Source organism: Coffea arabica, chromosome 1c, assembly GCF_036785885.1.
Source record: "Coffea arabica cultivar ET-39 chromosome 1c, Coffea Arabica ET-39 HiFi, whole genome shotgun sequence".
NCBI classification, from domain to species: Eukaryota; Viridiplantae; Streptophyta; class Magnoliopsida; order Gentianales; family Rubiaceae; genus Coffea; species Coffea arabica.
In genome coordinates this window covers 4144870-4216958 of record NC_092310.1, presented here as the reverse complement: position 1 = coordinate 4216958, position 72089 = coordinate 4144870, and the positions used below count along the sequence as shown (strand labels likewise).

General features: G+C 34.2%; 4 protein-coding genes and 1 long non-coding RNA gene across 6 annotated transcripts in view; 3 read left to right on the top strand and 2 right to left on the bottom strand.

Moving 5' to 3' along the window:
• Positions 1–18468: 18468 nt before the first annotated feature.
• LOC113702466 (ent-kaurenoic acid oxidase 2-like) lies at positions 18469–26015 on the top strand. The gene is made up of 9 exons (XM_027223749.2): positions 18469–18792; positions 20764–21088; positions 21686–21823; positions 23873–24130; positions 24238–24315; positions 24954–25032; positions 25194–25300; positions 25391–25509; positions 25694–26015. Exons 1-9 carry the CDS (start codon positions 18548–18550, stop codon positions 25782–25784), a joined length of 1440 nt encoding a protein of 479 aa, XP_027079550.2. The 5' UTR covers positions 18469–18547; the 3' UTR covers positions 25785–26015.
• Positions 26016–36853: 10838 nt separating this feature from the next.
• Positions 36854–40536, top strand: LOC113733457 (tabersonine 16-hydroxylase 2-like). The gene is made up of 2 exons (XM_072048271.1): positions 36854–37791; positions 39805–40536. Exons 1-2 carry the CDS (start codon positions 36898–36900, stop codon positions 40444–40446), a joined length of 1536 nt encoding a protein of 511 aa, XP_071904372.1. The 5' UTR covers positions 36854–36897; the 3' UTR covers positions 40447–40536.
• Positions 40537–43545: 3009 nt separating this feature from the next.
• Positions 43546–46215, bottom strand: LOC140006393 (uncharacterized). The gene is made up of 2 exons (XR_011813999.1): positions 45179–46215; positions 43546–44658 (listed from the first exon to the last, which is right to left on the bottom strand). It is a non-coding gene; the product is annotated as an uncharacterized lncRNA (long non-coding RNA).
• A 6429-nt stretch (positions 46216–52644) lies between these two features.
• Positions 52645–62257, top strand: LOC113701905 (disease resistance protein RGA2-like). 2 transcript variants are annotated; one of them, XM_072048169.1, is made up of 8 exons: positions 52645–55946; positions 56516–56590; positions 56678–56889; positions 58612–58724; positions 59334–59545; positions 60466–60861; positions 60982–61164; positions 61649–62257. In XM_072048169.1, exon 1 carries the CDS (start codon positions 53141–53143, stop codon positions 55427–55429), a length of 2289 nt encoding a protein of 762 aa, XP_071904270.1. In that variant the 5' UTR covers positions 52645–53140; the 3' UTR covers positions 55430–55946; positions 56516–56590; positions 56678–56889; positions 58612–58724; positions 59334–59545; positions 60466–60861; positions 60982–61164; positions 61649–62257. The 2 variants fall into 2 exon arrangements, with proteins under 2 accessions (XP_071904270.1, XP_071904255.1); XM_072048154.1 differs by lacking the exon at positions 61649–62257 and having other exon boundaries at positions 60982–61243.
• A 9653-nt stretch (positions 62258–71910) lies between these two features.
• The window catches only part of LOC140006254 (F-box/kelch-repeat protein At2g44130-like), a 1306-nt gene continuing 1127 nt past the window's right edge, over positions 71911–72089 (bottom strand). Inside the window, exon 1 of the mRNA XM_072048122.1 lies at positions 71911–72089. This exon is cut by the window's right edge and continues 1127 nt beyond it. The gene's annotated coding sequence lies outside the window, so the exon portion shown is untranslated.

Sequence of the window (72089 nt, the reverse complement as noted above, 5' to 3'; positions counted from 1 at the left end):
ATCCTTCATTAAAGTCTTCGGTTCAAATACTTTGTTTTTAGAAACCTCCAAGGTCTCAGTGGTAGTTGCAATTTCGTCCCTAAGCTGATTCTCAATATTGTCAATTTCCTCAAACTCTCTTAGCAACCTACTAAGATCCACTGACGAGCACAGGGTATACATATATCAATTCACTCATCCATAATCAAAATTTACATTTATAAATCCTAAATACCCCACATGCGATTTTTCGCAAGTATACGAGTCGAGAGCGTGTATAGGGTATTAAGGGTCGAACCCACATGAAAAATTTTCAATTATCGTGATTTCGAACTCTTTTTTTATTTAGACTATAAGCATGAAGTAAAAGTAATAAAATTAACATTAGAAAGCTCCTAGAGGTATGGAATTCTTCACTACTCTTGTAAATGAAGTTACTAGTTAGTGAATATTATTATCTTAGCTAGTCATGTCGTAATTTCCTAATGTATGTGAAACCTACTCTCATAGTGAATCAACTATACTTATAATTAAACTATACCTGTTCTCGTGGTTATGAATTAACTAAAGTTCATTTCTATTATAAAATTATACGAAACAAGTCACTAAAGCCATATAGGTACACCTCTACTCTCGTAAGTGTACTCCTTAGATTTATCACTTCCTTAAACTAGTGTTAAACTCGAATTTTTATTGCAAACTTAACATCTTAAGATTATCATAATTAATGACCGGTTAATTATGATAAGAAGAGCAAAAGTAATAAATAACTTGTTCAAAATAATATCATCAAATAACCAAGTAAATATTGTCGCGCCCCATTTTTTCGCGATGAAAAAGAAAGTGTTTATAAAAAGATGTGATTTATTAATAATAAATGAAAAAAGACCTAGAATGGGACTTAAAAAGAATGCGACAATTTGGGTCCAAAATTTAGTCTAAAAGGGTTTTTAAGAAAAAATAGGAGTCGCCACTTGGTATGGAATTTTGGTGTACCAAGTCACCCAAAAAATGAAGTAAAATAAAATAAAACCCTTTTTGACAACTCCAGGTCTTTGAAAACAAGAGAAAATGGATTCGAAAGTCACGGTTGAAGAAAGGGAAGGCAAAGGTTCGATTAACTCAAATCTAAGGCACCCTTTCAACCTAGTCTAAGCTAGTTGTGAGGTTTAGTCAAAATTTTCCTAATCTAACCCTCAATTTTATTACATTTGGATGTTTCCTACATGGATGCAAATCTAAATTTATAAAAAAAAAAATTGAAAGGGACAAAATGTTCATTCAAGGGTTTAATTGAACCAATTGCATTAATTGCGAAAGCCAAAATAATTCCTTGAAGGTGTCACGAGTATGCAAATGATGAAATTAAAAGTAAAGAAAAGAAATTAAATTATATACATAGATATAAGTGATCAAAGAAAAAGGGAATGCAACATAAAGGGTACGGGAGGCAAAAACTCGTGACATAATTTTCTTATACAGGGATTAATGGGATATTTAAACTAAAAAGTTATAATCACCCATTTCCCATGTGTGAAAAATAATTCTCCTAATATGAACAAACAAATGAACTAACTTATTCCACAATTTCTTAAATGAAATGCAATTCTAAATGATATGATTAACATATATAGAGGATATGGGTAAAATAATAGGGAATATCATGCAAATGAGGAAAGATCCTAAATATGAAAATATGCATGAAAATGTAATGAATATCACACAAAGATGAATCTAGCGCAAGACGACCTAAAGGGTCTAGCATTGGACTAGCCCATTTCTAAAAATTCTTACTAGCATTGGACTAGCAAGTAAGCGAAGGGAGAAGCCACAACTAGCGTTGGACTAGTGTAGTGACGTCATGCATTAACAATTCATAGTGAAACAAATAAAGCATAAATTAAAACAAATAAACACATAAGAGCACGTAGCACATAACACGTAAATATAATATTTAGATGCCAAAATCCTAAGAAAAGCGGATAAAACACAAAACACATGAGCCACATAAACACGCAACCTATCTATTACATCGGGGAATCTAACTACAATCTAAAATGGGAAAGATATGATAAAATAAAACTAGTTATCCTATCTATTACATTCTTGAGGTATTTCAATGCCTCTCGAATAATTATAAAAATTAACTAAACAAATATAATATAAGAAAATTTAAATGAACATTTAAATCCAATAAATAAAGCATATAAAAATATACAAACACATAAAAACACATAGGAGCACATAAGAGCACGTAATTGACATTGAAATAATAAAATAGGGGTACCTCCCTTTTGAAGTGGTGACTAAATGGAGTCAAATTGTCCTATTTATACTCACAATGAACAAAAGAATCATGGCACCAATTTAATTGAAAAAGAAAAAAAATAATAAAAGTACTAAATTCACACTAATATGTCAAACGTAAAGAAATTTAAGAAAATCTAAAAATTACAAGTTAAATATATTCAAAAGTAGCATACTTAGCTATTAACGAAAAGAAACAATCATAATAAAGAGAGTCAAAATTCATCAGGGATTGAATTGCAAAAATTTTAAAAAACTTTTGAGGACAAAAATTATATTTTTCCAAAGTTTAGGGGCCAAAATTAGATAAAAGAAAAAATTCAGAGACCAAAGTGTAATTAATTTAAGGACCTACATGAAAGAAATTTAAAATATTCTGGGCCGCAGTGAAATTACTCCAAAGACTAGGGGCTAAAGTGTAATTTTCGGCTTCTGATTTGGGCAAGAAAGAGGCCATCGGGCCATCATTTTATTTATTTCTGGGCCAAAACTACCTAAGCCCAGCCGAAACCCAAAGGAAAATAAATGGCCCAACCTATCCCTTTTGTCAAGCAAACCCAGCTGAAATGCATGGGCTTCAACTCCTAAGCCCATGCGTAAAACCCAAAAAAAATAACCAAAAACCCAAGTCAAAACCCAACTAAAAAAAAACACAAGCCCACTAAAAAAATTATCCCAATTTCTTTTCTTTTCTTTTCCTGTCTTTTCCTTTTTCTTCTTTTCTCCACTTCCAGCCGTTTCTTTCTCCTCTTCTTCGGCCAGCTGAAGTCGGCCATGGCTGCCGCCGGCGGCGCGGCCGCTGGACTGCCGGTCGCCGGTGACCTCTCCAGTCGCCAAAATTTCTCAAAATACACCTCCCCACTCCATTTTTCGCGTAAATTTCATTTCTGGACTTAGTTTTAACAAAAATTGACTTTAAAGTGGCTAAAAAGACAAGAAACAGCTGCAGTTTTCATTTTTTCAATCACCCTATCTTTCACCAAAAATCATAAAAAATATATTACAATACTCCTTATAATCTCCACATTACAACTATAATCTTAGCTAACCAGAAAGCAACAACAAAAAACTACATTAAGGCAAAACAGTCCCTAAAATTCGTTTTTTCCATTTTAGCATTTTCACAAACACTTGACATGCATTCATGGGCCCGTTTCTTTTTTCTTAATTTCATACATGGCTTACCCCAAAACTTCAACAACATCAGCAACCCAACAACAAAGGAAACCAGCAAAAGCAAAAGAAAAGTAAACAATGAAGCATGGATTTAATGTGCTAAACAAAACTAAAAAAAAATTACCTCAATGTAGATGGCAATCCCTTGGTTGAAGTTTCTGATGCAAAGCTCCAATTATCCAACCGGTTGTTGCCTCTCTTTTGATGTTTGAAGTTGTGTGTGAGTGTGTTGTGTGAAGTGAGCAAAGAAAAAGCCGAGAGGGAGCTGGGAGGAGGAGGATTGCCTTTCTTCCTTTTTTTTCGGTTGAGAGCCAAGAGAGGGAGCCGAGAGCCTCCTTTTTTTTTTTGTGTGTCTCGCCGAGAGAATCTATATTGGGAGAGAAAAAGAGGAGCTTGTGTGTGTGTTTGGTCAAAATGATTATTTTTACCAGATGACAAGAAAGTTGAGTGTAGGAATGGGTTAATAGTTGTTTTGGTAGGGAAAATAATTAGGAGAAAATTTTTTTTTAAATTTTCTTTTCTTCTTTCTTTTTTTTTTGTTTTTGTTTTTGTTTTTGTTTTTGTTTTTGTTTTTGTTTTTGTGTTTTTTTTTCCCAAAACAAACCTGCAAAAATGAGACAAATGCACATTAAAATGTAAGAAAATAAATAACTCATTAAATATTAAATCAAATTCAGGAAAACATTAAAAATTGACAAAAATTTGGTGTCTACAGCTTGCCCCTCTCTGTCTAGAGTTTCAAAGAAACTCAAGACAAAGACGTAGACACCAAATTACTTACCTGTCTCTTCTAGCTGCACCTGAGCTAAAATAATAAACCAACACTTGGTTATAATCATTAAGCCAAATGATGCAATAACATTGCAGAAAATGTGACCGAACTCATGTAGAGTTGCCTACGTATCCCACCATGGGAATCAGGTCAAACGTAGTTCGAACACAAATGAACCACAATGAAACAAGTACATTAACCATCTGTGATATTTACAAAAATCGAAAAAGTCTGAACTCTCAGAACATTCTAAACATGAAATATAAAAATGAATGATAAAGGACGATTATTAATCAAATAATCAAGAAAAACAGTCGGTGGGATAAAACCCGAACCTGCCGAGATTGGAGGGATAAAACCCATGCCCAACAAAAATAAAAAAGGTTAGTGGGATAAAACCTGAGCCTGTCGAGGTTGGTGGGACAAAAATTCGATCCCAACATGATATATAAAAGACACGTTAGTGGGTTAGACCCAATGCTAACGGATGTGAAAAAACATAACACATGTTAGTGAGTCAATACTCGATACTAACGGTGATAAAGATCACGTTAGTGGGTTGGACCCGATGCTAACGGATATGAAAAACAACACACACGTTAGTGAGTTGTACTCGATGCTAACGGTGATAAAGATCACGTTAGTGGGTTGGACCCGATGTTAATGGATATGAAAAACAACACACACGTTAGTGAGTTGTACTCGATGCTAACGGTGATAAAGATCACGTTAGTGGGTTGGACCCGATGCTAACGGATGTGAAAAAATAAAACACTCGTTAGTGAGTTGTATTCGATGCTAACGGTGATAGAAGACACGTTAGTGGGTTGAACCTGATGCTAGCGGAAATAAAAATAGTCAGTGGGACAATATCCGAGCCTGCCGAAGTTGGTGGGATAAAACCCATGCCCAACGAAAATAAAAACGGTCAGTGGGATAAAACCCGAGCCTGCCGAGGTTGGAGGGATAAAACTCATACCCAACGAAAATAAAAACGGTCAGTGGGATAAAACTCGAGCCTACCGAGATTGGAGGGAAAAAAATCCATGCCCAACGAAAATAAAAAAAAAACGGTCAGTGGGATAAAACCCGAGCCTGCCGAGGTTGGAGGGATAAAACCCATGCCCAACGAAATAAAAACGGTCAGTGGGATAGAACCCAAGCCTGCCGAGGTTGGAGGGATAAAACCCATGCCCAACGAAAATAAAAATGATCAGTAGGATAAAACCTGAGCTTGCCGAGGTTGGAGGGATAAAATCCATGCCCAACGAAAATAAAAACGGTCAGTGAGATAAAACCCTAACCTGCCGAGGTTGGAGGGATAAAATCCATGCCCAACGAAAAAAAACGGTCAGTGGGATAAAACCCGAGCTTGCCGAGGTTGGAGGGATAAAACCCATGCCCAACGAAGATAAAACGGTCAGTGGGATAAAACTCGAGCCTGCCGAGGTTGGAGGGATAAAACTCATGTCCAACTAAAATAAAAACGGTCAGTGGGATAAAACTCGAACCTGCCGAGGTTGGAGGGATAAAAGGCATGCCCAACGAAAATAAAAAAAAATGGTCAGTGGGATAAAACCCGAGCCTGCCGAGGTTAGAGGGATAAAACCCACACCCAACGAAAATAAAAACGGTCAGTGAGATAAAACACGAGCCTGCCGAGGTTGGAGGGATAAAACCCATGCCCAACGAAAATAAAAACGGTCTTGAAATAATCTTTGAAATTGCAATTTTTTCAAAATTTGCCCCAGCGTAGGGCCCCTCCCTTTTTTTTTTACTTTACTTCTTTTTTGTCAAAAGGGATGAACTTTGAAATTTGAAAAATACCATTGACAATTGTCTCTTTAAGGAATTTGAGAGGTACGTACATATGTCACTATCCTCTCGATTTTAAAAGACTCTTTTTTTTCCTTTTCACAAACCCGATCTAGAATACATTACCAAAATTGGAGCTCACTCCTTTTGATATTTGCCTAGTGTAAATCATGTTTAACAAAGGCAACATTTTTCATACTTTCGAGAAAGCAAAAAGAGTGATCACATAATACCACCACCATGTGATCCCTTGTGGTCCCTTCGGCCTTGAGAACCATGAAAGAATGATCTTTCGATGTCAAAACTGCTCCCCAAGAGTTGTGTTGCAACTTGTCTTGAATCTTCTCAATTTTCTAGCATCAGTCAACCATATTCCACCGTGCATCACAAAACATCTATTTCTATTGACCAGATTTGAATGAATGGCTCTTGGAAAAGAAAGATGTCGCATTTGATCCCTTCGGATGTCGTCCATCTTGATGACCTTAACCCTTCGAATTTTCACTAAGGTCACCTCTCTTTTCTCTTTTTTCTTTCTTTTTCTTTTTCTTTTTTTTTTGTTGAGAAGACGCCTTTTCGGGCTTTCACCTAATGAACAAATCTTGTCGACAACCTTTATCAACTCAGATATGTGTTCTAAGAAAAGATGGCATCAGTGCGACAACCCTTCCCATGCAAAAATAGTGAAGGTGTATTGACATCATTTGCCATTTGTTTAAGTAATTTTTATTGAAAATACCACTAAGGCGGAGGTCGGGATTTTATGATTTTTATGATGGGGTCTAGTGGAGTGTAGAAGAAATGTTAAGATTTGAAAGCAAAATCTTCAAAGAGGTTTCAAAAACCCTAAGATCACGTCCTGTCAATATTTGCCCCCGTATGAGGGTATTAAAACTGAAAAATTGCCCCAGTTTGGCTTTTGAATCTTTTTCTTTTTTTCTTTTTTTTTTATAACAAACGGGAGATAAAATTTGCCTCAGTGTGGGGGGTTTGCGATCTTTAGGGGGCTATCAAATGAAGGATTAAATTATTCTGGAGATTCAAAGGAGAAAATCAGGGGTAAGATGTTCAAAGAGAAAAGAAGAAAACCCGCCTTTAATCCACCCTAGATGGTATCTCAAAAAGAAAAATCATATAATCAGATAAAAAATTTCTTACACATGTCTGAATTGATTAGCAGAAGAAAAATCTATCCATCCAGTTCTGTGAGAATGGGCATTCCTCTGGATAGCACTCTTTGAACAAAAAAATGGCCCTTACCAAGTTGGAGCAAATTCTTCTTTAACCTCCTCTTGAATCAGAAGAATTTACTTCAAAATTTTATCCCTCACTTCAAATAAGCGGGATTTGTCTCTCTTGTCATAACCAACGAACCATCCTTTGTTGATAGCATTGCCCATGACAGACAACATTCAACATCTTTTCATCCATTGGAGACATCAACTTATTGTGCTCCTTGATCCATTTGATTTCTTCTACATGAGCCTTCGTCAAAATGCGCAAGGATGGGACTTCATTTTGGCAGGTATTACCATTTCCATTTGAAACATAAGAGGTTGCCCCAACTTAGAAATATAAGTTCCAAGTGAAATGCTCTCAAAGTTCAATAGCAAAAATTTGCAAATTTGAAGGAAGAACTCTCTCCTTTTTTTTTTTTCTCACTCCCCCCTTTTTTCTTTTCTCTTCTTTTTTTTTATTCCCCTTTTTCTCTCTCTTTTTTTCATTCCTTTTTTTTCTTTTCTTTTTTTATTACCCCTTTTCTTTTCTTCTTTTTTTTATTTCTTTTTTATTATTTTCTTCTCTCTTTTTTTTTTCAAGTTGACTGTTGAACTATGCACTCTTTTTGAATAAATAGCCGATCCTCCACTTTGCAAGGTAGTATTATTGTCCCCTTTTTATTCGTGATTACCCTCCAAATTTGCAAGATTTTCACTTGCGTCTTTTCTTCGAACTCAACCATAAACACCTGCACAAGGGGGATTTTTCAAAGCACTTGAATTTTTCAAAATTCTCTCTTTTTTTTTTTTGAGCAATGATATAACAATTAAGACTCATAAAAAGTGTTGAATTATCAAAATTTGAAAAACATGTACTTGATCTTGGACATAGCCTACAAATGTGTTATAAAATTTTGCCTCAACTTGAACTTATTTGGTGAAATCTCACAAATATATTACAAAAAAATTGCCCCAGTTTGGGCTTATTTTAGTTGCAAAATAATCACATACAATGTGAATAGAAACTATATTTGTCAAATGAAGAATTTAAATGTCATATCCAAACTCATATAAAAGATTCCATGATAAATCTCTCAAAATAAGGTCAAATTGCAAAAGATCTCTTCCTCGTTTGGGATCGGTGTTGAGGGAAAAAAGTCCCCTTCTTGTTAGCTCATCTTTTTAGGCCCAATCAAATGAATATTATTCAGGATTTTGGGGTGGCTCAGGGAGATGGTATATCAGGATCTGTTCTTTTTTTTTTTTTGCCCAAATTGTATCTAACGCATTCAATATCACATCTTAATGAAAGCAAATAGTTTATCACTCTTATTTTTCGAGAAAACTTAGTCAACATGTAGGCTTGTAATGTATGGGTAGAAACGATAGTTAAACATATGGAAACAAATTATGACCTTATGATCATGAGTGATTGATAGATTTCTTAGAAGCATGATCCTTATTTTGAGTTGTCATGAAAGATAAGTCAGTAATGGACTTTATGAGCTTGTAATGCGGCTTGAAGACGATAGTTAAAGAAATAAGATTTTCAAGGACATTGCACTGATGATCGCATTCCTTCCCAAAAATTGCCCCAGTTTTGGACTCAAAACCTGAGACCCCATTTTGACTCCTTTTTTTTTTTTTTGATATATCAATCATTAGAGGGAATTCAGCATTGGAAATCTTCACATTTTTCTTTTCATTTCATTTCATCATTTCATCATTCATTTTTTTTTCACATATTTTTCTTTGTTTCTTTTTCTCTTTTTTTTTCTTTCTTTCTTCTTTTTTTTTTCTTCTTACCAATACTGAGATCCCAAATGTCAATGATAGAATTAAAAACTGCCTAATTTTTGGAGTATAGATGGCTCTCTTTCTTTCCGACATTGAAGACCAAATATCAATGGTAGAGTCAAATTCCCCCAACTTGTAGCATTTTCTCTTTTTTTTTTCAAATCTTCTTCTCTAATGTGGGGGTGCGATCATAAGTGTTTTTGAAATAAACCACCAATTTAGGCTCAAATAAGGATGCAAAGGATAAAAAGTGTTTAGATGGTAGAAACGATGGGCAGAACATCATTCTTATTGCTCGTGACAACCAAAGTCAAGAATAGCCCGTTGGAAGAATCCATCCCCTTTTGACATGTAAAATTATGATCATTAAGGCTCTTATTTGAACCGAATTTTTTTTTAAACGCTCAAATGGGAAAACAAATGATAAAATCTGTATAGATAGAGAAACGAAAGCCTAAAGTATCATTCCAAATTTTCAAAACAAATAAGAAATAATGTACATTTTTGTTTTCACTCAGATGTGGATTGAATCTGGTTAGACATACTGGACATTTTCACAGTAAAAATTGTCTCACTTTGAAGCAAGTCAACCAATGCGACTGACCTTGGAGGTTCAAAAGAAATGGACAAAAAATGAAAAAAAAAAGTGTCGGGATTGATATTTTATGAGAAACTATCAAATTTTTGTTACCCCTTTTGTTTTCGACTACTCTCATTGAGTAGTTTAGACCACAAATTTAGTGTATACAAAGAATTTTGGAAATTGGACATACACTCATGAATTTTCGCACAAGGAATTTTCGAACAAGAGGTCAAAAAAAATTCAATTTAGCCTTATTTCTTAAAATCTATCATGAAATCTCCCAGTGAGTAAATAAAGAATGAATATATACAAAACAATAATTGGCTAAATAAAAACTTTATTATTTAAATGTTTGAATTTTTTTTTCAAATATAATACATGTGAGAAAATAAAAATCTCTAAAGAATACACTTTCAAATATATACACACTTTCTCTTTCTATCTTTTGAGACAAAATGTATTAGAAACAATGAATTAAAAGATTTTTGAGATGCTTTAGGCTGGCATTTTCAAATGGATTTTCATTCAATTTTTTTTTTTACATTGTAGGGTCTGCCCAAAAATCAAGTAACACTTGTAATTTTTTTTTAAATTTATCAGACCCAAAAATATTACCAATTATAAGAAAAATATTTTTTTCCTTGTTGAAACAACTTTTATAAATGCAGGGGAGGGAAAAAATTAAAGAAAAATATCCAGAATTAGTAAGCAAAACTGTAAAATCGGTATGCATGTCCTATGGGTGAGTCTTTTTATGCCAAGGGTTGGCCTAGTATGAAAAATGCAATCCTCTGAGATAGACACCATACAATACCTGATTGATCCGATTTACTTATTGAGATTCAGATAAAAGACAATTTTGAAAAAAATTGGCTAGTTGGAGTGACAAGAGAGAATTTGTCCTAACAAAATGAGGATAAAGTCTGAATGGATTGATTGCTTTGATTGACACATAAAGTGATATTCAAAATCAATTTAGTATGAAAAACTTATTTTTGAAAGGATTGAAATGTCTTGACTAGTTTATGAAGCTTGGATTGAAACCTTAAAAGAAAATAACTGATCAAATGAATTGAACGGAATTGATGATTCGTTCAAAAATTGACCGAATTGTCTTAAAATGAATAAAACTGGTTAAATGAATTGAATGAAATTGATGATTTGTTAAAAAATTGACCGAATTATCTTAAAATGAATAAAACTGGTCAAATGACTTGAATGAAATTGATGATTTGTTCAAAAATTGATTATATTGTCCTATAATGAATGAATGGATTGAGTTAATGATTTATTCAAAAATGAATGAATTGACCAAATAGATGAAAAAGAGCTAATGATTTATTCAAAATGACTGGATTGTCATAAAAATAAATGAATTGATAAAATAGGTTGTATGAAATTAATGAATAAATTGGTCAAATGGATTGAAAAAAATGAAATGAAAAATGAGCAAAATTGTATGGAGTGGATGGTCTATCCAAAAAATCGACTTCATCATCCTAGATTTAAAAATGGGATGGATAGAAATGATGGTTTATCAAAATCGATGGAATTGTCTGCCTATTGGTAGTTTCAAAAATTCATTGTGATTCATTAATCTATGGGCCTTCTAAAATCAAGATTTGGCCTTGACATACTTATCATCTCAACAATGAGGAATTTGTGAATTTTTTTTCAACTTAATATTCTTTACGCAAGGGAATTTTACCAATTCTGATAAAATGGCCAAAAAGTGATTATTAAAGGCTCATATTCTAATGCGTAAAAACTGTTCCATCATTCTCAATGTCGTCACACGGAAGGGATCGAATCCTACCTTATCTTGTGCACTATCCCTTTGGATGGTACAAAAAATATAAACGTGCAAGTCTCATTGGATTATATATCGAGACAAATGGTGGCTTATTCCTAACGTGGGATCCCCTAAATGGCATTCCCTTCTACGGTTTATGCATGATGCCAATTTATCAAAGCGACTAAATACGCAGTACACAAATGAAACGTGACCTAAAGGAACCTCTTTTTGTATGTCGAGGTGAGCCTAAAATGAAATGTATTCATGCTGCAAATGCGAAGCATTGAATTTAAACATGTTACATCAAATAGGGTAGGCTCCTAGAGAGTTTCATGCCAGAACTCTTATTTTCTAGGGCTTATGAATGTAATGGAGACAAAAATCAAGAAAAGTTAGCTCAATCAGATAAATATACACATAACACATTGTAGCAAAGCAATACAAAGAGATAAAACAATAAAAGGAAAAGAGGGGTTGAATCCCTCTTCTCGTGAATAATGTCCCTAATAGGTTAAAACAAACCCTACCCTAGTTAACTATCATGGATGCATGAGGTATCGGCTCACTAATGCATCTAGACTCGATAGGTTTTGGGTCCCCGAGCCTTCAGACTTGAAAACCAAAGGTCATCAATCCCAAGATTCCTTGTCGGTGGCTCAAGCGATTCCCCAAATATTGCTACGCACACGTCGTGTCACGGCCACATGTCTGAATGAATCTATCAAAAACTCTCAATTTTCGACTAAAAGCTAAAGGCTATCAATCCAAAGTTTAAAATAGAAAATTGAGTGACCCCTCGCATTATGCTACGCACACGTCGTGTCGCGATCACACGTCCAAGTGGGTCGCCTAATTCTAATAGGGAAGAGTGGCGTGACAAGCCAGTAAAAGAAAAATAAACGAGGGACAAAAAATAAAACGTATGCACATATGCTAGTGCTCGGTTTGGAGGGGAGGGATCGAGAACCAATGCGAGACTCTAGGGTAATATTCCCCACCCTAAATGCAAAGCGCGATACAAATAAGTAAATAAACAAAAGTAAAAAAGTAAATCATTCATCACATACACGAGGAACGATGAACGAATACGAGGGTGAAATGCAAAACATCCAAAAAAGAAAAAAAAATGCAACCTAAAACATCCAAATATGATAAATAAAAAGGATTAAAAAAATAAAAGACAATTAAACCAAATGCTTGGACTCTCTAGTTCCTCAGTAGAGTCGCCAAGTTGTCGCACCCCATTTTTTCGCGATGAAAAAGAAAGTGTTTATAAAAAGATGTGATTTATTAATAATAAATGAAAAAGGACCTAGAATGAGACTTAAAAAGAATGCGACAATTTGAGTCCAAAATTTAGTCTAAAAGGGTTTTTAAGAAAAAATAGGAGTCGCCACTTGGTATGGAGTTTTGGTGTACCAAGTCACCCAAAAAATGAAGTAAAATAAAATAATACCCCTTTTGACAACTCCAGGTCTTTGAAAACAAGAGAAAATGGATTCGGAAGTTACGGTTGAAGAAAGGGAAGGCAAAGGTTCGATTAACTCAAATCTAAGGCACCCTTTCAACCTAGTCTAAGCTAGTTGCGAGGTTTAGTCAAAATTTTCCTAATATAACCCTCAATTTTATTACATTTGGATGTTTCCTACATGGATGCAAATCTAAATTTATAAAAAAAAATCGAAAAGGACAAAATGTTCATTCAAGGTTTTAATTGAACCAATCGCATTAATTGCGAAGGCCAAAATAATTTCTTGAAGGTGTCACGAGTATGCAAATGATGAAATTAAAAATAAAGAAAAGAAATTAAATTATATACATAGATATAAGTGATAAAAAAAAAAGGGAATGCAACATAAAGGGTACGGGAGGCAAAAACTCGTGACATAATTTTCTTATACAGGGATTAATGGGATATTTAAACTAAAAAGTTATAATCACCCATTTCCCATGTTTGAAAAATAATTCTCCTAATATGAACAAGCAAATGAACTAACTTATTTCACAATTTCTTAAATGAAATGCAATTCTAAATGATATGATTAACACATATAGAGGATAGGGGTAAAATAATAGGGAATATCATGCAAATGAGGAAAGATCCTAAAAATGAAAATATGCATGAAAATGTAATAAATATCACACAAAGATGAATCTAGCACAAGACAACCTAAAGGGTCTAGCATTGGACTAGCCCATTTCAAAAAATCCTTACTAGCGTTGGACTAGCAAGTAAGCGAAGGGAGAAGCCACAACTAGCGTTGGACTAGTGTAGTGACGTCATGCATTAACAATTCATAGTGAAACAAATAAAGCATAAATTAAAACAAATAAACACATAAGAGCACGTAGCACATAACACGTAAATATAATATTTAGATGCCAAAATCCTAAGAAAAGCGGATAAAACACAAAACACATGAGCCACATAAACACGCAACCTATCTATTACATCGAGAAATCTAACTACAATCTAAAATGGGAAAGATATGATAAAATAAAACTAGTTATCCTATCTATTACATTCTTGAGGTATTTCAATGCCTCTCGAATAATTATAAAAATTAACTAAACAAATATAATATAAGAAAATTTAAATGAACATTTAAATCCAATAAATAAAGCATATAAAAATATACAAACACATAAAAACACATAGGAGCACATAAGAGCACGTAATTGACATTGAAATAATAAAATAGGGGTACCTCCCTTTTGAAGTGGTGACTAAATGGAGTCAAATTGTCCTATTTATACTCACAATGAACAAAAGAATCATGGCACCAATTTAATTGAAAAAGAAAAAAAATAATAAAAGTACTAAATTCACACTAATATGTCAAACGTAAAGAAATTTAAGAAAATCTAAAAATTACAAGTTAAATATATTCAAAAGTAGCATACTTAGCTATTAAAGAAAAGAAACAATCATAATAAAGAGAGTCAAAATTCATCAGGGATTGAATTGCAAAAATTTTAAAAAACTTTTGAGGACAAAAATTATATTTTTCCAAAGTTTAGGGGCCAAAATTAGATAAAAGATAAAATTCAGAGACCAAAGTGTAATTAATTTAAGGACCTACAAGAAAGAATTTAAAATATTCTGGGCCACAGTGAAATTACTCCAAAGACTAGGGGCTAAAGTGTAAATTTCAGCTTCTGATTTGGGCAAGAAAGAGGCCATCGGGCCATCATTTTATTTATTTCTGGGCCAAAACTACCTAAGCCCAGCCGAAACCCAAAGGAAAATAAATGGCCCAACCCATCCCTTTTGTCAAGCAAACCCAGCTGAAATGCATGGGCTTCAACTCCTAAGCCCATGCGTAAAACCCAAAAAAAATAACCAAAAACCCAAGTCAAAACCCAACTAAAAAAAAACACAAGCCCACTAAAAAAATTATCCCAATTTCTTTTCTTTTCCTGTCTTTTCCTTTTTCTTCTTTTCTCCACTTCCAGCCGTTTCTTTCTCCTCTTCTTCGGCCAGCTGAAGCCGGCCATGGCTGCCGCCGGCGGCGCGGCCGCTGGACTGCCGGTCGCCGGTGACCTCTCCAGTCGCCAAAATTTCTCAAAATACACCTCCCCACTCCATTTTTCGCGTAAATTTCATTTCTGGACTTAGTTTTAACAAAAATTGACTTTAAAGTGGCTAAAAAGACAAGAAACAGCTGCAGTTTTCATTTTTTCAATCACCCTATCTTTCACCAAAAATCATAAAAAATATATTACAATACTCCTTATAATCTCCACATTACAACTATAATCTTAGCTAACCAGAAAGCAACAACAAAAAACTACATTAAGGCAAAACAGTCCCTAAAATTTGTTTTTTCCATTTTAGCATTTTCACAAACACTTGACATGCATTCATGGGCCCTTTCTTTTTTCTTAATTTCATACATGGCTTACCCCAAAACTTCAACAACATCAGCAACCCAACAACAAAGGAAACCAGCAAAAGCAAAAGAAAAGTAAACAATGAAGCATGGATTTAATGTGCTAAACAAAACTAAAAAAAATTACCTCAATGTAGATGGCAATCCCTTGGTTGAAGTTTCTGATGCAAAGCTCCAATTATCCAACCGGTTGTTGCCTCTCTTTTGATGTTTGAAGTTGTGTGTGAGTGTGTTGTGTGAAGTGAGCAAAGAAAAAGCCGAGAGGGAGCTGGGAGGAGGAAGAGTGCCTTTCTTCCTTTTTTTTCGGTTGAGAGCCAAGAGAGGGAGCCGAGAGCCTCCTTTTTTTTTTTTTTTTTTTTGTGTGTCTCGCCGAGAGAATCTATATTGGGAGAGAAAAAGAGGAGCTTGTGTGTGTGTTTGGTCAAAATGATTATTTTTACCAGATGACAAGAAAGTTGAGTGTAGGAATGGGTTAATAGTTGTTTTGGTAGGGAAAATAATTAGGAGAAAAATTTTTTTTAAATTTTTTTTGATTTTCTTTTATTCTTTTTTTTTGTTTTTGTTTTTGTTTTTGTGTTTTTTTTTTCCTAAAACAAACCTGCAAAAATGAGACAAATGCACATTAAAATGTAAGAAAATAAATAACTCATTAAATATTAAATCAAATTCAGGAAAACATTAAAAATTGACAAAAATTTGGTGTGTACAAATATCATTAACAAGATATAGCAAGTTCATCTATACTCTAGGCATAAACTTTAGCAGAATATGAAAACAAACACCAAACTTATATTATAGTTAAATATGAAATCAAATACAAAAGAGAAAGTGATAGGAGAGAAGTCACCCTTGTTACATGAGCTTCAAACTCTCTATTTTTGTTGCTCAATCTTCATCCAAATCTAACTACAAATACAAGATGGATAAACTACGCTACCTGTACTATACTACTTTAACTAATGAACTAAGAAAAACTAGTGAAAACTACATTTTTTGTGAGTTTCTCTAGCCTTCCAAAGTTGTCAAAATGTCCTCCAAAGGCTACTATTTATAGAGAGATTCAAGCTCAAGGTGAGTTGCTTTTTGGTTGGCAAAGTTGGCTTTTTAACTCATCAAGAGTTGTTCTTCAAGTTTTCAACACTCTTCTTGGTCAGATATAGCCGAAATTCTGAATTGTAGATGAGCTGGAAAGGTTGTTTGAACAAAGAACAAGTTGCAAAGCAAGTTGTAGCAGAAAATGAAGAATTCACGACTTGAAAATGCGACCTTAGGTCACTTATTGCCTACCCACGTGTTGCTTGTGCAAGTTTGTACTTTCCAGGTAGAATTCATCCTTGCTCCATTTTTTGTCCAATTTCAACTAATATTTTCTCAATGATGAAGGCTGAACTAGCTCTTGTGTAAAACATGAAATTTGTAGCTCTTTAAGTCAGCTTTCCAATGCATCAAGAATCATCCAATTTGGAGCTCTGTGTACTAACAAATGACCAAAATACCTTCAACTGGTCAGAACCTTGTTTCAGCTTCGACCATAGAAAATGCACTTCTATATTTCGATTTTATGACAAGGAAAATGACTGAACTGGATTTCGATGTCTTAATACCAAATGTATATCTATCTCTTACTTCAAAATGATTCAAGAATCACCTCAATTCAATACTTGTAACTCAAGACATAGCCGAAATACCACAAGGTATCAAAGCTTGAAAACTTGCATTTCATCCTTTGAATGTTTTGGACTTCATGTTTTCTTTTTATCACTTCAAATCATCATCAATCATCCAATTATCTTCTCAAATCACTCCATTTGATGATTGAATCCTTAAATCTATAAAAACATGAAGTTTTTACCATAAAAATCCACAGCAATGCAATTTTTATACTTTGAACCACAAAATGCATATTTTCACTAAAATTATAGTTAATTAGTTATAAAAGTAAATAAAATGCACCAAAACTAACTAATAAAACACATTAAAAATACGTAAAATATACACTTATCATCCGCCACCCCGTTTTTCAATCGAAACTTGAGGTCAGTATTCTCAAAAGAAGCCCTTTCAAACTCCTTAGATGAAGTTTTGCACCTCTGTGTGAACTCCTTCAATGAATTTTGATGGAAATTGCAGTCTTTTTTCCTTTTTCAAAAGTAAATCCTTTTTTTTCCATTGTTTTAACATTATGGTTATTTTACTTAGTTAAAAATTAATTAATTTAGAAAATAGAGTGAGTTAAAAGTTTAGTAGTTGAAAGTAATTCTCGTGGAATCGATCCTTACTCCCTAATATTATGATCCACAACCTGTATACTTGCAACGAATGAAAAAATTAGGTTAAAATTTAAAGTGTTGGTTAGAACCCGTCACTCGACTTGACATGATGAGTGTGACTGAAAGCATCAAGTGACCAATATCTATATGCCGACACAACAATTCTAGTGAAACAATAATTCGTCCCTAATTTTCTTGCACTACCAAATGGCAAATGTCCACCGAACAGGTTCACGTGGGTTGATTTTTTTTTGGGCAAATTCCACTTTACCCTCCTGTGGTTTAGTATTTTTTCACATAACCCCTCTATGGTTTCAAAAGCTATACATAACCCCCTTATGGTTTGGATTAAAGTGTTAAAGTAACGAAAATAGTCACTCGTAACGGCGTCATCTAAAATGTCAAAAATACCCTTATGTAAGGCTGAAATTTATGTATTAACCAAGGGGGGTTATGTGTATATTTTGAAAATCATAAGGGGGTTATATGGTAAAATATAAAAATTATAGGGGGTTAATGTGTATATGTATTTATAAGGGTAATTTCGACATTTTTAGAATTTCCGTTACGAGGGACTATTTCCGTTACTTTGACACTTTAATCCAAACCATGAGGGGGTTATGTATAGCTTTTGAAACCATAGGGGGGTTATGTAAAAAAAAGGTAAACCACAGGGGGGTAAAATATAATTTACCCTTTTTTTTTTTAGCTGGTGTCACTTTTCTATAGAATTCAGATTAATTAGTGCGAGGCTGCTTTCACTGATCAAAAGATGACAATGCCGCTCACAATTCCATTCACTTGAATGTGAATAAACTATTTCTGCACTTAAACAAAGCGACGAGAAAAATCATTAGTCTACTCTTGACTGCGAGCTATATATAAGGCTACAGGGAGTTGATCCATATTTGCAAATAAACTGTTAGAAACACAAGCCACCAAGATGGAAATAACCTCAGGAACGTGGATAGCAGTGCTGGTCAGAATTGTACCAGTGGTGGGGTGGGCGATGTGGTGGTGGAGTTATCTCTGCTTCGTTCTACCGGTTAAATTCCGGTGTTCCGGTTGGGACACAAAGCTTCCTGCTGGCAACATGGGGTTTCCACTTGTCGGAGAAATGCTTCACTTTCTCTGGTATTTTAGGGTTGTTAAACGACCTGATGATTTCATTAACAATAAAAGAAACAAGTAAGTTTCGTTTTCCACGCTTGAGTGTTAAATAATTATTGTTCCATTTTATTTATTGATTTTGTTTAAAAAGCTAATAAACGTGCTACCAAATGCATAGGCCCAAATTTACACGTTTGCCTGTCATAGTTTTTTCAACTTGATATTTTAAATCCTTTTGCAACATTCTTTTAGGTCTGTTTTGATCGATGGGCTTGGGTGGATATGGATTTGATATGTTACATCGAAGAGATAGAGATTTGAAATTGACCAATTAAATCATTAAATGGAGGAACTTTCGGACTTAAAAATAATTAAATTGAAGTTCATTCAAATTTGGTGATATTTCAAATCCTTCCTAATCGGACATCAATGTATTTTCCAAACCATTCATATGGAGTGAAGAACGGTAGTAAATTGATTTTGCTGTTTTAAAAAAAGGGCAAATTTCACTTTACCCCCCTGTGGTTTAGCGTTTTTCACATAACCCCTCTATGGTTTCAAAAGCTATACATAACCCCCTTATGGTTTGGATTAAAGTGTCAAAGTAACGGAAATAGTCACTCGTAACGGCGTCACCTAAAATGTCAAAAATACCCTTATGTAAGGTTGAAATTTATGTATTAACCAAGGGGGGTTATGTGTATATTTTGAAAATCATAAGGGGGTTATATGGTAAAGTATTAAACCATAAGGGGGTTATATGGTAAAATATAAAAATCATAGGGGGTTAATGTGTCATGTATTTATAAGGGTAATTTCGACATTTTTAGAAGTTCCGTTACGAGGGACTATTTCCGTTACTTTGACACTTTAATCCAAACCATGAGGGGGTTATGTATAGCTTTTGAAACCATAGGGGGGTTATGTAAAAAAAAGGTAAACCACAGGGGGGTAAAATATAATTTACCCTTAAAAAAATGACCCCCCAAAAAAAATTATCGGAGTTCAATTTGATTTTTCTCGTTTGCGGTTTGAGGGCCCAAAAAATATGGCATACTGAAAATTTTGTGCACGAGATTGAGAGCTCAAGCATGGCGGCTGCTGGAGATGATGTTGTCGGTGTTGCACCCCAGTTAGCAGAGAAGAAGAACAGAGGGATATCGTAGGATGACAATAGAAAAACTAAAAACAAATTTTTTTTGACATTTAACCCCTAAACCTTTGACATTGTTTTTTTTTAACCCCAATTCCTTCTGTTGTTGTAAACTTTCTTGTTTTACGTAATCCTTAACCAATGAAGTAATTGAATTGATTAAGATTTCAAATGAATTGAAACAAATCCACTTTATATCTCTATATATTTGAACACAAGAAATGGATGTGTTGATAAATAGCAATCAAAGAGATGTCCATTTTATCGTGAATAATCAGTATTACCACAGATGGTGTGCAATAGGATGTCTTTTTTTTTTTTTCTTTTTTTTTCAAACATATGACATTATGGTTTCAAAGCCTATACTTTGTACTTTGTTGTAGTGTAGAAGTGCTAATTCTTACGCTAAAACTAACAGTCAATACCTAAAAAAGTTACAAGTCTGTTTTGATTGAAGATGATTTGAATTTCTTTTTTAATAATGTTGTAGCCTTTTTTTGTGTTGTATGTGAGATATAAAGTTGGTTAAAAAACAAATTTTAGTATAGAGAGATTTTCTGAAGAATGACCAATCGATAAACACATCCTTGAGTTTTTGGGCATTGACGGTGGGTTTTAACATTTTGTCAAATACTTTTTCACCTCAAGCTAGCTTGTATCTTCTTCTTCTATTTAGATAAATTGCCATTGTCATCACGTCATCATCTCTAATCTGCAAGTTCTCGTTAACTTGGGAATTGAATCGACATTTTTCTAATCCGCGGTCTGCAGATTAGTTGTTGGTTTAAAAAGTAAATCAGAAAGACTTCACAATCAAAACCAAAATCCATTCCATCAGCTTTTGAGTAGAGTTAATTTTAGTTAACTTGTTACTTTATAACCAATCATCTACTCAGATATGGTGATGGAGAAGGATTGTACAAAACCCATCTCTTCGGTTCACCCTCTATAATTGCATGCTCTCCATCAGCTAACAAATCTATCCTTCAGTCGGATCAAGTCTTTGCAATGGGTTGGCCTGGCACTAAAATTACAGGCAACAAATTCCTCATCGCCCTTGAAGGATCATCACATGCAAGGATTAGAGGCTTGGTTGTAAAGGCCCTCAATCAACCTGATGCTCTCCGTAGGATAGCTATCATGGTCCAACCAGGCATAGTTGCAGCCCTGCAACAATGGTCAAAAGAAGGAAGAGTAGTCGTATTCAATAAAGCTAAGAAGGTAAACTAACTTATCCAGAAGAATCTTGATCTACTATTTTCTAATTTGGGTAAATTACATTTTACCCCCTGTGGTTTACCCTTTTTTTTTACATAACTCCCCTATGGTTTCAAAAGTTATACATAACCCCCTCATAGTTTGGATTAAAGTGTCAAAGTAACGGAAATAGTCACTCATAATGGAACTTCTAAAAATATCGAAATTACCCTTATAAATACATGACACATTAACCCCCTATGATTTTTATATTTTACCATATAACCCCCTTATGGTTTAATACTTTACCATATAACCCCCTTATGATTTTCAAAATATACACATAACCCCCTTTGGTTAATACATAAATTTTAACCTTACATAACGGTATTTTTGACATTTTAGGTGACGCCGTTACGAGTGACTATTTCCGTTACTTTGACACTTTAATCCAAACCATCAGGGGGTTATGTATAGCTTTTGAAACCATAGAGGGGTTTTGTGAAAAAATGCTAATCTACAGGAGGGTAAAGTGGAATTTGCCCTTCTAATTTTCTTGATGCCTGTTTTCGTACAAGAAACCTCAGTAGGTCATTTCCAATATTTCACTTTACTTTTAAGGTTACTTTTGAGAACATTGGGAAGTACTTTTGCGGGTTGGAGCCAGGACCCCATCTTGATACACTTGATCACCTATTTGCGGGTATCACGAGTGCACAAATTAATATTCCAGGAACTGCTTATCATCATGCCCTCCAGGTCAGCATTCATGATGCATATATTGCTAGCAAGGACAGATTTAAATTGAATTTCTAAAAAACGACTCTAATATTTGAGGAAGAGGTATACCATATACTAACAAGACAACTTGTATTTTATACCATCGTATGTTGAGTGCATCAACTAACTTTCCATTCTTTAGCACTAGTTTGATTACAAATTTCTTTTTCATATTCTTTTTTTTCATATGGACATGCACGCCACGACTTCCTTACTACTGGTTATGAATGCTTCTATACGCATCTCATTTTTCTTTTCGTTTACCATGGTTTTTATTTTATTACGTATTTAAGTTTGGGCAAATTTCACTTTACCCACCTGTGGTTTAGCGTTTTTTCACATAACCCCCCTATGGTTTCAAAAGCTATACATAACCCCCTTATGGTTTGGATTAAAGTGTCAAAATAACGGAAATAGTCACTCGTAACGGCGTCACCTAAAATGTCAAAAATACCCTTATGTAAGGTTGAAATTTATGTATTAACCAAGGGGGGTTATGTGTATATTTTGAAAATCATAAGGGGGTTATATGGTAAAGTTTTAAACCATAAGGGGGTTATATGGTAAAATATAAAAATCATAGGGGGTTAATGTGTCATGTATTTATAAGGGTAATTTTGACATTTTTAGAAGTTCCGTTACGAGTGACTATTTCCGTTACTTTGACACTTTAATCCAAACCATGAGGGGGTTATGTATAGCTTTTGAAACCATAGGGGGGTTATGTAAAAAAAGGGTAAACCACAGGGGGGTAAAATGTAATTTACCCTTTAAGTTTTTATTGTAGTTTAAAGATTGATTCATCATTATGTATTTGAATCATTTAATGGGAATAAATCCACACCTTGTACTATATTCATTGGACAAATATAGCCTTACCTTTTAAGTTTTAAATTTATTTGATGCTTTTTATAATTTTGAGAAACATATATTTATATAGCAAAAGAAAAACAAATGTTTGCATTATCTTCGAATATTTTACAAATGCATAATATTAATTTAATTTAGCAATCAAAAGATTTTTAGTTACTAAAAATGATGTAAATAGGAATATCAACATATTTCAATTTCATAAAATCAAAGTCTAAGCATTTTTCAAGGCGGAATTTATATTCATATTGACTTCATATTAATATTCACCTTTTGGTTATGTGTAAGTGTTAAAAGGGCTCTTAACAAAATAAACAAGAAATGGGAATCTGTATATAAAACTCATATAAAGATTGGGGGAGAATTTTTTTTTCTTTAGAAAAGATATTACTATAAAAAGTTTTGATTAATGCTTAAAGTCAAAGGTATCAAATGTCTAACAAATATAGAGGATGTGGATTTATTATGTTTGGGTGTGAATTTAGTCCTTCCCTAATTTAATCACGTGACTATGTGTACTTCAAATTCAAAGTTGTATATATTTTCAAACCCAGAGAAAGAAACCAAAAGAGATTGAACGAACACAAAACTCAGAGAAAAATTAATTTATTGTCTTTTTGAGTGTTTGAAGACGAATCATAGTGAGTGAAATCTGAATACAAAATTACCGGTATTAATTATTCCATAGTAACACAATTGTTAATTATAGTTTGCAACTTTGACAGATTAAGCAATTAGAGAATCATATGATGAAGCAATTACTAAAAATGAAAAATAGCAAACCACCTCTAATATAAGCAAAAATAAAAATAAAAGAATGAGTGAGTGATTTGAAAAAGAATAAATTATTTTTAGTAGGCAAAAGAAAACTGAAAGCGGTAATATAAAAAAATTGAAAATAAAAATACACAAGAAGACTGTAGATTAGTCCCTCCACTGAATTCTATACCATATTCTCAAATGGAAATTTTAACTACTGGTAGTTGACCGTTACCCCTAACTTGAAGGGAGTTTTTTGCAATTAACCCTTAGCGCTCGAGTAATTTCACTCTTGGGAAGTCCATAGCTTTTCATATTTCCTTGTGTGAGCTAGACTTAGACACCCAATTCTACATAAACAAGGCCGTTGATCGATGGATCCCCTCATTAATTCAACAGTGTCGGAAGAAAGCCAACACATTTTTTGCAGATGTAATAAACAAGAGAAAGTATGAAGGGGATGCTGCAAGAGCTGAGTATGATTTGTTGGATCAACTCTTGCATCTAAAAGATGACGATGGTAAGCAACTGCAAGATACAGAGGTGCTTGACAACATCGTAGGCCTCATAATTGCTGGCTATGAATCTACTTCCCTTTCAATTATGTGGGCTGTGTATTATCTCGCAAAGTACCCAAATGTACTTAAAAAACTACAGGTATGGTTTCCCAACACAAGTTAATTTATGACATTGAAAATCAGATTTCTTCAGTTATTCTTGATTAAGTTTGTCATCTTCACGATTGTCAAACAAATTAACTGTAGGAGGAGCACAAGAATCTTGGTAGGAATGGTGATTTCATCACACGCGATGACATTGTAAACTTGCAGTACACAAATAAGGTATATCAATTCAAAGATTATATGACTAAACTCGAAAAACCAATGCTATTAAACTATTAAATTACCTGTGTATCTTTTCGTGCAACTCATCATTTTTGTTCGATACATTGGTTGTGCTGAAGCATCTTGCCATATCGGAAAAATTTTAGTAAATCCAGTTCAACTATTTATCATATAGTTTAATCTTTCGTATCATGATAGTGTATATATCATTAGCTCTAAATACATGATACATATATAAAATTTGAATTTCAATAAACAATTTTGCACATATGCATGCATCTTTTTTTTTTTTTTTTTTTTTTTTTGTATATGACCACGTGTGGCATCCTGAATCACCAGACTAATCCACACGCGTCCCACACCAACCTGCCCAAGTCGTGTGGGTTGTGGCGATTCGATTTTTAGCAATAGTACTCACCTAACTAGGCTACTACCACCAGACCAAAGTCCTGAGGGCCCACATATACATGCATCTTCACTTGCTAGTATATATAATGACAATGTAGAAAAAGTTTATCCTTATTTGACCACATAGTGGATGATGTGATTGTACATTGAGGACATAATTCGCAGCTAGTTACTATTGCCTTGATCGTCTTAATTTACTCATATTTCGGGGAGTGACTTGCAAGCAGGTTGTGGAAGAAACAATAAGACTAGCCCATATTTCACCATTTCTTTTCCGAACAGCTAAAAAGGATTTTGAGTACAAAGGTAAAAGTAAATTTCTTTGTTTTTTTTTTAAATTCAGTTAGTTTAGCAAATAAAAGGAATAAGTGATTCTACAAATTTCTTTCAGAAGCGTAAGCTTTGCATGCTTTGGAGCATACAGCTTATCTCCTTCTGCTAATTTAAAACCGATGATACTCTTACAGGTTACAAAATACCTAAAGGATGGAAAGTGATCTGCTGGCTACGATACGTTCATGCCGATCCAAAAAATTTTGAAGATCCGTTAAGTTTCAATCCAGATAGGTGGAATGTAAGCAGAAATATCATTTGCATCTTCCTGGAAAACATGAATTTTAATTTACATATATAATTATTTAACTTAGATATATACTTCTTTCAGGGAAAACCAAAGCCTTGGACAAACTTGATCTTTGGAGGGGGACCAAGGATATGTCCAGGAAATATGCTTGGTCGAATGCAAATTGCCATTTTCATCCACCATTTGGTCGTAGGGTACAGGTATGTGATACACGACACTAAATTTTATCCACCAACTGTTGGTTTATTTTCCAATTTACAAAGAAAAAGGCTAAATTCAAAATTGACAAGTTCTTGTTTATTCAGCAATCAAAGTTATCACACAAATGCAACTCTAATACTGATGAAAAAAAAATGAGACATGTATATTTTTGAAACTTTTCAGGTGGGAACTGGTCAATGCTGATGCAGGAATGAGTTATTTGCCGCTCCCACGACCAATTGATGGGGTTGAGATCAACATAACCACAATCTAATCAAGAATGAAGACCCTTTCAAAGATTTCAGGCCTGAAAATACTATTTATTCGTTGAGCATGTGGCTAGAAGGCTCTATGACATACATTATGCTGTAACAAACTTCCATCTTGGCCTCTACTTCTATTAGGAGGATGCGGTTTATCACTTGGTCACATAAAGTCTATGGCGGGCTATTTCCAAAACTTATACACGTCTCTATGACAGATTTGTCTTATTGCACCACTTCAATGTATTTGTTGGAGTCAGTAACATCGGAAGAAAAAGGAGCAAGACAGATACAAAGAATATCTACTTGCTGCAGATTATGGGATAATTTCAGAAACCTCCCTTGAGGTTTTTGACAATTTCATTCGGCTCCGCTGAGGTTTCAATAATTACATAGACCTCCCTTGGACCAATCAAATGACTAAAATGTCATCCACTTAATAATTAATTCATAAAGGGACGTTTAAAGCCGAAACTACTTCTTATTATTCTACTTGTCATTTACTAATCTCAAAAAATAATTTACATCAATTTTCTAATTTTCATCTCTTCCTCCCTAGTCCCTCCCTCCCTTCCTCCCTCCTTCTTTCATATTTTTCTCTCTTTTTCTCCTACAACCGCTTCTCTCTTTCATCAAATATCGCGCTCCATTATTACCAATCACACCACTATCAACCTTTTCTATCACTAAAATTTCTCTATATTTTTTGTCTTTTTGTCTCTTTCATTCTAGAAAAATTTTAGACCCTTTTTTTTTCCAATGTTTTACTCTTTACAAATGTTAGCCAATTGAAGTTACCAAATTAACAAGGTGCAGGGAAGATGAAAAAGGTGGCAGTGAAGGAAAAAAATGAAATTGAGAGTTGGAACATAAAGAAGTGACTATTATGTTTGTTAAGCAAAAAATCTAACAATTACTCATTGGTTCTCTCTTTTATTTACCTATTGATTGTGGTTTTATTATAAAGGCGGACTTTTGTTTCTATTTCTAAGAGTGCTAGAGCAATGATAAATTATGTTCTTAGGGACATGGGGGCATTTCTTAATTTAATATTGGTAGTGGTGGTAGTGAGTTGCATTAGGCAAGAATTAGCAAGTAATGAATTTTGAGATGAGTTGGAGTCGCTGGACTTTGTTTGTTTTAGTGAGTATGACACGTACAAGAAATTAAAGATTAAAATCTTATTTTGTTTTGTCTTGTTCTTTGAAGAAGGGTATTTAGGATATTTGTGAAAATTTATAGCTCATTGGGTCTATATTGTTACATAAACCTTAAAAATAAGGGTGGTAGGTGTAAGTTTTGAAATTTGAGGAGAGCTCTCTGCAATTGCTGGAAACCTCGAGGGAGGTTCTAAAATTATCCCGCAGATTGTTTAATGTTTTTGTTGTTTTTCCTTATGGATATGCATAATCTTCAACCCAGAGTTTGCACAAGTTTTAAAAGTTGGTAAAGTCATTTTACTTTTTCCCCCATAACGTTGGCATCATTCATACATTAAGATGACATGAATAGCAATTCCAATTTTCTTAGTCTTGGTTGGGCCAATGACTTTTTGACTGATCGTAATGCTCAATGTTTCCCAGTCCTTATGGGACTAAATTGGACGGAATGCTCTTCTATTCGACAATTTATTTGACTTTGCTTCATGATTTGAATCTTATCGCCATCGAATAACATTAGATATCTTAGCAGATAATATGTGTTGCAGGTACTATTTTGGTTTTGACTTGCCAAGAAAAGTTAGTGTAAGTGAAAGAGAAATGGTAGGACACAGAGTAAGTCAAGAACACGTGCCTGGAATTAAGGTGTTTAGCCTCTAAAAACTGTTACTTGATTTGTTATTAAAATTTCTGTATTGTGTTCATGTTTGGATGGGGAATCTATCAGAGTTTGGACAGGTGCACTGAAGGTTTTGGTATGGCTATTGTATATTCAATATTTTTTTATGTAGAGTACGCTAAAATTCCTTTTTTGTACGCATGAATTTTGTTCATGAACATCGATTCAATATATAAGTATAATCATGTGTAAGTGCACATCAAATTTTAAAAAAAAAAAAAAAAAACTACATGTGTAAGTACACTTCAATTCCTAATTTTTCAATTAACCTAATTAGACCTCTCCTAAAATAGACTAGAGTAGGAGTAGAGTAAATGTTGTCAATTAAAAAAATATTAAAAAAGAATAAAGTTTTCTTTCTTGCAAGATGTACCTGGAGAATTTTCAATGGCGAGAAAGAGCTCATTTTCAGCTCTTATCTTTTTTTTTTTTTTCCCTTCGTCTAGGAATTATGATTTATACTGCCTTGTTTACTGGTCTATGTTATGTGCTTATATACGTGAGAAAATGTGTGTACAAAAGATGGAGAGAGTTTGTTGTGAAAGAGAAAGAATGCATACGTGTAATGAAGTGCGTTTGTGTGTGTGTGCGTGAGAGAGAGAGAGAGAGTGTGTGCTCGTGTGTGACAAAAGGTCGAGGTACGTGCATGTGTACGTGAGAATGAAAATGTGTTCATATAAAGTGTGTGAAAGAAAAAGTCTATGAAAGGGGAAAGGAAAAATTTTCAAAACGTGGCTTACATTTTGTTAAATAAAATTTTCATCATTTACTTTTAAAATGGTAATTTTATATTGTTTACAAAATTAAATTAGTAATATTTGGTCTCAACCTATATTTTTTATTGTTTCTAACCTAAATTCGTTATGTGAACCATACATCATACATGGCCATTTTTTTTAGATATAAAAAGGTTAAAACCCATTTATAGTTAAATAAGTGATTCGATTCATATTCATTTTGCCCTCTAAAAAAGTAAAATTTGATCCAAACTGTATTAATTTTTCTCCTAAAAATGGGATTTGATTCAATTAGGATAGTCAATGGGACTGGACAAGCTTGAACTCAACTCATTAGGTTTGAGGAAAAGTTCGATGAGTCTAACCTTTCATTGAGTTATGCTGAATTTGGATCTAAATATTAAGTTCGAATTAAATGTGAGCCAAACTTGGATCTTATTACGCTCAAACTCGATATAGACTCGACCCTTTAATCTACATCTATATATATAATATATTCATAGTTTCATATATATAATTATATATCTAAATATATAATACTAATACTTTATACTTATGAGTTATGTGTCAAAATATATTAATGTATATAAGAAATATTAAATATACAAAATTATGTCAAACGATTCAAAAAGACAAATCCTAGTACGAGCAAATTAAGGATCTTTGAAAATATATTGATTGTTGACCATATTTTATTACTATTTTCCATGTTCTTTGAACTAATTGGATATATTATTATTGAAAATTTCTTGGTTTATATACTTTTTAATGGATTGTTATTGGTTTGTGTATAGTTTTAATGTTATGGTCATGTTGATGTTAAATTAACTTTAGAACTGAATAGTTATATTAATTATATTAAGGAAATTAAGAAGCAATGAGCGAGTTTGGACTCAACCAAAATTAGGCTCACAACCCCAATATTTTATGAGTCAAGTATGAATTTCACATTTATCAACTCAAAACTTATAATCCAAAACTAGAAAATGATACTAATTAGTTGAGTTGAGGTTGGGCTTGTTAAAATCTAGTTCAGATGGCCCAATTGATAGATAGGTCTAGGTTCAATCCATATTCATTTTTGCCATTAAAAATGTGGGATCTGACTTTTTTGTACCTAAAAAATGGTTGTATATAGGTTACATGGTGATTTCAAACTAAAAAATAATTGAAAACTTAGTTTGGAACCAAATTTTGTTAACCTAAATCTGTAAGAAACGTAAAGTTAATATTTTAAAAGTGAAAAATGAAATAATTAATTTGACGGAATGTGATTGATGCTTTGAATGATTTTCCTTAGAGATAATTTTTAAGAGGAGATGTTCAGGGGTAATAGAAAAAGAAGAATCTAAATAGACAACAATAAAACAAAATTACAAATTAAGTCTATGTGTGATCAATTTAGCAAATTCAGTAAACTTAAAAATTTAAATACAGTTTAATGAGTGCTTAATGTATTAAAAGGTAAAGCAATATAATTCAAAAAGTCCTTCGTGGAGTGATTTTCAATGTGAAGCAAAATTATCAAAGAGCCTTCACAGATAAAAGACACGGCATAGGCAACACAAGATTACTACTGTCAACACCCAAATCTTACCAAACCCATAAATACAGAAGGGGGGGGGGGGGGGGGGGGGGGGGGGAGGAAGCATAACAAAAAGAGATGACCGAAAGGAGCCTGAAGCCGCCGCCACCACTACTGAGCATCATCGAATTGTATTGTAAAACTTTCTTCCAAGACAAAATCTCACAACTAGATAAATACTGGGGATGAAAATCTCACAAGACAGACAAAATGAGAAGCTTTAGTTGTCTCAAGAAAAGTACATTGAGAAAGTAGTCAAACAAACAAGTTTAACATGAGTAAGGCTAAGGAAGTATCAACTCTACTTGCGGGTCACTTTAAATTGTGCATCAAGCAGTGTCCTACAAGTAAGAAATTAAAGATAAAAAAAAATATGAAAAAAGTTTCTTATGCTTCGGCTGTTAGTAGTTTGATGTATGTTATGGTTTGTACCAGGTCAGATATTGCTCATGCAGTTGGAGTAGTCAGTCAATATCTCTCTAATCCTGGTAAGGAGTATTAGAATGCTATTAAATGGATTCTTAGATATCTCAAGGGAACTCCCAAATTGTGTTTGTATTTCGGCAATGGTAAAACTATACTAGATGGGTACATCGATGCAGATGTGACATGTGCTCTTGACAATATCAAATCCACATCTAGGTATTTGACGAGTTTTGCAGGAGAAGCAATGTCATGACAAAGTAAGTTACAGAAGTATATCGCTCTCTCTAGTACAGAGGTAGAGTAGATCGCAACTATTGAAGCATGCAAAGAGACTCTTTAGTTGCAGAAATTCCTTTAGGAGTTGGGTATGAAGCAAGAGAAGTGCAACCTTTATTGTGACAGTTAGAGCACTATTCATTTGTGTAAGAACTCTACATTTCACTCTCGATCCAAATACATTGATGTGAGATATTATTGGATTCAGGAAATACTGGATTCCTAATTGTTAACACTTAAGAAGGTACATACAAGTGATAATGGTGCTGAGATGTTGACTAAAACATTGCCCAAGAAGAAACTCTTATTTTGCAGACAAGAAACAGGTTTGGCGGAACCCCCCAAATGAGTTGGAGGGGGAGATTGTAAGACTTGTGTGGGCCAACCCATTTGTGGCCCAACCTAAAACACAAGCTAACAAGACTTGAGGGTTTTCAAGTGAAAAAATAAGTAGCAGCCGTGAGAAGCTTTCTTTTTTGTGTGTGAGAAAAAGGTCAGCCGCCACTCTTGCTGTCTCTGGCTGAAGAACGAAGAGAGAGAAATAGGAGAGAGAGAAATGAATTCAAGTTCTTGATTGGAGGGTGATTCAAATTCCAATTGAGATGAAATTTTACATACGCGATTCTATCATCAAGCTCTACTCATCTATTGATTCAGATTTTAGATTTCCTCTTTGTTTGGTAACACCTTTTCAGATCCACTTCTTTGACAGTTGCAATTTTTGGGAGTGATTTTGTAGCAATTTCATTGGTTGGTATTGGTGATATTATTGTCATCCGAATATTTTGGATAGACCTGTGTACTCCCATTATTGTGATAATGGAGATTTTTTATTGGACTAGGTCCCGTGGCTTTTCCCAATTTGGGTTTTCTACTTAAAAAATCTTGGTGTACTGTGCCTTTTATTTTCTGCATTTTATTTCACTACTGGTATTATTACTTGGTGATTTGATTTATTCGTATTTTAACTAGTACTTGGGGAAAGAGTGATTTATCCTGGATTAATTCTGATATTGTGTGCGTGCACCAGTACCCCTTTCCCAACAATTACTGAGAGTGAGTTGAGAATAATTTCTATTCATCTTTTGCAGTTCCTATGGCCAGACATTATCCACAAGCACATTTATTGGGGAGACTTCATTTGCCATACTCATTGCTATATTGGGCCTTGTCCTGTTTGCACACTTGATCGGAACATGTAGGTACAGATGCCTTAGACACTATACTAAAGAAAAGTTACCGTACTTGTAGCATTGATTGGGGATCATTTCAAACTTTGTTCTGTTTAATTTACATATGAAAATGTCTATCCCCAATTTGCTTTTTTATACTTAGCCTATTGTACTTTGTGTTATTGTGCACCACATACATCAACAGCCTCCCTAGACTGGAGGCATCATTGTAGTTACAGAGACCGTCCCTCAACGGTTAATGGCCATGATCAGGCCTAAAAAATTTGTGCGGCTGAGATTACAAGTTGTAGCTTGATTTCCACGCCAGGTGTGGGTCCCATAAAAATTTGCTCTAAAGTTACACGATTTGCAAAAAAAGTTACGCGATATATAAAAAAAGTTACGCGCAGTTGAAAATGGTCAAAACCGTCCGGGACACTTGCACCTGCAATCGTCCGTGCCCTTGTCCGTTACTGATGAAGTTTCAACAAAAAAATCGTGGAGATTCTTCGGATATTGGGATCTTGGCTTCCTAGACAACATATAAACAGTTATAGTGGTCCTTAATCATGAAAACGAGGTTGCTAAGTTAGGTGAACGGTGGATTCTTCATTGTTCCAAACACCAACATGAAAATACATAATGCTATGATAAGCATTAGGGTAAATTATATATAACCCCCTATGATTAAGTCTATTGCCACATGACTCCTGTAACGTTTCAAAATATCCATTTCACCCACCTATGATTTTATATAAAGTGAAAACTTGATGAAACATAACCTATAGAATGTCGTCAATTGAAATTTCAATAATGTCCTTCTTTAAATGCTAAATCAATTGACGGTGTAACTGCCTTGTATAAAAGTATAGGGGGATTATCTGCATAAATACAAAAATTACAGACGAGTAAAATGAATATTTATATAAACCATAAGGGAGTTACTTGAAAATTAAAATTTTATCACACATGCGTCTAGAGCACATTTGGTATAAATGCCGTAATTATTTGTGCATTCCGTCAAATTTTCATTTTACATAGTCCGTGCCCGTTGTCCGTTACTGATGAAGTTTCAGCAAAAAAATCTTGGAGATTCTTCGGACATTGGGATCTTGGCTTCCTAGGCAACATATAAACATTTCTAGTGGTCCTTAATCATGAAAACGAGGTTGCTTAGTTAGGTGAACAGTCGATTCTTCATTGTTCCAAACACCAACATGAAAATACATAATGCTATGATAAGCATTAGGGTAAATTATATATAACCCCCTATGATTAAGTCTATTGCCACATGACTCCTCTGACGTTTCAAAATATCCTTTTCACCCCCCTATGGTTTTATATAAAGTGAAAACTTGATGAAACATAATCTATAGAATGTCGTCAATTGAAATTTCAATAATGTCCTTCTTTAAATGCTAAATCAATTGACGGTGTAACTGCCTTGTATAAAAGTATAGGGGGATTTTATCTGCATATATACAAAAATTACAGACAAGTAAAATGAATATTTATATAAACCATAAGGGAGTTACTTGAAAATTAAAATTTTATCACACATGCGTCTAGAGCACATTTGGTATAAATGCCGTAATTATTTGTGCATTCCGTCTAATTTTCATTTTACATAGTCCGTGCCCCTTGTCCGTTACTGATAAAGTTTCAGCAAAAAAATCTTGGAGATTCTTCGGATATTGGGATCTTGGCTTCCAAGGCAACATATAAACATTTCTAGTGGTCCTTAATCATGAAAACGAGGTTACTTAGTTAGGTGAACAGTCGATTCTTCATTGTTCCAAACACCAACATGAAAATACATAATGCTATGATAAGCATTAGGGTAAATTATATATAACCCCCTATGACTAAGTCTATTGCCACATGACTCCTCTGACGTTTCAAAATATCCTTTTCACCCCCCTATGGTTTTATATAAAGTGAAAACTTGATGAAACATAACATATAGAATGTCGTCAATTGAAATTTCAATAATATCCTTCTTTAAATGCTAAATCAATTGACGGTGTAACTGCCTTGTATAAAAGTATAGGGGGATTATCTGCATAAATACAAAAATTACAGACGAGTAAAATGAATATTTATATAAACCATAAGGGAGTTACTTGAAAATTAAAATTTTATCACACATGCGTCTAGAGCACATTTGGTATAAATGCCGTAATTATTTGTGCATTCCGTCAAATTTTCATTTTACATAGTCCGTGCCCCTTGTCCGTTACTGATAAAGTTTCAGCAAAAAAATCTTGGAGATTCTTCGGATATTGGGATCTTGGCTTCCTAGACAACATATAAACATTTATAGTGGTCCTTAATCATGAAAACGAGGTTGCTAAGTTAGGTGAACGGTGGATTCTTCATTGTTCCAAACACCAACATGAAAATACATAATGCTATGATAAGCATTAGGGTAAATTATATATAACCCCCTATGATTAAGTCTATTGCCACATGACTCCTCTGACGTTTCAAAATATCCTTTTCACCCCCCTATGGTTTTATATAAAGTGAAAACTTGATGAAACATAACCTATAGAATGTCGTCAATTGAAATTTCAATAATGTCCTTCTTTAAATGCTAAATCAATTGACGGTGTAACTGCCTTGTATAAAAGTATAGGGGGATTATCTGCATAAATACAAAAATTACAGACGAGTAAAATGAATATTTATATAAACCATAAGGGAGTTACTTGAAAATTAAAATTTTATCACACATGCGTCTAGAGCACATTTGGTATAAATGCCGTAATTATTTGTGCATTCCGTCAAATTTTCATTTTACATAGTTCGTGCCCCTTGTTCGTTACTGATGAAGTTTCAGCAAAAAAATCTTGGAGATTCTTCGGATATTGGGATCTTGGCTTCCTAGGCAACATATAAACATTTCTAGTGGTCCTTAATCATGAAAACGAGGTTGCTTAGTTAGGTGAACAGTTGATTCTTCATTGTTCCAAACACCAACATGAAAATACATAATGCTATGATAAGCATTAGGGTAAATTATATATAACCCCCTATGACTAAGTCTATTGCCACATGACTCCTCTGACGTTTCAAAATATCCTTTTCACCCCCCTATGGTTTTATATAAAGTGAAAACTTGATGAAACATAACCTATAGAATGTCGTCAATTTAAATTTCAATAATGTCCTTCTTCAAATGCTAAATCAATTGACGGTGTAACTGCCTTGTATAAAAGTATAGGGGAATTATCTGCATAAATACAAAAATTACAGACGAGTAAAATGAATATTTATATAAACCATAAGGGAGTTACTTGAAAATTAAAATTTTATCACACATGCGTCTAGAGCACATTTGGTATAAATGCCGTAATTATTTGTGCATTTCGTCAAATTTTCATTTTACATAGTCCGTGCCCCTTGTCCGTTACTGATGAAGTTTCAGCAAAAAAATCTTGGAGATTCTTCGGATATTGGGATCTTGGCTTCCTAGGCAACATATAAACATTTCTAGTGGTCCTTAATCATGAAAACGAGGTTGCTTAGTTAGGTGAACAGTCGATTCTTCATTGTTCCAAACACCAACATGAAAATACATAATGCTATGATAAGCATTAGGGTAAATTATATATAACCCCCTATGACTAAGTCTATTGCCACATGACTCCTCTGACGTTTCAAAATATCCTTTTCACCCCCCTATGGTTTTATATAAAGTGAAAACTTGATGAAACATAACCTATAGAATGTCGTCAATTGAAATTTCAATAATGTCCTTCTTTAAATGCTAAATCAATTGACGGTGTAACTGCCTTGTATAAAAGTATAGGGGGATTATCTGCATAAATACAAAATTTACAGACGAGTAAAATGAATATTTATATAAACCATAAGGGAGTTACTTGAAAATTAAAATTTTTATCACACATGCGTCTAGAGCACATTTGGTATAAATGCCGTAATTATTTGTGCATTCCGTCAAATTTTCATTTTACATAGTCCGTGCCCCTTGTCCGTTACTGATGAAGTTTCAGCAAAAAAATCTTGGAAATTCTTCAGATATTGGGATCTTGGCTTCCTAGGCAACATATAAACATTTGTAGTGGTCCTTAATCATGAAAACGAGGTTGCTTAGTTAGGTGAACAGTCGATTCTTCATTGTTCCAAACACCAGCATGAAAATACATAATGCTATGATAAGCATTAGGGTAAATTATATATAACCCCCTATGATTAAGTCTATTGCCACATGACTCCTCTGACGTTTCAAAATATCCTTTTCACCCCCCTATGGTTTTATATAAAGTGAAAACTTGATGAAACATAACCTATAGAATGTCGTCAATTGAAATTTCAATAATGTCCTTCTTTAAATGCTAAATCAATTGACGGTGTAACTGCCTTGTATAAAAGTATAGGGGGATTATCTGCATAAATACAAAAATTACAGACGAGTAAAATGAATATTTATATCAACCGTAAGGGAGTTACTTGAAAATTAAAATTTTATCACACATGCGTCTAGAGCACATTTGGTATAAATGCCGTAATTATTTGTGCATTCCGTCAAATTTTCATTTTACATAAAACTTTAGCGGTTATGTTGCTATTTTGAAAGCCCAGGGCAGTCATCTGGCATTATTTAAAATTACAAAGGATTATAAGTAATTTACCCTAAACATTACTATATTTTATTCTTTTTAGTTGAACTCACCTTATTGAAAACCCCAGTCATTTTTAAAGATGCGAATACGTGATAAAATGAAATGAGCTAAGATGGAGCCTAATTATCATGTCTATGGGATCGTATGGATACTTATCCCCATTTTGACTCTTGTATTAGGAATCACAATAGGTGTACTCGTGATTGTTTGGTTAGAAAGAGAAATATCTGCAGGGATACAACAACGGCCCTTTAGGAATTCTTCAAGCTCGATTTTTTTGATTCAACTAAGTTTTATTTTTATTTTTATTTTATAAGTTCCACATAAATTATTGAAAAAACAAGGAGAATTTTACCATATCATCATCTATAAATTCAGTACTTACATACTTCATTAAGCAAACCAATTCAGATTGCACTTTTCTCTCTTTTTAATCGTCAATGGCCTTCATTCTACTTCTCACTGCTTTCCTTATTTTCTATTTCATGGCGGTCAAAATCCTCAAAAGACCCTCTGAGAAAACCTCAAGATTGATGCTACCCCCCGGGCCTAATCCACTGCCTGTTGTAGGAAACATGCTTCAATTTCTTGACTCCCCAAACCCGGTGTATATAATGAGAGACCTAGCCAAAAAATATGGCCCTTTGATGCACCTAAAGCTTGGCGAAATCTCAGCCATCGTCGTCAGTTCGCCAGAAATGGCCAAAGAGATTTTCAAAACACATGATATCATATTTGCTTCAAGACCTTCTCATCATCCTGCATTCAAGCTTACAACCTATAATTTCACTGATATCATGTCTTCTCCCCATAATGATTATTGGAGAGAATTGCGAAAAATATGCAACATGGAACTTCTTAGCCAAAAACGCGTGCAAACTTTCAAAACAGTTAGAGAATATGAGGTTTTCGATCTCATGAACTCGATTTCTTCGCAACAGGGATCGATTTTCAATATAAGCAGAAGCATTTTCTCTCTCACTTATGGCATCACGAGCCGCGCAGCATTTGGAAAAAGAAACGAACGTACAGAGAGGTTTCTACAAATTCTCGACGAACACAATGATTTGTTGGCAGGGTTCAACTTGGCTGATATGTATCCTTCTATTAAGTTGCTTCAAGCGATGAGTCCATTGAAATTTAAGTTGGACAAAGCACACAAGCAGTCTGATGAAATACTTGAAGATATTCTCAACGAGCATAAACGAAAGATCAAAGAGGCAAAAGATGAAGGTCGAGAAGGCGAGGATCTTGTTGATGTTCTTCTCAATGTTCAGAAATCTGGGGACTTTGAACCTCAGCTAACTGATGCAAACATCAAAGCAATTATCCAGGCAAGTGAAATTTTTTAAGCTATGCCTTTCCATTTTTTATATTTTCCTAGGATTCAAAAAATAAAAATATATATATGTTTGACCACTAGTCCACTTTTAGTCCAATTACTTTTAGATGGGCACCACTTTAGTATCCAATCTCTTAATTGTGGCTGTTGACTTGATTCTGTTTTCATGTGACCGCACAAAAGTAAATACAGTAGTCATGCCATTGTGTTGCACAAAATAACTAATACAATGTATTTGGATAGAGGGATTTTACGAAAAATTTCAAATTCTCTCAAATTCTCTAAGTTGCTTAGATTACTCCAGAGATATTGGGGTTTGAAATTTACTAATTATTATTATTATTATTATTATTATTATATATATATATATACACACCTAATTATACACTTAATTAACTGGTAGATTACAAATCTAAATATCTTCCAAGTAATCTAAACAAGTTAAAGAATGTGAGAGGATTTTGAGTCCTTGGTTAAATCTCTTATTCCAAGCAAGAAAAAAAAATCAATAATTGATGTTGGACTAGCCCAAACTCATCCTAAAACCCATTAAATTAGGGATAAAATACACTTTATCCCCCTGTGGTTTAATGTTTTACACATAACCCCCTTGTGGTTTTAAAAACTATATATAATTCTCTCATAATTTGGACTAAAGTGTCAAAACCAGTTTGCATTTCATAATGGAATCAACTAAAATATCAAAAATACCCCTTTGTGAAGTTGAAAATTATTAATTAACCATAGGTGGGTTATGTATATATTTTAAAAATTATAAGAGAGTTATGTGGTAAAACACTAAATCATAGGGGGTTTATGTAGTAAAACATAAAATCATAAGGGGTTAAAGTACCATGTATATTAAGTTTATATATTTTGGTCACTTTGGTAGCTTTAGTTTTTAAATAAGATTATATTGACACTTTAATCCATACTATAAGGAGGTTATAGAAGATCATTTCCATGCTTTCATCCATTTCCTTAGGTTCCGTTATAGAAGATCATTTTTATCATATTGACACTTTAATATATATTATGAAAAGTTTATATATAGCTTTTGAAACTAAATGGATTATATGAAAAATAACTAAAGTACATGGAGTAAAGTGTATTTTACACTTAAATTAGATGAGCCGAATACGAGCTTAAGATTTATGAACTTTAACAAGCTTAGCTTTGAGCTCAATAATTAAAAAGTTTAATGGCCTAAGCTTGTGCTTCTTAGAGCCTGGTTTACAAATAGAGGTGGCAATTTCCGACACGACCTGAAAACACGATACGAATCTAACACGAAATTAATAGGTTTAGATTGAGGTTTCATAGGTTCAAGTCAGAATTGGGTCGAACCCGATAAACCCGAAAAGAAAGTAGATCGAATTCTGGTCAACCCGTGGATAACCCGATATGACCCAATTACCCGTTTATGAATTAAAAATAATTTAAGAAACATAAAAATTATTTTATCAAACTAAACTAAGTTATTTTTTTTTCCAAAGGCATTAATCACTTAATCTTAAATGAATTTATTTAACTTGTGTGAAGTTTAAATTATTATATTTGGACAAATAATGTATTATATTATTTTTTACTTTTATACTGTTTTAATTTATTTTATATTTAGTTTGGGATAAAACACTTTTACTGTATTTTAATTTATTTTAGATTTGGTTTGGGATTATTTATTTAAATTTTTATTACTTGATTATGTAATTAGTCTTGTGCGAAATTGGTTTTATTAGAAATTATAGTGGTAAATTAATAAATTAAAATTAAGTTTCGGGTCATTCGGGTCGACTCATCAACCCGAAATTTTCTGGTTTAAACCTGACCCGTTTCGGGTTGGCGGGTCAAGTTTGAGTCAGCGAATTTTCTGTTATACCCGGATCTCAACCCAACCCGTCAATCTGATTTGGACCCGATTGCCACCCCTATTCACAAAGGCCAATTAAAGCCCCAGTTCATAATATGTAATCTTCCCTGGTATATGTTCCTATCTATGTTTCAGAACATTTTCGCTGCCGGTAGTGAGGCCTCAGCAACAGCCATGGAATGGGCAATGTCAGAAATGATTAGAAAGCCACAAATAATGAAAAGGGCACAAGATGAGGTGAGAAGTTTGTTTGATGGCCAAGGAAATGTTGATGAATCACGCCTTCATGAGCTCAAATACTTAGATGCAATCATTAAGGAGATTTTGAGGTTACATCCAAGTGCTCCACTCTTAGTGCCAAGAGAATGTGGTGAGCAATGTGAAATCAATGGTTATCAGATACCAGCCAAGGCAAGACTTTTCGTTAATGCATGGGCAATTGGCAGAGATCCCAAATACTGGATTGAAGCTGAGAAATTCAATCCTTCACGATTTCTTGATTCTAGAATTGATTTCCAAGGGGATGATTTTGAATACATCCCATTTGGTGCTGGAAGAAGGATTTGTCCAGGCATAGCATTTTCTCAACCAGTTATTCAGCTAGCTCTTGCACAATTATTGTTCCATTTTGATTGGAAGCTCCCTGGTGACATGAAACAAGAAGAATTAGACATGACTGCAAAATTTGGCATTACAATGAGGCGGAAAAATGATCTGCTCTTGATTCCAATTCCTTACAGTCGTTCCTGCTTGATCATGGATAATAGTACTCCATAGGGATGCCTAAATTGTGCCAATATATGTTATCCCATGTACGGCAAGCCCTTATTTTTAATGATATCCGAATATGAAGTTTGGTGGTGCAAATACAGGTTTAATGTATGTTTAATTGGTCATCTTGGCTGAAAATTTTAAATAAAAATAAAAATAAAAAAGCACCCCCCAAAAAAAGTTTATTGCTCTCTAATCCTGTATTTGCCCTAATGCATGTCTTTTGCTAAATTATTAGCAATATCTTTGGTCTTGATTTGTTTTGTGTGATATCATAAAAGAATCAAAACTAGATCCCATGTAGTTCATTATATTGCACCAAGAGATACAACAGGGTCAATTGTCATAATATCCATTATATTTGTTCAGCGAAGAAACCGTAGTATCCTTTAAAATATCACTCATTATTTTGTCTCTGCCGAAAAGTCTTATTTTCCATTTCAGCCAATCATTATTTTTTAGGCAATGAAGTTGTTTTTTTTTTTTTTTTTTTTTTGTATCCTCCCACCTCCAACTCTCAACTCAAGATCTGAACCACAAATCCTAATAGTGAGGAAAACTCTAAAGTTTTCATTCGGCCACTGGGCTAACCCTGTGGTTTTGTTGACAAAGTTAGATGTACCTTTCAAAGTAATTCCTTAACTAAAACAACTTGATGAAGCACACGAAACATTTTGATTGGGCAAACAAAGAAACTCAAAGAGGCAAAACAGGCGAATAAATAGACATAGTAATAATAGAGGTGTTAAAATGTGTAATTCAGGCAGGTTTGGATGGGTTATAATTGGGTAATAAGTATAACTAGATCCATCCATTTATGCTTATTTAAATAAATAGGTACAAATGGATACCCGTTTATACCCATTTTTCATTTATAAGTCATTCAAAATTCTACGTTTTTTTTTTCTTTTGCGTGTTGTTTAACAATAAATAATGGGGTTTTATTATTATTAGATTCATAAAAATTTTAAATTTTTTTTCTTAACACTCACTAAAAGTTGAGTTTAAGTATATAATTATTTTTAAATGTGTATAAATGGATGAGTAGAGCCAATTCACAACCCACTAATTAAATGGGTTTAATTGGGTACCCATTTAGACCCATTGAAAATTAATGATCGAGTTTGGATGAGTTATTGGTGAACAGGTTTGGGAAGGTCAACATAATTAGATTGTAATTGGTACCTCTAATTGGAAATGCTTCTTTCTTGCATATTTTATTTCACACCTTAACTCTGCGCAACAATATGTTGCTACTAAAAGATAGAAGAATTTAAATTGTAGATCAAAACAAAGTGTATGATTGCATCCAGTATAATAGTGATAGGATTTATGTAAGAAGGAATTGTTTGATTCTTGTATACTCGCTTATTTCTTGATCAATAAAGCTCCATATTTGCCCCCAAAAAAATGTATGAGTGCTATTAGCTGCCTAAACAAGAATTCCTGACCAACAAACAACCAGTTCAAAATTCACAACCAAGAACTATTTGATTCTCTTCTCTTCCAGATTGGCCCTACACAGAGAAGAAAGGCTGGATTTTGTAAAAGTTGATTTAATAAAATTGATTATCAAAAATCAGATTTTTGAGAATGATTTATTTGTTTTTGCTTACTATTAAGAAAGCTATTTTGAAAAAACAGATGACCAAAATAGTGTTTTGTGCTAATCAGATAATTTTAATGTAATTAATTACTTTAATTATAGAGATCAACTGTTGGAGAAGAAAAACAAAGAGGAAAGAGGAACACATACACATCTGGAGGTAAGAGAAGAATAGGAGGAGAATGGAGCGAGATGTGAAGCAACAAAATTTATCTTGCCTTTAGGTAGTAATTATGTTTAAAATTAGAAGAGTATTTCTGTCTGCATGAAAAAATACGCTACAATCAAAATCTAAAAACTGCTCAAGATTTCCTTCTAATTTTTAGTGATAGGGTGTTAATTGTTAGTAATTTTATTGTTAATTCTCCTCTTTATCCTTGCCAAATATTGCTTTAATTGTCAATATATATTTATATTTGGTATTTGGATATACTTTCAGAAAGTGGAGCAGAAACCTTCTTGAGAAGATTATTGTGAAACTCTATGCAATTGGCCCATATGCATGGTGTAAACCAACGTCCATTTCTTTCTATGATGAAAAGGAATTGAATTGCATTTGGCTGGCCAACATCTCAATTAGGTGGGGGCCGCGAAGACTTGACCATTGTGTAAAGACACATTTTTGGTTTGCTCTCTTATTTGTGAACGTGTGCACTTGGTCAAAGGAAACCGACAAACCATAGTTGGCTTTGCTTTTGTTTTCGGTGGAGTTGATTAGGTAGGGAAGGAATGTTTTCTTTTGTGAGCGTGGAGTGAAGTTTCGAATTGGCTTGTTTTTATTCGTGGGAGAGCCGCACATTTGCAGAGTCAGTTTTTCTTCTTCTCTTCCGTCTGGGAAGAGAAGTTTTTAGTTTTGGAGTTTTCTCTCAAAATAAGCTCCGTAGGAGGATAGACTAGTTTTTTAGTTTTCTCTCCTCTGGAACATCCCTTGGAGAGAAAACTAAAAAACTAGTCTATCCTCCTACGGAGCTTATTTTGAGAGAAAACTCCAAAACTAAAAACTTCTCTTTCCAGACGGAAGAGAAGAAGAAAAACTGACTCTGCAAATGTGCGGCTCTCCCACGAATAAAAACAAGCCAATTCGAAACTTCACTCCACGCTCACAAAAGAAAACATTCCTTCCCTACCTAATCAACTCCACCGAAAACAAAAGCAAAGCCAACTATGGTTTGTCGGTTTCCTTTGACCAAGTGCACACGTTCACAAATAAGAGAGCAAACCAAAAATGTGTCTTTACACAATGGTCAAGTCTTCGCGGCCCCCACCTAATTGAGATGTTGGCCAGCCAAATGCAATTCAATTCCTTTTCATCATAGAAAGAAATGGACGTTGGTTTACACCATGCATATGGGCCAATTGCATAGAGTTTCACAATAATCTTCTCAAGAAGGTTTCTGCTCCACTTTCTGAAAGTATATCCAAATACCAAATATAAATATATATTGACAATTAAAGCAATATTTGGCAAGGATAAAGAGGAGAATTAACAATAAAATTACTAACAATTAACACCCTATCAATTCCCCCCACACTTAAATCATGCTTGTCCTCAAGCATGGGAACACTAAACTCAACAATGGCTAACTCTCATTTCATTTACTGCCAAGCTACGCTTATCCCAAAATCAAGTTTTAGTGGCTAAGTGTCAAGACATATTTCTCCCGGTTAGCTCCTGAAATCATAGACTCGTCCAATTCATGACTAAGTCGTCTAAGAAATCAAAATATTAAACTAGCAAAAGTTAGCAATTGGGTCAACTGAAAATCAAAATCTCAACATTGAAGAACAAGGATCGGCAGGCCAACATGATCATAAGCTTACTTATTATTTTCTTTTCTCTTTTTTTTTTATTATTATTATTATTATTTTTATAATAATTTTTTTTTTCAATAAATGCTCAATCCCAAGCTATTCAAGTCTTTTGACGTGAACTCTGACATTTTTAGATGAAAGAGTCCAGTTACTCAACTCTTCACAGCTTCAGGACTAACTACTCATATATATAGTCACTTTTTGACGCGAAAGTCGACACTTGTGGTGAAGACTCCCGGTTACTGGGTGACGACACTAGCGGAGTAGGGTCATTTATTAATCACAATTAAAGCACCAGAAAACCAGATAATTAAAGATCATGGCCCACGTCATCTCCTAATATGGAGAACTAAGATCAACAATTGCCTAATCCACACAACAATTGCTAGTAAAATATTTATATTGCCTAAACAATTTAACCACAATTTGCACCAAGTCATTAAACTCATGATATTCACCAAGATAACATGCTTTTACTTGTCACTTAAACTAAATTCATAGAATAAATCATAACCAGCAATAGACGAGTGAGATGCCACATTTATTCATCAAGACAACAATAAGAAAAGCAACAATTTAAAGAAACTCCAATCAAATCCAAATCTCTCCCACACTTAAAGTACACATTGCCCTCAATGTAATAATTAATTAGTAAGAATAAGAAGAAGGGCAACGAAACTCCCCTGAAATCGTCAAGACATCGGTCGATTAGGCGGTAATTGAGGTTCAACACCCACATGGTGCATAAATGCTGCCAAATTCTCTGAAGTTGTTGCCAGTCATCAGCCCCTGGGGTTGATCTGTGTCTCACCATTTTCTCCAAATATCACTCCAATCAACAATAGACAACCATTTCCAACAAATTGTAATAACAATTGTAATAAATATTGGGGCCTCTAGCTTAGTTAATTTAAACAACAAAATGCACAATTCAATCACCCGCAAGTTATACAAATACCCCAACACTTACAGTAAATGCAATCAATAAGCACTTGTGGTTCCAAACTTAGCCAAATGCAAAAACAATGCACCTCAAAATCACCCCAATCAACGAAATAATTGAAATGAAAAAGACAAAAGACTCTCACACAAGGCAACTACTTCAATAAGCAAATTTAAGCATTACAAGCACCTCCTAATTTAACAAACAATCTCAGCAAATTACCCACAATTGGACACAAATTACAGCAATTTACAATTGAAATTAATATCACAGAGGCAGCTCACACAAACACTTGACTGTTCCAAGTAGTAATAAAAACACAGCTCACAACATTCATTTGACCCAAACAATCTACTTAATTGAGGCTACAGAGATACCTTGATGTTCTGATTAGAGCCGATACCTTGAGGTTTCCACTTTGCACGGACTAAACTAAAGTCTCCATCGCACCATATTTCTTGTTATCTTATAGTCAAAGGGGTATGAGAAAAATGCAAGAGCAGAGGTTCTGCGGCGGTGGCTGCTTGGTGGCTGGTGGAGCTTGCGCGAGGGAGATGGCGGCAGCTGGAGTTGCAGATCGCAGCAGGGGGAGGAGCTGAGAAGAGGACTATGGCGGTTTGCGGCTGGTGGAGCTTCAGTGGTGAAGCCTGCGATAGTGAGCTGGGCAGGAGGTAGTGGCGCGGCTGCTTGGTGTTGTTGGTGGAGAATGAAGGAAGATCTCCACGTGGCTGTGGAGCTGGTTGTGGGTAGAGAGCTGGACTGCCGTGGGTTTCAGGCAGCAGTCGGCTGCAGCTATGGACAGGGAGGAGGAGCTGCGCCCAGCTCTGGGGTGGTGGTGATGGAAGAAGCAGCAGGCAGCGGCTTAGCAGGGAAGCTGTGCGTCGTGTGTATGCGAGCTGGTGGTGTGACACGCGCGAGCAACGAGCAGCGTGAGCTGAACTGAGCTGAGCTAAGAGAGAGAGAGAGCTGAGATGCTGTGGAGAGCAGCGCTGTTCATGGCTGTCCGTGAGCTGGGTTGCTCAAGGTTGTGAGCTGAAAGAGAAGAGAGAGTGCAGGTGGAGTTGGGTGGTAGGAAGAGAAAGCTGCACGAGGTAGCGGCTATGGAAGTTTTGGCTGTGAGCTTGTGGTGGACGCGAGGTGGTGGCGGCTGTGCTGGTGAAGCTGAGGAAGATGGAGCTTGGAGGGAGGTGGACTAGCTGGGGTGGTGGCGATGGCAGTCGGGGGAGGAGCTTGTGACTCGCGTAGGTGGAGGTCGCGCGAGGAAGAGAGAGCGAGGCGGAGTGCGCGAGGCAGAAGAAGGAATCGGGGAAGAAGAAGAAAGAAAAAAAGAAAGGAAAGAAAGAAAAGAAAAAGAAAGAAAGAAAGAAAAAGAAAAGAAAGAAAAGAGAAAAAGAAAGGAAAAAAAATAGTTTTTGATCTTACAGGGTTTTTTTTTTTTTTTTAAACTCAGAATTGAATTGCTGAAAAACTAAAACTAATGTTAAGAAGGAAAATAACAGCATTTTGATTTTGTTTTTTTTTTTTTTTAATTTCAATTTGATTTTTTTTTTTTTTTGGTTCGTCAAACATGGCGTGGGCATGCCAAGATTAGAAAACATTCTCTGTCCTTGAGAATCAGTTTTTGAACATTAATACGTGCCCTCTCCTCGTGGGCACGCCAAGATTCCACTTCCGAATGTTGAGATTTTACTAACATGGCGTGGGCATGCCATGTTTTAGAAACATCCTCTGACCTTGAAGTTGGAACTTGTGAGATTAATGTGTGCCCTCTCCGCGCGGGCACGCCATGATCACCTGTCCTGATCATAGTAGAGAAAATATCAAGTTTAAGCAATACCCAAATGAGAAACGACATATTTAACGAATTGCACAACAAAAATCAACAAAATCAAAAATTGGGTTGCCTCCCAAAAACGCCTTTCTTTAACGTCTTTGGCTAAACAGAGTCCAGTATTTGCTTAAACGAAGCAAATCGGGTCTTCCAGTTGCATCATCTCTACCCGTTCAACTGGAAATCCTTCATAATACGGCTTGAGACGGTGACCATTCACCACAAATTTCTTCTCCGTTTTCAAACTTTGGATCTCTACTGCACCATAATGAAAGACATTAATCACAACAAAAGGGCCAATCCAACAAGAACGTAATTTACCTGGAAATAGTTTCAATTTGGAGTGGTATAGTAAAACTTTTTGCCCGCAGACGAATATCTTCCTAGAGATCTGTTGGTCATGAAAGATCCGATTCTTCTCTTTATAGATCACTGCATTCTCGTATGCTTCATTTCGGATTTCTTCCAACTCTTGTAAGGAAGAAATTGAGGGAGTTGTTTTGGTTTGTTGAATTCTAGTGTGCAATTTTCTTATTCTCTTCCGAGAGTTTTGTTATTCACTCTCTCAATTATCGAAGAAAGATGATGTCTTTAAATTCAATTGAATTGTGTGAAGATTTTCTTATGAGGCGTGGCTAATTTTCTCATCTAGTCAAGGATCAACGCGACGACGCAGTCCCATATATCTGTGAGATCTAATTAATTTTACGTGTTCCTTAATTTGTTAATATTTGCATGTTCTCTATTTTAATTTCCATGGGATTATTTTGTTAATTGGATATCAAGGGCCCGATGTGCAATTTGACTTATTAATCTCTTGTCAAATTAATGAATTAAATCCGTAATTGTTTAGTTGGTTAATATTAGTGACAACTAGTATTTTCACATACTAGGGGGACATGCAATCTGATTTAAATAACCCTCGTAGCGTGTTATTAATTTGGGTTAGGCTTTTCTAGTTTTTAATGCAATTAGGAAATTAATTCCTGCGGTCGTACCTAGGAGTATTTCCTGATTAGGGGTAATCAACGGTCGTACCTTGGTTATCAATAAATTAAGGAAAAGCTGGTCGTTAGAGCTTATCGGCGACTATAACTAGCCTATTAATTAAATTAAGTGAACCCCTGTGCATCAATGATCGGATGAATGGACTGTGTCTGCGTAGTTGTATCCTTGGCTAGAATTTATTTATTATTTATTTAATTGCCATTTACATTCGTATTAATTATTTATTTATTTTTGGTTAAATTGTTTAATTATTTTTAGTTAAATTGTTTAATTATTTATTTTTAGTTTTATCTAATAAAAATCCCCCGTGTCTCGAATTTAAAAAGAATCGAATTTTTCCCAGTCCCTGTGGATTCGACCCTGCTTACTACTATATACAGAAAATTTATTTTTCTTAAGCAGGTATTTATTATTGCACAGGCACGACACCTGTCATTTAGCCTTTTTTGGACCTAAAAAATCTGAAACCGGGTTATCAAAAGCAGTCGAAAACAAAATAAAATACCTTTTTGAAAATCAAAAGCTAAGATTAGATTTGCAAAGTTAGTTAAGAACATGCACAAATACAATCCAAGCATCATTTAGAAATAACAAAATCAACATTGTAGAATGTTGTGTACAACAATTAAGAACTAAAATCATAAAACCACATCAACTAAGTCTATTTTCTTCAAAAATTTCATCTACATCCCGTGTCTAATTTGCGTGTATTTGAAGCTTCTCCACTTCTCAATTTTTAGTCAAACTATAGATTATTATGTAATCCAAATCTGGGTTAATCACTAAATGTAATTTAGGAAAAATGTTACAGAAAAAAAGTCTAGTTTCAAGCTACTTTAGAAAGAAAAAAATGTTTAAAACATTATATGACTGACCCATTTACGGTTGATCCATTAATTACTAGTTAAGTATGTGTTAGTCTATTTCGGATTTGGGTTTAGATCTGGATTTGAGCTGGATTGTGCAAAACTAGATCTTACCCAAATTAATAATTCATTTACACGATATGGATCTGAGCAGAGTTTAGCTTTTAAAATTTGGATCCAAACCCGGTAAAAGCATGATGCACTTGAGTTGGGTCTGAGAGAAGCAGACGATCGACACAAATATCAAAGTGCAGGCAATCATTCTACATGAAGCGCAAAATTGGAAACTTCTTCAATTTCCTATCAAGAATTTAAATTCTTACAAATGTTTTATAAAATCTAAGAAAATGCTTTATGAAGAATTTAGCCCCAAATGTTTTATGAAATCTAAGAAAAATTATAAATATGATTCAAAGTACATAAAATTCTATAAATATAAGATAAAGTTAATAGAAAAGTCACCAAATTTTTTAATACTTCTAAAAAATGTAAATAAGTGTAAGATGATCAATTTTGATCAAATAAAGATAAATTTTTTTCCTTTTATTGAAAGAGAGACTCTAATGTATTTTGAATATATTTTGTGATTTTTCATTGGTTTTATGTAATTTTATTTCATTTTTAAACACCTAAAAATTAATTGTAAGGTAACATAGAAATCCAATTTAATAATGGAATAAAGCATGTATACGCATGGGCTCTATTTATTTACTTTTTGTGTACTTTTTTTAATAGCAAAATGCATCAAGCATTATAGTTTGAATATACTAATTTATAATTCAGCACCAATTGTCTTCATTTGGTCAAAAATAAATGCCTTGAAGTTATTTTTATATTTTATAGAATTTTAAAATTTTTTGTGATTTTACTTTAATTTTATGCCACATATTTCCACTGCATAGTATACTACAATTCTTGGAGGACCCAATTTGGATTATATTAACGTATTGTTTTTGATTTTTTGGTATTTTATATTATATTAACATATTTTCTTTGATTTTATAACATATCATGCACCAATTTGGTCAATTAATTTATTTTAGCATTTATAGTTGTTTAGATCAAAATATTAGGGACAAATTTGATCAAAATTGATTGCCAACATTTTTTGCGTTAATTATAATTTGTACCCCTCAACCATTTGGCAATTGGACTTTGCATCCCAAACTTTAAATTCCAGTAGACCACTACCTTCAACTTCTAATTTTTTGAAAAATTTATAAATCAAGCTAATCTAATAAAGAGAGAGAGAGAGAGAGAGAGAGAGAGAGAGATTATACTTGTTTACTTTCAAATTTTTGCCATACCTCCAAAAATACCCTCCCTTACCCTACAAATATTCTTCAAAACAAAAGCCATTTCCAAATCTCACAGTCCTCATTAGTCAAATGTCATACTATCAATAGCAACCTCTTGATCACTCTGCCACCACTAACATCATAAACATCTTAGCCACCACGGTCACTTTAACTTTTTAAAACTCATTAATAGAAAGGTAATAAAATACAAAGAAAAAAAAGGGAATAAGATCTTTAGGAGACAAGAAAACAAATAAGAAAAAATCCCTTAATTTCGAACCTCTAAGACTCATCATGATTGTCTCTCCCTATTGCAAAAACAAAACTATTTTTTTTCGGCAAAACCATTTCTTTTTCAATTTCAACCGTCCAACAACATATCTTGATTTAAACTCCTCCATCCAACCTCCATTTTTTTTGGTCTAAAACAAGTTGACGTCATACTCTTTCTAATTCTTAACATCGAGGCTATGAAACTCTTCTCTGGAACAGGAAGCTGAAAGCACGAAAAAAGGGGGAATAAGGGACCGATGGCTGAATTATTGTGTCTTCTCTGGGATTGGGCGTACAGGTAGAGGGCAGGGAGTTGGTTTTGCTACTGCCATTGGGAAAAAGATCCATGAGTGCACGATGATGGTGATCTTGACTCGGATTGCCCTATTTTTTCAAGACAGCATTTTTTTTGGTCAGCTTATTATTTATGCAAAGTTTATGGATTTATTATGTGGGTTAAAAAAAAGAAAGGCTGATTTGGAACAGAAGAAGAGCAAGTATGCAAAATGGTCTTTTTTTAACTTGTTAAATATAGTGGATTGCCCAGAATTAGAAGTTTGATTACTGAAATTGAAAGTTTGGGATGCAAAGGCTGATCGCTAAATTGTTGAGGGGTGCAAGTTACAATTGACCCCTTTTTTTCCCAAACTGAAATTTTAAGAACCGATTTGGAATTGAATCCGACTCCTAAACTTTGCGGACGTCAATTCGTCCAGAACTCGAACACTACCGAAACTGGGAATTGGGCCTGAATAGATAAATCATCATATGTGAATGGTCAGCATTCCATTTAAGCAAAACTTGTGCTCATTATCACGGGTAAATAATTCAAGGATAAAATTCAAAATCAACAACAACATGCTCATTTCGTCCTTTCAAAATATCTAATTCAGCAAAAGTGTACGAATATAGCGTAAGATAAAGGTGTATTTCACCGTCAACTCCAGTTGATTGCATATTATACTCTATAAAAATAAAAATAATAATAAGTTAACAAAGAAACTTCTCAATTGTTCACCTCTTAAATTTTGCATATGGGACATAAAGAGGACATTTTGCATCAAAATGTGAGTTCTTGATTCCTTCTTTGTAAGTTCAAAGTGCTAGAAAACTTTTGGAAATACAAGGGACTATTTTGACTATTTTGCATATTATACTCTTCGATTTCATACTTTTCATAACTAAACCTGCAGCCATTATTTTTTCAGTTCTTTTTTTCCCCCACGACTGTGATTGTCATTTCCCTTCTCCTTTACATTTTTTTTGATCGTTATTATATAGTCATTTGAGATATTTTCCACAACCGAAGGCCCCGGCTAGCATCCTTCAATCAGAAACAAATGAAAATATCAGCTAAGCATTGATTAATAAGGCCCAGTGAAATTGCCAGCCAAACTTCTACAGCAATTAATGGCATTCAAGTTTCTCAAACATGTACAGCTGCAGCACTTCCACACCACTATAATATAAAGTTTCTATTCTGAATTAGCTAAAGGGGATAATAGCTACCATGGAAATGGTAGCTACAATGTTAGCATAAACCCTTGCAGAAAGCCAACAAAATAAGGTGTACTTGCATATATGTTAAATATTGTTAGATTCATGAGTAAAGGGTTGTGTCCAACATCAGTCCGAGAGATAGAGAAAGAGTAGTTAATATGCAAATAAGGGTCCAAGACCTAATAGCTTAAGCTTTTGGGTCAGAATTGGATTCCTGACTTACATATTGGACTCTTTGGTGGACTCTCTCGAGATGTTTCGCCCTAACAAGTGGTATCAGAGCTTCACGTTGCCAAAACTGGGCTACTCATGGACAAGTGGATTCTTCTCAGAGTTGTACCGGTGAAAATTCTCTTCTTGGTGATGGACAAAAAAGTGCTAAGGAGTTTGGCTCCTATTGGACCAGGTGTGCCATGGGTTTGGCAGGGGGTCCGGTTGGAATTAGACCAAGGAGTCAAGGGTTGGCAGGGGTCCAGAATGCAGTTTGGATGTTGAAGAAGAGTGGGTCCATGATTGGAAGAAGAGATGACCTTAAGTGATAAGGTGGGCTTGCATTGAGTATTAAAGTGAGCTCGAAGAAGAGCTTGTAAATTTGGGTTTAATGTGGGAGTTACTCATGATGGGGGAGATTTGTTAGATTCATGAGTAAAGGGTTGTGTCCCAGAAAGAGTAGTTAATATGCAAGTAAAGGTCCAAAACCTAATAACTTAAGCTTTTGGGTCAGAATTGGATTCCTAACTTACATATTGGACTCTTTGGTGGACTCTCTCGAGGTGTTTCGCCCTAACAAATATGAACCCCAAAGATCAGCAATTTAGATGAAATTTAATGCTATGTTTATGTCCCAAGGATCAACTAGTGAGATTTGTCAGTGTCTCAATTATGATTGTCATTTTCTTTTTTATTTATTTATAAAAAAATTATTTTGAACCCTTCATTGTTCAGCTCACTTTCTTGTCGTTCTTGGGTGCAATTTTAATCGGCCAGGGGGCCCAAGCATGTGGAATGTGGATCAAAAACAGATGCAGAATCCCAGCAACGACAATATCTTCAACTGACAATGCCAAGCAACTTCCGTTGCAAAGGCATTCGACCCTGTTTGTCAAAGGAGCACTGCACCAAAAAATCCTCATAACTCTTGTCACTGCAGTTTAAGAGCAGTTCCTTGCTGCAACTAAAACCTTCCACCGCAAAAAGAGTATTCTGATCTGAAGACTGTACCCAAGGAACAAAAAGAATGGCTAATGCACTTATTTCTTCCACAATAGAGGTAGCATTGGAGATGACACTTTCCCTTGCCAATGAAAGAATTGGCAAGTTATTCCAATTGGAGGAGGATTTGGAGACCCTGAGAGAATCTGTTGCCATGATCCAAGCTGTCTTGGCTGATGCTGAAAAAAAGCAAACGTGTGACCAGGCCGTGCAACTGTGGCTTCGGAGGCTGGAAGGCGTGGCGTTTGATGCTGAGAATTTGTTGGACGAGCTCAATTATGAAGTTCTTCGTTGCCAACTCGTGGGCAAGGTACGCTGTCCTCTGACATTAATATTGTTTTCCAATGGAGAATGGCCTCTAAGATCAGGGACATCAACAAGAAGTTGAATAAGATCAATAAAGAGGCCAGTGATTTTCGGCTGGTCAGAAATCAGGGGAAAACTTTCCCCCCTTCTACTACTGCTAAAGTCACACTAAATAGAGAGACGGACTCTGTTGTTGGCCATAATGTTGTAGGAAGAGCTAAGGATGAAACAAGTCTAGTCGAGACCTTGCTAAGCTTGTCAGAAAAAGCAGTTTCTGTAATTCCCATCCTTGGGATGGGCGGATTGGGAAAGACAACTTTAGCTCAATCTGTTTACAACAATCGTCAAGTTGATAGCCATTTTGAGAAAAAAATTTGGGTTTGTGTGTCTGACGATTTTGAAGTGACCAGGCTTTTCAAAATGATTTTAGAATCACTCAAGAGAAGAAATGTTGAAATGACCAGTAGGGATGTCATCGTCAAGAAAATTCAAAAAAAACTTATGGGAAAAAAATATCTTCTTGTTCTTGATGATGTCTGGACCGAAAGCCATATCTTGTGGGATGATTTTTTACATTCGTTACTGGGGTTGAATGCAACTAATGGAAATTGGTGTATTGTGACTACTCGTAAACAACAAACTGCATCCATTGTGGCCACACATGATTCTTATGTGCTAGGAAAGCTATCTGATGACGATTGTTGGTCTATCCTAACAGAGAAAGCCATTGCAGATGGAGAAATTCCCGAACAATTGCATGTCATGAAAAAGGAAATTATAAAAAAATGTTGTGGTCTACCACTAGCTGCAAGTGTAATGGGAGGTTTATTGCGCATGAAGGGAAAGGAGGAGTGGCAATTGATTTTGAAGAATAAGCTTTCAATTTTGAGTGGAGATGAAGATGGTGTCATGGAGATACTTAACTTGAGTTTTGATTGTTTACCATCTCCATCCATTAAGAAATGTTTTGCATATTGTTCTATATTTCCCAAGGATACTGGGGTAGAAAGGAATATGCTTATCGAACTTTGGATGGCAGAAGGCTTCCTCCAAGCAGATGTCAACAGCCAAATGATGATGGAGGAAATTGGAATGAATTATTTGAGAATTTTATTGCAGAGTTCATTGTTTGAAGAAACAAATGCTCGGGGAACATATTATAAGATGCATGATCTAGTGCACGACCTTGCAGAATCAGTGTCAAAGTCTACTAAAGTCATTAACTCAGAGACTCGATTAGTAGACAACAGTAATCAAGTTCGTTACCTTGCAATAGATTCATTTGGAGAACACACAGTGAAACTTCTTGAAAGTCTATCAACTTCGCTTCATACATTGTTTATAAGGAATAGCTTGTTCGGTGATCACGTGTTACAGAAATGGTATGTTAACTTATTTGGTGGTGGTATGTTAAAGAAATTGAAGAACTTGTATGTTTTGAATTTGTATTGTGCCCAAAATAAGGAGCTACTGATCACAATTGACAAACTGATACATTTGCGATATATTGAACTTTTTGGTTTCTGTGGTAAAAGTTTGCCAAAATCTGTTTGTAAACTTTATAATTTGCAGACACTGAGGCTAAGTGAATGCAGTGATCTAAAAGAATTTCCAAAGAGGATGTGCAATTTGATTAACTTGAGACATCTCCACTATTACAATCCTGATGAAAAATTTCAAATGCCACTGAATATGGGACGATTGACTTGCCTTCAGATGCTAGAGTTCTTTAACGTGGGTCAAGAGAAGGGTCGACAAATTGGAGAGCTTGGATGCTTGAAAAACCTCAAAGGCAGATTGGTGATACGCAATCTTCAACTAGTAAAGGGTAAAGAAGGAGGTGAGGAAGCAAATCTATCTGAAAAGACAAATCTATTCAGCTTACGACTTGAGTGGGGCCGGGATCGAGAAGGCGACAACTACGGCGAAGAAGATGTGTTAGACGGCCTTAGACCTCACCCAAATTTGGAGGAGTTGGCAATTTCAGGCTTTATGGGCGATCAATTTCCTCAATGGATAATGGTTTTGCCAACAACACTCCCCAAGTTAGTGAGTTTGGAATTTAATTACTGCGCTAGATGCAGAGAACTCCTTCCCTTGCAAAACTTTACGTCTCTTAAGGAGCTGGTGATTTATGATTGCAGTGGGTTGACAGATCTGTTCGGTGACATACTACACTCTTGCACCTCTCTCCAAAGGCTTAGTGTGAGTTGTTCCAAGAATCTTATCTCCTTTCCAATTGATTTGCAACAAACGCCTTCTCTTTTGGAGCTGGAATTATACCGGTGTCCCGAACTGAAAACAAGTATGACGCCTAAAGGATTGGTTTCCTAACCAGCTTAAACTGCCTTGTAATTGGTCCCTTCTCAGATGATAATGATCATGAAAATTCTTCAATTTACAATGAATTTGATTGGTCTGGTTTGATATCCTCCTCCTATTCATCATCAACACTTCGTGAAGTAAAATTATATGGGTTGCCACACATGGATTCGCTGCCATTTCTGCTCCAATACTTGACCATCCTCAGATCACTATCGCTACATGACTTTGGAGGTATAGAAGCTCTACCAGATTGGCTCGGAAACTTTACAGCTCTTGAGTACCTGCATTTTTCTGATTTCAAAAAGCTTCGACATTTACCCTCTGACGATGCCATGAGACGCCTCACCAAATTAAAGCATTTGTGGGTTTTTTGTTCTCCTCTCTTAAAAGAAAGATGCACTCCTCAGAGTAGTGGCCCTGACTCCCTGTGGTCCAAGGTTTCTCATATTCAATACCTAGACATCAGTGGTTAACAGTTCATCTTCAAATCTGGTTAACAGTTCATCTTCAAATCAAATTCTATCATGTAAGATTGCCTCTTACCTACTTTCTTAATTTGCCTTATAATCAATTTCTTTGCCATTTTATGATTTGCCTTCTCGTCACCCCCCTTTCTGATTAACCATCTCGTGAAAAACTAAAACGTCCCTATGGTTATTCTTCACAATTTTGTCTTCTCCCTTTTTCTCTTCCTATTTATTAGCTTTCAGAGGTGCAGCATTAGCATTTCTTACCAGGTCCAAAATATTGGTGCTTTTCAATTACTCCTAACAACATAATACTATGTAACCATCAATTAGCATGAAACCAAGCACCTATTCTATTCCGTGCTTTGATGTATTGCTATAACTCAGTTCATATTCTGTTCCACGGTTTGTTTTTGTAGGATTGACAGAACAATAGCTTCACGAAATTATCTGAATTGTCTTGTTAGATTTCTTGTTCCCTGCATAATATCTGAGTTCAAATTTTCTATTTTGCAATGATCTTAGGCTCAAATCTCCATTGGCTATTAATTACTCATTGAATTGCATAGCCAGTATCTTGGACGGAAATGTTATGATGACACTCTTTTCTTCCGTATTGCTGCCTCAGATAGCCAACACCTGATATCCTTATCGTCGGAGTTTGCACACTATCAATCTGCTGTTTCAGTCACGAGATCTAGCAGTAAGAATTTAGCTGCTATGTTACTACAAATTTTCTCTTTTTTTTTCTGGCTTCTTGTTTTTGAAAATAGTTGTTACTTAATTGCAGAAAGTTTTCGGTCAGTGTTTTTGATTGCTTAAGACTATCAGCTGGCCTGTGCGAGCTGCTTGGAAAAAAATCTTGCCCCAAATTATCGGATGTTTTTGGGGAGCCATCATCACCAGGAGTTTCTGATGATCCTTATTTACAGTTTGATGATCATTACTAGAGAAACAGATTGACCATTAGAGGTTTTGCTAACTTTCAAGAATTATCCGCAGGTTAGCATGTCTAAGCCGGGAAAATATACGTACATAGTATCAAGTCTTATTACCTGCTCATTATCTTTAGGGTAAAAGCAACAAAAGAAACTCAAATTTGTAAGATTCCCAGCTCAAGAAAACGTAATAGAACTTCCCGTGTTCATAATTATAAGGGTAAATTACATTTGACCCCCCTGTGATTTACCCTTTTTTAACATAACCCCCGTATGATTTCAAAAGCTATACATAACCCCCTCATAGTTTGGATTAAAGTGTCAAAGTAACGGAAATAGTCACTCGTAACGGAATTTCTAAAAATGTCGAAATTACCCTTATAAATACATGACACATTAATCCCGTATGATTTTTATATTTTACTATATAACCCCTTTATGGTTTAATATTTTACCATATAACTCCCTTATGATTTTCAAAATATACACATAACCCCCCTTGGTTAATACATAAATTTCAACTTTGCATAAGGGTATTTTTGATATTTTAGGTGACGCCGTTATGAATGATTATTCCCGTCACTTTGACACTTTAATTCAAACCATAAGGGGGTTATGTATAGCTTTTGAAACCATATGGGGGTTATGTGAAAAATGCTAAACCACAGGGGGGTAAAGTGGAATTTGCCCTAATTATAATGTAGGAACAAGATTTCTTGAGATTTAAAATCTATGGCTTTCATCAAACTCAGGAATACACACCACCATTTACTGTGAAAAATTTATTTACTTATTGATTTGCTTGTAAAAAAAGAAAAGATAATGCAACATATTCATGGAGTAAAGCCTCAAATGAAAGTATGTCCAAGCACAAAAAATTGTCAACTAGCAACCACAACAGAGATTTTAGACTTTTTAATTTATAGATTCTTTTATTCCTATAGGAGAACATACTCCAATGAAACTCTTATGAAGTATGTGAGATGATAACTAAAATTATTTAATTTACAAAAATTTGAAAGCTTATGAGGATCTACCTCCAAGGATGTTGTCTAGCAATGCAATAGCAGGAATTTGAGAGGATTCAATTGTGCACCTTCAATTTGATCATAGGTTGCAATTAGAGATCTAAATTGTTGATTGCACTTTAGTTTGTTGAAGGCAGAAGTCTGCTTTGCTGAACTTTGCTTGTCTTAGGTAGCCTGAAAACGTTTAACTGCTATTAGCAAAGAAAACACCATCACTCGGTAAAATGTCACAGCACACACTCACAATACACACTCAACACACACACAAACACACACACACACACACACACATAGCACACAGAGTACGCATCACGCCTCACATTTGGCACTTCTAGTTCCTCCCCGAGAGGCTCAGTTCATAATCCAATCAATTCTTTTTGGTATAATTTTGGCTTTTTCCAGATATAAAGGATATATTTGATGAGCAGTTTGATATTTTGGTTTTGTCACATTATCCACATCACTTCTAACTCAATTATAGATTACAATATTTAAGAACATATTATTTGGTGTGGATAGCTATGCATAATATGATAGCTTACCACTATTTGCACTGAGTTTCATGCCTTTGCTATCTTTCAATAAAAAGTAGCAGTTTTTATTTGCTCACCATATATGTCTGCCACTGTGATTTGTACATTGATTCCTAAAGTGGAGATTCTTTGGGACAAAATGGTTGCTCTGCACTTTCACCTCTTGAAAATGAATTGTCATCTTATCATCATCTGAGATTTGATCTTCTCTACAATGTCTCTCAGTGATGGGATTCGACTCAACGTTCCCTGGTTATGATCTCTCAGCAAGAGGACACCGGTCAATCGACAAATTCTCTCTGCCCCTTGATTTTAAATTGGTATTGGCAAAGGGACTGGTAATCTATGATACCACTTTTTTTTTCACTTAAAATTATCCTAATTTGTGACTCAACCTTTCTTCTCTAAATATGTTATTGAAGTTTAAGCAGTTTGATTCTCAATTTGTTAACTAAAACCAACAAAACAAAAAGGGACATATTGAAGTCATTTTTTGAGATTGCCAAGGAAAATAGTGTTGTTCCTGCAATGAAGCTCCAGAGACTTGGTAGATTACCATTTATTGAAAAGTTAAGTCTAACTGTGATGATTTAAACTTTTGAACATCAAATAGTAATAATTGGTCACTACTCTCTAGGAATTCGCCTTCATGAAGATTCTTGAGCTGTCTATGCCTGTCAGGTTTACTGGCTGCCACTTTTCTTTTCATTTTTTGGAGTTTTGGACACAAACTAGAACAATTTTCATGACACTACTTGGTATCTGTGAACTGAGAAGAAGGATTTCATATTTGCTTATTAATTTAAGTTTTAAAACAAAGACAAAAGCCTTTTTTTAAGCTTTCTGTAAGATTTGTTGAACAGAAATGTCGTGCAATCATCTGAAATTTCCTGTTAGCTTTACGATGTTTTTTACGTTGTCCTGAGTTTAAGTTTTCTATTTTGCAGTGTATTAGGCTCAAATCTCCTCGGAGACTTCGGTGGCTTAATTACTTCAATACCTGTCAATATCCTGTTATTCCTTCTTCAACCACACCATTTTCAAACTGGTGACAACTGTAGAGAATGCACTCTCTTTTGCTTCTAAGTGACTGAGATGGACAAAGTTTGAGATCAACGTTGTGAATGTTGTGCCGTCAAACTGTCGGTCATGATATGAGGTAGTAATTCACTGATTATGAACCTCAATTGGTTTTCTGCCTCAGACTGCTTGTCTCTCAAATTAGCTCCAATTCAGTTGCAGAAAATTGTCAGTCTGTCTTGTGACTACTTATCGTCTGTTAGTTGGCCTCCACAAGCTGCTTACCACTCTTCTTGAAGTTGTATCTTAGCTCCATTACATACAACCTGATTTTTGTGAGTTTGCCTGTTCTCTTTTTGCAGTTAAACTTAGTATATCTAGAATGATGCTGTTACTTTAAGATTCATAGTTATTCCTCAAGACCCGGACGGTAGCCACTACACTAATCCCAGAGTCAATATCCATCTCAAAACCACTTGATCTATATGATGTTGAGTAAATCTTTACTTATGCTGGTAGTCTCTTAAATCTTACACAAAAAATGATTTCTCTCACCTTGCACCTGTTGAAATTGCGCTTTGCAGCTTAGTTTATATATCATATGCAGTAAATTTTTGAACCCTCTTCCATATTTCTTTAGACCAGCAATTCTGGCCACACTCCTTTCTTCAATACTTCCCAATATGATTTTTGTGGTCTCTTTGCTTAGACGAACATAGGTTAGAATCGTGAAGCTTCTTCAGCACCGTATATATGGCTGGAACTGAATAATTTTTTTGCCTGCAATTCCTACAAATACCCCATCAACATATATTAACAACTAGCAGTCTAGTTTTGTTGATATTCCGTATCTGCTTCTGCGAATTGTAAGATATTACTGCTAAAGTCAGCTCGCTCTCTTTGAACTTGTGATTCTAAGGGGATGAATTTGTTTCTCTGTAACTTTTATACCTCTTGAAAATGCATTTGCATACTTCTCTGAATCATTTGATTAGTAATAGCTCTGAGTCTCTAAATAATGGTTTTCTGACTCACTTTTTCTCGGTTATGATTTTCTAGCCATGAAGACAATGGTCAATCAAGGAGTTTTCACAGCTTTTGGTTAAAACTTCGGCATTTTGGTTCACAATTCTGGTAATTTTAGATACACGTCACTGCTCAATCTTGACTGTTAATCGCTTTGATTTTTAATATGCTACATGTAAAACAAAAGAAAAAGTCATTGTGAAGATATTGTTGAGGTAGCCAAGGAAGATTTACCGTTCATGCAATGAAGTTGCACAAAACTTGGTGGAGTATCTTCCGACATGGTCAAGTCTAAGCAGGATGTTTTGAAGCATTTCGGTAGTTGGTCAAGTCTACTTGTTGCAACTTGCTGCTCTTAGTGAATCCACCTAGATAAAGGCTCTTAAGCTTCCTCTGCCTTTTGTGATTGTGGGTTGCTTTTCTTTTATAGTAAGTTTCTTCTTTCGGTGCTCTGGTTACAATGACAAAAATTTGCAATGATCTGAAAATTTCCATTAGCTTTATTCTATGGTATATGCCATCTTGAGTTTGAGTTTTTGTGCTTTGCAGTGATAGTAGGACCAAAACTCAAGGGGGAACCTCGCCGATGGCTCTTACATGCTGCCTTTACTTTTTGAAAGTCCTATGATTCCTTGCTGAATAAGATCCTGCTTCAGTTAGATAGTAACATCTAGGACGCATTCTCTTTTGCTCTGTGCCTCAAATGGTCAAGGGCTGAGATTCCCATTGTGGGTATGTTGCCTTTAAACTGTCCAAACGATTCAGCAATTTGTAGTCACAATAATGAGGTGCTGATTTACTTGTTCTGCAACTCAATTTGCTATATCTCTGGCATACTGCTCGTCGTTAGAAGTTAAAACTGGCTGGTGTTCCGGTAGCAGTTAAATGTGGATTCTATTGTGACTCAATGGCCCTTTATTTTCTAAGTTCCACCACATAATTGCTTTGCATGTGCCATGAATTGCCCGTCATTATTTTCAAGTTTGAGTTGTAATGACTTACTTTGTTGTTGGAACCAAACTACTATAATATTTATAGGAATAATTGGAAACATGACTTAGTACTTGCTTATCCATGTAGTTTCAAAACAAACAAGACACAGATTTTAGCCTTTTGTGAGATTGACAGTACAAAAGTATGGTGAAATTACCTAAACTTTCTTTTTAGCTTTCTTCTTCACCACATATTGCCTCATTTCGAGTTTTCTATTTTGTAGTGATCTCAGTTTCAATGATCAACTGGTATCTGCAATGGCTCTTTCTTACAGATTGAATTACACAGCATGTACTTCTGAAAACTTTGTTGAATCAAAGCCTGTTTCAATTGGAGGGACATGTTCAGGATGGCGTGCTACAGGCACACTTTTTTTTCTTCTTAGTGTCTAAAACCTGATAAAACCGTTGCAGGAGCTTGTGCACTATATCAGCCAGCCTTTCCAGTCATGATATCAGGGATTACAAATTATCATGCTATGTTACTGTGAATTTTCTCATCTTTTCCAGACTTGTAATCTTTGAAATTAGCTCTACCTTTTTTTTCTGGCAACTAGCTGACACTTAATCGCAGAAAGTTGTATTATAATTGCTCTTATCTTTGTCAGCTGACCTCTACAAACTGCTCGCCAAAATTTCCTTCCCCAACTTATGTAATATCTCTCAAAAACCATCATCACTGTGAATTTCTGGTGATCATCATGGGGAGTTCGGTTGGCAATAGAGCTTGTATTGGCGAAACAGATTGACCATGAGAAGCTGACAAATTTTCAGGTTGTCCCTCAGGTTAGCAATTTTGTTTTAAATGGATAAATAGATGTGCTTAGTATCAAGTCTTATTTCCTGCTTATGGAGGACAGTCTCCCAAGCATAGTTATTAAACCCAACCCGGGAAGGAACCCGGCGAAGGGGGTGGATCAACGGGTTACTGGTTCAACCGGTGGGTGAGTGGTTGAACCGGTGGGTCACTAAATATATTTAAATATTATATTTCATAATTTTTTATATAAGATATATGATATAAATTGTAATAAATAATGCTATAGTAAAAGCTCATTTAATTTAATTTGCTATAAAATAATTAATTCATATAAGAATCAATTAAATATAAAGTTATTTAGTAATACACCAAACTTCAAGTGTAAAATTTTATCTATATTTAGTGTAATAATGTAGCTTATTTATGAATTTTAAGTGTAAAAAATTATTAAATTAATATTTGTCTTTGAAATGAATTATGTAATGTGTTATTTTTGAAATTCATTTTATAAATTATAGAGTTTGGAGGGTACTAATTTTTATTAAAAGATTTCAAATAAATTTATTTTAGAGAAAAAAAAGATAGAATTGAAAAAACATATATATATATATATTATAATAAAGACCTTTTATTAACAAATTTCGGAGCAGCCTGGTGGTAAGCATGCGTTACTGATTGGTGGAGGTCCAAGGTTCGAGCTTTGACCAATGTTTTAAAAACCGGACCGTTAATTGAACCGGTGACGTGAAAGGGTCGAGATTCAACCGGTCGGACCAGTTCAACCTCGGTTCAATGAATTTAAAAAAAATAATTTATATAAATATTTATGCACAAAATAAGACATGTAATGGACTAATTTAATACATTATATGATGAAAAGTTTACTATTTTTGAATAACTTGATTTTTTAAAAATAAAATTTTTAAATTATAAGTTAAAATAAATAAATTTCATTTCAATTTCAATTATATCTACCAAAAAAATCTTAGATCTAACCCAAAAATATCATAATATTTTAAAATTATACAAAATTCATGTCTATGAGAATTTAGATTTTGTGAACTAAAATTTTAATTTACGTTTTGAGATTTAGATATTGCAATTTTAAAAAGGAATTTTGGAGTTCGAAAGAAGTCAAGAGAATCGAAAATAGAAATGCAAACTTGATAAGAAATAAAAAATGAAATAAAAGCGAGTGGTTGTGGCATTAAATAATTTGGGTTAAAGAAAAATAATTCTTTTTTAACCTTTTTCAATTTAATGGACAAAAATAAAATTAAAAGATGGAAGAAAACATCAATAAATTAAAAATAAAGTGGTTTGATTAAAAAGAGAGTGACAAAAAAAAAGGAGAGAGAGAGAGAGAGAGAGAGAGAGAGAGTGTGTGTGTGTGTGTGTGTGTTGAAGATTAAAAAGAAAGAGTCATGAGATGATTAGATTTTGTAAAAAAAATGAAAAAAAGAAATATGAGTTTTTGTTTTATATAAATAAGTTATCAAAACAAAACTAATAAGATGTGATGGTGCAATGGTTCCTACATTGGTCTTTTATTACAAAGGTCTTGAGTTTGAATCTTGATAGCTGCATTTTGCAAAATGTTAAAAAAAAAAAAAAAAAAAAGGAAAATCTCGAAAACTGGAAACCGCCGGTTCAATCCGGTCCCGCGGTTTCCACGGTTTAACCGGTTTTTGACCGGTTTTCTAACCTGGTCAACTATAGCATAGAACCGGACCGGAGCCATGGCAGGTTCACGATCCAACCGGTCGAACCGGCCGGTCCGGTCCGATTTTCAAAACACTGGCTTTGACAAAAGCAATAAAATTTTTCCATCAAAACCGGCCGGGTTTCCGGTTTAGCCCGGTCCGACCGCCGGGCCGTTGACTAGTCAACGGTCCCGTTGCTCAAACGATCCAATTTAAGACTCGGCCCGGCCTAATGACCGGTTCACCGGTTCGACCGCCGGGCCGGGCCGAGTTTAATAACTATGCTCCCAAGCGGTAAGGCTTTGTAGAGCTAGTCTACTCAGGAAAAGGCTGCAGAATTTGATGGAATGCAGAAAATTATAAAGGGCAAATTACATTTTACCACCTTGTGGTTTAGCGTTTTTTTTACGTAACCCCCTATGGTTTCAAAATCTATACATAACCCCTCATAGTTTGGATTAAAATGTCAAAGTGACGGAAATAATCATTCATAACGGAACTTCTAAAAATATCGAAATTACCCTTATAAATACATGACACACTAATCTTGTATAATTTTTATATTTTACCATATAACCGCCTTATGGTTTAATATTTTACCATATAACCCCCTTATGATTTTCAAAATATACACATAACCCCTCTTGGTTAATAAATAATTTTCAATTTTACATAAGGGTATTTTTGATATTTTAGATGACTCCGTTACGAATTATTATTCCCGTCATTTTGATATTTTAATTCAAACCATGAGGGGGTTATATATAGGCCTGTCAATGGGTCGGGTCTAGACCCGGATCCGGACCGGATCCGTGAAATTAATGTGGGTATGGGTAGGGATTTAATTCCGTTTCCCGGATCCGGATCCGGATCCGTTTTGTCAAACAAAAAACGGGTCGGATACGGAATATAGTATTCCGGCCCGTATTAGACCCGGATCCGGATATAAATGAATTAATAATTTAAAAAATATATATTTATCAATATAATTTGATTAGGGTGATGTATTTTAATAAAGTTAATTTGATTTCTTTTCTTATTTGATTTTTTCTTTGCATTAGTTAGAAATTAGTTTACAAATATATTTTTTTCTCATTTTTATTAGAAATTATAAAATTTGGTAAATTTGTTCGGGTAGACCCGGATCCGGATCCGGGACCGCCGGATCCGGATCCGGAACGTAGAATAAAGGACCCGTCGGGTAAACGGGTCGGGTCCGGATCCGGCATAGTAATTCGGGTCCGGGTCCGGAATAATGAATTCCGGCCCGGACCCGACCCGTTGACAGCCCTAGTTATATATAGCTTTTGAAATCATAGGGGGGTTACATAAAAAAAAAGGTTAAACCACAAGGGGTAAAGTGGATTTTGCCCAATTATAAATAGGGTTAATCATATTTTATCCCCTAAAAGAATACTCCATTTCTCAGTTTACCCCCTAACCTTTAATTTTGCTCACTTAACCCCCTTTAGGACAAAATTGCCCTTGCATTACTTTGACTTTTTATTTACCTTGTTTTCCTTTCTTTTATTTCTTTTTCTCTTTCTTCTTTATTTAATTCTTCCTCTTTCCCACAAAAATTTTCACCTTAATGATTGAAATTAAAAAAGAGGAATTGCAGAGATCTATCTTCTCCTTAAATGATTAAAAAAATATTCAAATCACTTTCCTAAAATACAATTTTGTTAGCCTTTCAATTCTTTTAATTTTGGGTTTTCCTCTTTCCTTTCTAGTTTTTCATTTTATTCTCAAGAAAATATCATAAGATAAAATTGTTTTCCTTTCTTTTATTTCTTTTTCCCTTTCTTCTCTCTTTCATCCTTCCCAATAGAAATTCCATTTCAACGAAAATTTTTGTTTTGAGTTTGTAATTGCATATTTCAGGATGAAGATTTAAAAGGCATCAAAAACTAATTTTGATTTTTTGTATGATGTCACGTGTCACAAATTTCAATTGATGATTATTAATCAGGTCACAATTTTATTTTATGATATTTTCTTGGGAATAAAATGAGAAACTAGAAAGAAAAGAGGAAAACCCAAAATTAAAAGAATTGAAAGGCTAAAAAAATTGTATTTTAGGAAAGTGATTTGAATATTTTTTTAATCATTTAAGGAGAAGATAGATCTTTGCAATTCCTCTTTTTTAATTTCAATCATTAAAGTGAAGATTTTTGTGGGAAAGAGGAAGAATTAAATAAAGAAGAAAGAGAAAAAGAAATAAAAGAAAGGAAAACAAGTTAAATGAAGAGTCAAAATAATGCAAGGGCAATTTTGTCCTGAAGGGGGTTAAGTGAGCAAAATTAAAGGTTTGGGGGTAAATTGAAAAATGAAATATTCTTTAAGGGGATTTTAAGTCAAAATGATGGACAATGATATTATACTTTATTTCTAGCCTTTGGTTTCTTCAGGACAATATACTCCAGTGAAAACATTACTAATATTTTTTTTAAATCTGTCCAACATGAGGTGATAAAAATTGTACGGTAAGATGATTTAGTTGCAAAATATCTGAAGTTTTAAAACATTTGCTTCCAGGGACACTAAGGACTGGAGAGTTATCTTTTTGCACCTTCAAGTTGATTGCAGGTTGCAGTTAGAGATCTCAGTCGTTAATTCTACTTGGGGAGATGATTGTACCTATAGCTGTCAAACAAACCCCTTTAACTAGGTTTACCCATACCCGTCCATGAATAGATGGGTATGGGTTTATTAAATTTTTGCATATGGGTATAAATGGGTTGTCCAATAATATCCATTTATTGGATAACCTATCAAACCCAATTAACCCATTTAGAAATTGTCTTCTCCCAAACCTCCTCACTTTCCCCACCCATTAACTTGCTCATTTTTCACCATTACCAATTTATGATAAGTTTTAGCCTTTTTTCTTATTTTTCCAAAATGAAATTTTAAATTTACACACAAAAAAATGCTAGAAGTTCAAAATTTTTTGATTAAGTTTTTATGTTAACTTTTATAGTACTTAGTTCAAAATTTTATATTCTTATTATTTAATTATTAAATAGTATGCAATTTTACGACATAGAGTACATATGGGAAAAAAATTGATAATTAAGTTTATTGAGTATTATAAATAAATATTTAAAACTAATGATGGGTGCAAAAGATGGTATAAATTGATAACTTAGTTTGCAAAAATGAATTTAAATAAATTTACAAAAAGTTAAAATAAATGGGTTATAAATGGGTAATTGGGTTACCCAATTCATTTTTTGACTTATCCATTTATACCCATCTAATTAAATGGGTATAAATAGGTTGACTCATTTATACCCATTACCCATTTTATCCAACCCAAACCCGCCAAAATCACCCATTTTAACACCTCTAAATTTGTACCGAAGGAATGAGAATTTGTATTTGATGTTCGATTTTTGCTAGTTATGTAAGCATTCAGAAATGGTTGATTATAAGTTAGATCCTTGGATGAACTTGTGAAATTTAATCTCCTTTGGTTCGGAAGGAAATGGTTGCTATGTAGGGAATAGTGTTCGATATTTGATAGAATTTAAATTTGTTTAGTTTCGTGCCTTCTGCCTTATGGATTAGCTACAGGATATGATGGTATTATGTTCCGAATATGGGGCATGACAATAGAGTTATATCAGCTGGCTTCTCTGCAAATTTCATCTACATCCAACATTCAAATTCAATTAAAGTTGTATGAAACTCCTCAACTTTTTTCATTTTACAGTGAAAGTAAATATATGGAGGTATGAAATCAGGATTTTTATTTAGGAGGGAGGGAGTGAACACTAAAGTTTGATAAAGAGAACGATATTAGCCAGTGATTTTGAGGTCCTTAGTTCGAATTTCAAATCCTTGCTTTCCCTTTCCCTTGTAAGATTCAGAATCTCTCCTTGAATTCAAAAAAAAAAAATTATAGAATATTTAATCTGTATACAAATTCTACGCTCCTTATCCACTTCTTTACCTAATTTATCTCATAGAATGCTTAATTTTAAAAAGAAAAAATTCAATTGTACAGCAAAAATGAAAAAGGATAAACATATTAAGTTTTTGAGATGGCAAGAATTATAAAATTATGAACTTTTTAGTTAAAACCTATGCTATAAAGTAAAGGTTTTAAATTCTTTTTTAGGGGCGAGGGGAGGGGAGGGGAGGGGAGGGGAGGCCAGCTGCTCTTCCTCCTTCCCCACCAAAATGTGTCCTTGAATATGTGTCATTATGTAATGTGAGCTTTACATATGGGAATTAATCTTTGAAACTCATTTTACATAAAATAAAATAAAAGCTAGCAGTGTCAAAATATTTTTTTATATAAAAAATATTCCTTTGGTAATAAAACATGGTTACAGACTTACAATAAATCTATTGACTAATAGTTAAGGACATTTGTGTAGGTTTGGGTATCTAGATTTGAATTATATAAAAACAAACTCTATTCAGCCCAAGGGCAGAGCCAAGACCCCACAGTAAGTGGGGTCAAATTTTAGTATTTGTGAAAAAAAGAAATTGCTAACATTACATACAGATTATAATTGTATCTTGGAGTACTCATTTTATTAAAACATTACAAAATCAATTCATTATTAATTTTGTTAATAAATCTTTTCGAATGTAAGTAACTAAAGCTCTTAATTTTTTTAAAAATAATTTGCGAACTATCACCAACTTAATCTTCTATGGGTTCTTTTAAGAAATGTATCTTTACCCTATTATAAATAAAAATCACGATAACTTAATTTCGTATTATAAATAAAAAATTTAGCATCCACTTGAAAGATTCTTGTTTTTCGAAACTTTGAAGTTTGAAAAAATTGGATTGAGGAATTGGTTTTCCCACTCCACTCAAGAAAGTTCATCCTTTATTTTTGGAAATTTTGGAAGAATTTATTCTTGAACTAACTTCAATAAATAACTTCAAACAAATTCAAATTATTGTGATGATAAGAATAATAAAGTTTCAATTATTTGGGCTCAATATATACAAAAAATAGAATTTGGTAAAATTTAACGGGTCAACTAGTATACAACTTTAAAATTTTCTAAATTTTCTAAGACTAAAAATTAATTTTTCCAAAGTTAAGTGGAGTTAATTGACCCCACTTGCTTGCACGTGGCTTCGCCACCAATTCAAGCCCATAATACCCTTACAGGATTTTTATAAGATTTTAGGTCTGAGTAAGGTCTGAATTTGAAAAATTAGACTCAAACTCATAAAAATCATGATGGATTTAAATTGAGTTTGGTTAAGACTTGCCTATTGACATGCCCACCAGTATTAAAGAAAAAAAATACTTTTAAATGTGCTTTGTATGCACTTGAGAATTCTTGGCTCGATATGGATAACAAATTATTCAGAAATTTGTTTGATTAATTGCTAAAGACATGTTCCAATCTTTTTTGATTCATTTTTTATTTCACGTATATTATATTAGAAATATTAAAGTAAATAACACAAACGATATACGTCTTCAAATAATCTATAGATTTTTTTTTTTGTTTTTTGCTGCCAGTGATACTAAAAAGAACAATTGGCACAGTAACCAATTGCCACTGTGGTCCTCCCACGCATGGACTTTCGTGTTTCCCAGATGATCAGTCGCATTCATCTTTTTGAAAATCGTAATGGACCTCTTTATTGCTAAAGTCTTTAACTGCATGCATGTCCTGTTCCCGGTTAAATGCATCTTCTTTCAATCGTTATCTTTCTTTTTTTTTTTTTTTTTTTCCGAAAACGATAAATTTAATCTATCCTACGTTAAAGGGAAGAAGGCGGATCTAAGGAGGTCCAGGAATAATTTGGAGGGAGGCTGAACTACCACCGGACCAGACGGGTGCACAGCACACCCACCTGAATTTTTTTGAAAACAAACCACTTAAATGTGACATTTTGATGGGAGGCAAGGTTTGAACCCCTGCCTCCCACCCCACCAACTAGGTGGTGGCCAGGCCCAGTGATTTCTTTCAATCGTTATCAGTATAACTCAAAAGTAAGCTGTTTTGCACTTTTTTGAAGGTCTACTTCTAACGTGGAAATGTGGAAAACCCACCAAGCTTCTTGGAGAAAATGACTAGATACAAATACAAGCGGGACAATAGATATGGTCCCTGAGCTAAGATAATCTTGGTTTGAGTTCCGGCAAGGCGGCAAGAAAAGAAATGGCACCAAAGACTTTAGAAATTGTTTAGATTCAATGGCATCAAGTTGATAGAATTCAATTATTCTTAACTTGATATAAAAGGCATTGGAATTATTCGTTCAAGTCAATACAAGCGGCGTCTGTGTTTATGTATTGAATGCAAAGAAATGATGCTGCTTAATACTTGCAAATGGTATTTTACATTGATAAATCACGAAGGGTTGTAATTGTCATGATATTCAAATGTTGAAATGTTTTAGTGGTCAGAAGATATTTCATTTGGATATGATTTACTTTAAAAAAAAATGTTTTCTATTACTCCTTAAGAGCGTATTTTCAATTATTTTTAAATCATCATAAAATATTATAGTAATTAATATTAAAAATCTTCCAAATGGATCATCAAACATAAGATACATATTTTTGGTGATAGGTATCATAGTTAGTAAATACTTATATTATACTCATATAATGCACATTTATATGTATCATTAAAAAGAACGTCTGTATTTCATACATTTTAAAAATATTTTGAAATATTCAGACGTTTCAGTTAATCATATAAAACATGTAATAAACTTTCAACTTATTATATTTCTCAAATTATGCTTCAATTTTAAAAATTCTTATAAAATTTGAGTAAGGATAGTGACATATTTATGTGTTATATACAAAATAAGAGTAGCGTTTATCATAATAACTGTAGCATTATACATATTTAAGTAATAAGGTAAACAAAATTTATAGTGAGAAAAACATCTCACTATGTCTGTAATTTTCAAATATTTTTGTATTATTCACATATGAATTTATATGTTCAAGATGAGGAATTTTGGATTCCTCAGTGCTAGTATGCACTGTCTGTAAAGCCCCTTCAAGTCTTTACTTGAAATTGTAAAGAGTTTAGCTATCTATAAAATATCGTTCCGAAAAAAAAAACATATGAATTTATATGCATAATTTTGTCAAACACATATTTTTATACCGAGTCGTACTTTCGAAAAATATCTCGTATAATATGCATACGAATAAAATATCTCGTGTTATTCTCATGATCCTGTGTTTTACTGGGTATGATAGTCATGTCTTAAATATCCTTGACTTTTAAGTCAACACATTCTATCACATGTATGCGTATCAATCAGCAGTTTATTAGTCAAACATTACCTTATTTTTTCCAATCGATATTATTAACTACCCCATATGAAACTGACAGTGGTGCTCCTTTTCTTTGGCTCTTATCCGTATTTAAAAAAAAAAAAAAAAAAAAAGGAAAGATTTCTATCACATGTATGCGTACCAATCAGTGATTTATTAGTCAAACAATAAAACATTTTTTCCACTCGATATTTCTCCATATGAAACTGACAGTGGTGCCCTTTTTCTTTGGTCCTTATCTTTTAGAGGAAAGTGAGATTATAATCCGGAATCTTGAAGTTCTAAGTCTCAATTTTAACCACTAGACCAAATCTTCGTTGAAAGTTCTTATTTGTTGACGATGAAAAAGCAAAAAACCTTCATGTTTTAAGCCAGTTAGCAATTGTCAATAGTCAGAATTGTAGAGAGATAAAATTTAAAAGGAAAAGCTCTTAATCCCTATTGTTGTAATCGAAAATAATTTCATGAAAATAAGAACCAACATTTTGGTGAGAGGTAATGAACTTTAGGATAGGAAAAGACCATGTGCTAGTTACGTTTTTTTTCCCCCATAATTTAACTACATTTTACAACACTAGCATATACCCTAAACAAGAACTTAGTTACATCTTAAGCCACATCCTTGAGCAAAGTGAGAAAAAAATAACGTTACAGAGTAAAATGCAAAATAAAAAGTAGTTTTTGTAAATCACCCACCAAAAAAAAAAAAAAGAAGAGGAAAAAAATGCCAGAGGTAGCCATAGTAATACTCTTGTCTAAAAATATCAAGAAAGAGCCAAGTGCCCACAAAACTGATTTGGGGAGTAAAGTACTACTTATGTATTTTTCAAGCATTCAACCTAAGTACCAATTAAAGCAAAAGTTTCTGGTACCAAACGTACTACAATTCAAAATTGAGGGGGCTAAAAAGAAA

What these genes read in the sequence shown, in the direction of transcription:
- LOC113702466 (XM_027223749.2), top strand. Translation starts at nt 18,548, where the DNA reads ATGGAAATAACCTCAGGAACGTGGATAGCAGTGCTGGTCAGAATTGTA. An exon ending in ATTAACAATAAAAGAAACAA is followed by an intron (nt 18,793 to 20,763) that starts GTAAGTTTCGTT and finishes TCATCTACTCAG; the next exon opens with ATATGGTGATGGAGAAGGAT. An exon ending in AAAGGATTTTGAGTACAAAG is followed by an intron (nt 25,033 to 25,193) that starts GTAAAAGTAAAT and finishes ATACTCTTACAG; the next exon opens with GTTACAAAATACCTAAAGGA.
- LOC113733457 (XM_072048271.1), top strand. Translation starts at nt 36,898, where the DNA reads ATGGCCTTCATTCTACTTCTCACTGCTTTCCTTATTTTCTATTTCATG. An exon ending in ACATCAAAGCAATTATCCAG is followed by an intron (nt 37,792 to 39,804) that starts GCAAGTGAAATT and finishes TCTATGTTTCAG; the next exon opens with AACATTTTCGCTGCCGGTAG.
- LOC113701905 (XM_072048169.1), top strand. Translation starts at nt 53,141, where the DNA reads ATGGCCTCTAAGATCAGGGACATCAACAAGAAGTTGAATAAGATCAAT.